This window comes from Hesperophylax consimilis, chromosome 26 (assembly GCF_061612785.1).
Source record: "Hesperophylax consimilis isolate HC1 chromosome 26, BYU_Hcon_1.0, whole genome shotgun sequence".
Classification (NCBI taxonomy): Eukaryota; Metazoa; Arthropoda; class Insecta; order Trichoptera; family Limnephilidae; genus Hesperophylax; species Hesperophylax consimilis.
In genome coordinates, this window is record NC_142861.1 from 10231868 (window position 1) to 10298428 (window position 66561).

General features: G+C 34.8%; 2 protein-coding genes across 4 annotated transcripts; one reads left to right on the plus strand and one right to left on the minus strand.

Annotated features, from left to right (window-relative positions):
• The first annotated feature begins 17653 nt into the window (after window positions 1-17653).
• On the plus strand, window positions 17654-50424 carry LOC149411089 (uncharacterized). Of its 3 annotated transcripts, none has more exons than XM_089647145.1 (12): window positions 17654-17925; window positions 18853-19005; window positions 22152-22391; window positions 22938-23621; window positions 25234-25401; window positions 28955-29106; window positions 33542-33666; window positions 35387-35593; window positions 36979-37110; window positions 38224-38575; window positions 40216-40379; window positions 49602-50424. In XM_089647145.1, exons 1-12 carry the CDS (start codon window positions 17767-17769, stop codon window positions 49997-49999), a joined length of 2934 nt encoding a protein of 977 aa, XP_089503271.1. In that variant the 5' UTR covers window positions 17654-17766; the 3' UTR covers window positions 50000-50424. The 3 variants fall into 3 exon arrangements, with proteins under 3 accessions (XP_089503271.1, XP_089503272.1, XP_089503273.1); XM_089647146.1 differs by having other exon boundaries at window positions 40216-40328; XM_089647147.1 differs by lacking the exon at window positions 25234-25401.
• A 4809-nt stretch (window positions 50425-55233) lies between these two features.
• LOC149411090 (acetylcholinesterase-like) lies at window positions 55234-59764 on the minus strand. Its single transcript, XM_089647572.1, has 3 exons — window positions 57686-59764; window positions 56160-56330; window positions 55234-55509 (listed from the first exon to the last, which is right to left on the minus strand). Coding segments are annotated over exons 1-3 (1830 nt in total). The 5' UTR covers window positions 59344-59764; the 3' UTR covers window positions 55234-55508.
• Between the last annotated feature and the right edge of the window lie 6797 nt (window positions 59765-66561).

Consider the following 66561-nt stretch of genomic DNA (forward strand, 5'->3'; position numbering starts at 1 on the left):
TATGGCGAGTTAGCGATATTTGCAAGCACGGTCAGAATATAATTCACAAACAAATCCCGATACTTTTAACGCGGCCTCTAAGTTGATAATATGCACAACTTTTTGGATAATGTCATTCGTTATGCAAAATAACTGGCTTATTAATGAACGGGGTGAACTAACTAAGCTCTTATAACTGAAGAAATCATATACTCGATCAATAGACTTAATTAATTCATATAAGATGTGAACAATTGATTCCGTTCCAGCTTCGAGAAACAAAAGTTGTTATGGGATGACAAATGACCTCATGAACTAATTAAATCCCCTTTAGTGTCAAAAAGTACATGCAGACCCAATGATTAATAAAGTTAATATTTGAATTTGACATTATAAGTGCTTCTACTTTTACATATCTAACGTTTAGGAATGCCAATTCATAGAGAGTTTCGCCAGTAATGCCAGAGTATATCGAATTCTGAATTGTTGTAACCGTAAAGTCATAAAATTTCATCTTGTGACTATTTGTGGAAGTCAATTATTCAGGTGTTAAACAATCTCAGCTTATTATCGTGATATTTCTTTGGGGTATTTGCCGTGTTGGGCTACCTCCCACTTTTGCCAACGTTTTGGATAGCGTTACAGTGTCCATCATCAAATCAGATGTGTAATCTGCCATCCATTATACATCTGCCTGATGACAAACAATCTCAGGCTTTACGAGGCAGACTGAAGTTGTTCATGTGCTGCGAAATGACAGTGTTTAGTAACTACGAACCTAACCTAACCTAACCTAAACTTATGTAAGTATTAAAGCATAGATAATAGAAACAAAAGGAGATATTGTTGAAAGCCCGTTATTGTTAACTGTATGGATTATCAAAACGGCAAAGCCAATGAAGCCGTGTGTAGATAGAAATAAAGGCGGGTTAACGTTGTGAGTAGATGCAATTTTCAGTAGTATAGATGAACGATTTCAGCGACACTTTTATGCGTGTAGTTTCATACTAATAATCATAAAAAATCCTGGACAAAGCATTAGTGCGATTTTTGATGAATGGCATTGAAGCTAAATCTAAGGCGAGGGGAAATCACCTGGCAGCCATCTTGTATGGCAAACTTTTGAAATCATCTGTATGCAAGATGAACCGAAAAGGCCCTTAATAGAGCTATTCGAGAACAATTTGAAGCCACGGGGTGAGGGGGAGGTTGTACGAAAAATGTCAAAACCTACTTAATTTTTTTAATGAAATCCCATTCCCTGTCTCATCAAATTCCCATAAAAAAATTATAATTCGTTATAATCGCATTACCAAAATTAAAGCAGTTCATTATACAAATCATTTTAAAAGTTTGTCATTCGAGATAGCTGCCAGACAATTTCCCCTCATCCTGGATTTGGCTTCAATATACCATTCATTCATCTCTGTCCAGGGCTTATAAGGTTCATGGTATGCAAAGCGGTATTATGACGTTCTCCGTGGTTGAGGGGTAAGGCTCTCGACTAGCAAGCCAAAGATCGCGAGTTCAAATCCCGGCGTACGCAAGTAAATTTTATTTGATTATTATGTATTATTTCTCAATTAAAAATAATATACATATAGTATATTTGCGTTTACTCGTAATTACACATGGAAGATACTCACAGTATCGCACTGGTGTAAGACCACCATTCAGAATTGAAACATTGCTTGTAATGGCTTTAGCCGTGTTTGTTGACCAGATCAGAATAGTCAGGTACTTCCTCTTCCCATTTTCTTACCTTCCCCACAACTTTCAGCCTCACAACATACCCCATTTGAGGATGACGTAGTCTCACTGGCTCCAAATGGTTGGGAGCAGTTGATATTGGCGATATTAACAAAAAAAAAATTGGAAATATTTAAATTCAATTTTCATATTTTGTAGGTAAAGACATTTAATATATATTATTCACCATACTTCAAATTGTGGTCGAATGGCTCTGTCCAGAGCCTATTTGGTTCACGCTAATAATGGGTCACGACCATCTCCGTTGTTTCTATTATCTATTTGTAAAAATCACTAAAAATCTTCAACTGAAAAGTTAGCACTCCGATTGACACTAATATCACGTTCATTTCATAGCAGCTTATATAAAACTATACGTCTAAAACATCAATTGTGTTTTAATGTACTATGCTTTATGAATTAATTAAACATGCTTCGTTATAAATATCGCTGTAAAAATTGGCCCGCCTAGACATAAATTTGTGCAATTTTCTTGTGTGTAGACAGACAGGTGTCGGTAATATAAAACTTATATAATAACATAATTAGAAGGCCTAATCATCTGAGATGTTTAACAATATTACTTTTGTTTCGATATATAATTATGTATGTAGTGTAATTTATATTTTAAAATGTATTTATATATAACAGAAGCTTTGTCGAATGCATAATGTTGAGTGTTACTAATAATTGGATAGGTGTCACTGTAAGACAATTGCTAAAATGGTTGCATTATGGCAAGAAACTAATAAATGCTTGTAAATAATATCTTTATGAATTTTATTTTGTTACTTAATACCTTTTACAAGCATTGTTTGCGGTCCTGACAACATGAGAGTGAAGCACAGAAGAAATCAAGGTACATATTTATTTAACCTCTTTGAGGGTCATATACAGGTTGGAGCAAAAGTAATCACTCTATTGGAAAACTCTATAACTTTTGCAAATGGCTACAAATGTTGATTCGGTTTTGACAAAGTAAACAAACGCAGAATACAAATCAAAAAGACATGATTCGGTTTACTCCGCAAGAACGCGGAATAACAAGCAGTACTAAAGTATATCATAAAAAAAAATTATAGCAAAAGCACATTGGGTGATTACTTTTGTCCCACTCTGTATGACCGGGCGTCCATATTTAATAAAAGTATTTTTATCTTTTTTTCTATCATGCAAAAATACGCAATTTTTTAACGTTAAAAAGTGAAATAATAATTTATTCCAGTTTGCCTCAAATATTTATACTGGAATCCATTAATAAAATCCTAAAAGTTGCCAAAGTGAATAATTCATATTTCGCGCCGCTATCGTAATAATCGGTTTAATTTTAAAAATTGTTTCTTATTTTTTATTACATGAATATGATAAAAGTGAAGTAAAGTTTTCTTACAAATTCCCCAAATAAAATTAATGTTTTCGAAATATGAAATTCTCTCAATTTTTCTATGAGTGGAGTAAAAAATTAAGTCAAAATTTTTCATGTTTGATATTAATTTTATTATTTAGAAATAGTGATGTTTATTTTAAATGCAAACACCGGAAACATAATTTTTTCTTGTTTCGAAAGCAGTATTTTTTTAACGTAAAATTAAAAAATAATAATATGTATATAGCAGCGCATTTGAAATAGAAATAAAAAATTGCAAACTGGACAAATGTGATGATGTACTGAAGGGTTTTATATAAGCGCCGCACTTTTAGGCACAGATTATGGAAATTACACTTCGTTTCAACAATTACTACAAGAAACAACTATAACAAATAAAAAAATAAATTACTCAGTAAAAATATAAATGCAAACTACTGAAAAACAAGTTTTTTCAATATAAATGTATGAACGCGTAGTGGAAACAACTTAAAAAAATACAGTTTTATAGCCAAGATTATCTGTGACAGTTTCATTTGATTAACTTTTTTGCTTTCTTATAAAATTATTTACAAAATAAATAAAAACCAGTTTTTTGCTTGAAATCGAAGTTCCTAGACTCCGTTTGTAAGCGATTTTAATGCGTATTACCTACAACCTACAATATAAGGTATACCAAGAATATACACATTTTTGGCTTGTAGCTTCCTCTTAAGTTCCATTTACAATATTTTTTATTCTTACAGGTTAGGAAGAAAGTAGATATTTAAAGACATTGGTAAAGAATGAATCGAAAGAATAGACGAACAATAAAAATAATCGTTGTGATTAAGGTACATTGTAAGGTTAATTTGTTTTTTAAAGTTTTTAGGGTACAGTGGAAGATATCTTAAAGAAGCCATATTGTAAAACATGAATAAGATTCCACGAAAATTCCATTTTCATAACAATAATAATAATATGGTAAAGTAGTAATGCGAGTTCGATTTATGTAGACAAAAAGTGTGCGATGTAAATTTAATCTCTTACGAGACATATGATTTGCGATAACTTGATTAAAAGTAATTTGTTTACCGGAAGTTGTAAGATCAAAGAATAGTTTTAAATTGTGATTGCTACTTAAATACTAAATGTGAAACAAAATGAAAAGAAAAAAATATGATTTAAAATGTGTAAGTGAAATGATTGGAGTATTGAAAGGAGTCATGCTATTTTGTTTATATCTGCCTCAGAGGAAATTCGAATAACAGGAGAATCTTAATTTTTTCTCATAAATACAGGGTTTTCCATTTAGAGGTGTTATTTTGAATAGCCCGCTATTTCGGTAGATGTTACTTTTGAAGCTGTCATTTTTTGACATTTGACAAGTAGAAACTACACCATTAATAAAACTGGAACGATACATGCTTCGACAACGCATTGAAATTATTAAAATTCACTTGAGTGAATCAAATGCAAATCATTTTGATTGATGAGGCCCATTTCCACTTCGGTGGCTTCGTCAACAAGAAAAATTGTCGCATTTGGGGCTCGGCAAACCCAAGAGTTATTGTTGAAAAGCCTCTCTATCATCAACGTGTGACTGTTTGGTGCGGTTTATGGTCCGGCGGAGTCATTAGACCTTACTTTTTCGAAAATGAGGCTGGAGCAACAGTTACGGTGAATGGATTGCACTATCGAGAGATGATTAATGATTTTTTATGGCCGGAATTGGATGGTATTGATCTGGACAACGTTTACTTTCAACAAGACGGCGCTACATGCCATACAAGCAACGAAACCATTGATCTTTTACGATTGAATATCAAAATAATAACTCTGATTGGAAAACCCTGTATACAGGGTGTATCGGCACGTACCCGACAAACTTTAACCAGCTTTTCCTTAGCACATTTGGAGTAAAAAATGTTATAGGCATTTTGCTCTCCGGTAACATTTTTTTTCAATTAAAAACAAAAAATGATAAAAAAATCCACACTCAGTCACTGTCATTGGCATTGTTTCTCGTGTTCAACAGCTGTTATTAGCAAGTGTGTCAAAAAGCGTGTTCGCTCTTTCATACACACTAAATAATAATAGCTAAAAATGAGACGAATGGTGCCATGCCATTTCGTTGTGATCGTAAAAGCTCGCTAATGTAGGTACGTACGTATATTATTAAACGAAACTCGAATAAAATATTGCCAGGTGGGTTTTCAAACTTTGACAAAGGATAAAACAGTGGTGAAATGTTGTTAAAATATTAATGGTAAATTTTTTATTAAAAAAAAATGTTACCGGACAGCAAAGTGCCCATAACATTTTTTACTCCAAATGTGCTAAGGAATAGCTGGTTAAAGTTTGTCGGGTACGTGCCGATACACCCTGTATAACAGTTTTTTGTCCACAGGTATTTATAATTTTTTTCATGTTTAAGTTCCCTGGATTTTTTCATAAGTAACTTGGTATCTATTTATTTATTTATTTAATATCAACGGTATAAATACACCATAAGCAATGATAACATGTCACAGTTAAAATATTTAAAAAAAAGAATTACAAATATATGTAGCATTTGATTGTGAAATAACATTAGAGAGTAAGTAGGTAAGTAAGTAAACAAGAGATACAAGTACATAAGTTTGTATAGTGCAAATAAGGTAGAATTAGATTAAATTAATATTGATTGAAAAGATTTGATAGCATAGCCCTCTTGTACCTACCTTGCGTGCAGTTAAATAGATCTGCCACATCTGCGTATCTATTACTAACTTCATGCAACCTAAGTACAAGCGAGTGTTTGGAATACTCAGTCCTGATATTGTTGCATTTAAACAAAATTTTAGAACGAGTTGCTCTCGTGGGTATATGAAATTCAATGAGGTTAATTAAATCAGGACTGTCTATACTACCTGTTCGCGCAATATATATGGGATTGTTAGGTATGCATCCACAGGCTTAAAGGACAAGTGTAATGTCAATACCAAATCCTGCAAATGTCCTACCTACCCTCTTACCCATCCCAAAATGTCACCATATTAAAAATATTGTTGCAACACATGTAAAATCTGACAAGTGGTGTCAGTTGCTTATCAGAGTTCGGAGTGATAATTAATATCAGACAGGGCGAATATACATATAAATTGTGAAGTGAAATCAACTAATACTCCTGAAGACGTGTGATAGTCATCAACGGGTGAGTCCATCTTTCCTGCATTCCAATCTGGGCTTATCTTGTGCTCCAGAAGCCCAGATTTATACCTTTGATTATTGCACTGTCCATCGGGTTTGTCGGATGCATATATCGTCCCATACCTATCATTCGGAGTAGTTTGGGACTGGTCCTTTGGGCGTGTGGCATATCACACCACCTCTAAAATATATAGTGGAGTCGCAGCTTCGCGACACCATTTTTGGTTCTTTCGAGCCGGATTACCAACGGGGTATTTAAAATTAACATATTTAAAGTTATAAATAAATATAATTTCCTCTTTATACTTTGTTAATTTGTATGTACTAGGTTGCATTTGTAATTATTGTTGTGTTTAAATTCCTACATACAATTAATCATGGCGACTAGCGATAGTACTCAGGATATTAAAATCAAGTTAGTAGAATCGAAGATTAATTTGATGCATAATCGTGTTAATGAATTATACGAGAAAGCGAAAAGTATTGCGGACAGGGAGACGAGAAGTTCGGAGGATTTTCTTAAACAAACGGTTAATATAGCTACATATTATGCACAATTTAACACATTTTGTGATGAATTTCATACACTTCAGTTGAAAAAGGATTCAAATTACAATATGAATTTCGATTTATGGAGTAAATTCGAAAATAAGTACTGTTTTGTAGTTTCTATACGCGAAAGCATTATAGCAAAGCAAGATTCATCACGCGATCGACAGAAGTTAAATAATTCACCATTAATTAAGCTCCCACCGATCGAGATGCCATCGTTCGATGGTAATCAAGAGAATTGGTCGATATTTTATGAAGCTTTTAAATTAAACATTCACTCAAATGAAAATTTGAATACGTCGCAAAAGATGCAATATCTGATAGGGAAACTCCAAGGAAAGGCGTTATCAGTTTTTGCGGGAATACTTCCGAACGAACAAAATTATTTTTTAATTTGGGAAGCTCTCGAAAAGAAATATCAGGACAAACGCGTTCTAGGTACCTTTTATCTGAACAATATTTCGAATTTAAAATTATTGGCACCTAGTAACCCAAATGAGTTAAATAATTTTATCGAAAGGTTTGCGTCTTCCATAGCTGCACTCAAGGAATTAGGTATTGATGACCTAACCGATTTTATAATATTACATGTTGCACTGAAAAAGTTAGATATACAGTTGGTGCAAAATTTCGAAATGTCTATACGGGAGAAAGCTATACCTAGATATACCGATTTAATAGAATACATTCGGTCGCATGTCAAAATCCTAGAACGAACTGGGCAAAATGATAATAAAGTTGTTAATAATAAAAACAAAGTTACGCATTCATTCGCTGTGGTCGAACAGAAGTCAAGTAATAATAATCGTAATAGGTGCCGGAAATGTAATCATTCTGATCATGTTGAATTGTTTAAATGTGAACAATTTAACGAATTAAGACCAAATGCTCGCTTTCAGTTTGTGAAATTAAATAATTTATGTGTAAACTGCTTAAGCGATAAACATAAAACTGTGAAATGTCCATCTAAATCGGATTGTAGAATTTGTAAAAAACGACATCACACCGCTCTGCATTTTGAGAGCACGGTGAATACTGAAAGTCAATCGAAAAACGAAGCCATTACATTAATAGCGCGTAATAATAAACATTATAATAATTTTTCTGCGGGTAATATAGCTACGAATGTACTACTGTCAACCGCGCAGTTATTTGCTTATGACAATAAAAATAATCAAGTAACCGTAAGGTGTTTAATTGATTGCGCCTCGCAACAAAATTTAATCAGTTTAAACACTTGTAATGAATTAAATCTTAAAATAATTCCTTTAAATAATTCAGTAGTTAAAAGTGTTGGTTCAGTAGAGACACCAATATTGGGACACGTTGCGTTAAAAATTAAATCCCGCGTTTCAGAAGATACTTATAAAATTAGTCTATTAGTTGTCGATAAAATAACTGATAAGCTTCCTACACAACATGTTGACACAAAGTCATGTGAGCATTTAGTGGGTTTAAACTTAGCGGATGAATCCTGGAACGTTCCATCCGATGTTGATATCTTATTAGGTGCACAGTTATTTCCATATATTCTGCTGGGGAATAAGGTTTTATCTAAACATAATACGAATGCACCACCGGCTATACAGACAGTATTCGGGTATATTGTAATGGGTGAAATACCTACGTGTACACCGGAGGTTTCGTGGACGCTCGGCCCCATAACCAATGTAGATTTATATAATGCGTTATCCAAGTTTTGGACAATGGAAGACATGCCTATTAAGTCGTTGATGAGTGCTGAAGATGCAGAATGTGAGAAAATGTACCTCGAGTCAGTCCAACGGGATGAATCGGGAAGGTATATTGTATCTTTACCGTTTAAGATAGATCCTAATAATTTAGGTGATTCGCGCCGTGTCGCGCAGCGTCGATATGAATATTTAGAACGGAAATTTAATACTTCGCCAGAATTGCATTGCAGTTATAATGAAGTAGTTTCTGAATATCTGGAAAAGGGATATATGAGGGTTGAAGTTCCGTCTTCATCTAATATTGATGAGGGATATTTCATTCCTCATCACGCAGTAATTCGTAAAGATAAATCAACAACTAAAACTCGTGTTGTATTAGATGCAAGTACAAAGACCAGTTCAGGGTTGTCACTTAATGATATTTTGTATACAGGTCCAAATTTGCAATCTAATTTATTTACACTTTTAATTAAATTTCGCTTATTCGCTGTAGCATTAACCGCAGATGTTAAGCAAATGTATCTACGTATAATGGTAACGGAAAGCCATCGAAAATATCAAAAAATTCTTTATAGATTTCACAAAGATGAACAAATTCGAGTTTATCAATTTAATTCACTCGCGTTTGGTTTGAACTGTTCACCATTTCTAGCAATGCGAACTATACGGCAGCTAGCGAGCGATGAAAGAAATCGTTATCCGAAAGCGGCGGAAGTTGCAATTAATGATTTATATATGGACGATTTTGTATATTCTGTAAATACTATAAGTGAAGGCATCACTTTGGCTACAGATTTAATGGCGATGTTCAAGTGTGGAGGATTTGAATTAGTCAAATGGTCGAGTAATTCTCCTCATTTACTGGCCCAATTACCAGAGTCGACAATGGATTTTTCGGATAAATGTAGCATTTTAGGATTAAAATGGGATCCGATATCTGATTGTTTTCGATTTATGATATGTCCGACGGAGGAAAAAACTATATGTAAAAGATCAATTCTTTCCACAATAGCTCGTTTATTCGATGTATTAGGTTTGGTTGCTCCGGTAATTTTATATGCCAAATTACTTTTACAAGAGCTGTGGTTAGAGAAAGTAGGATGGGACGAGGAACTACCCCAAAGTATTGTTAATAGATATGTCAAATTCAAGGAAGAATTACCGATGCTTTCTAATTTAAATTTACCTCGATATTTGGGAGTAAAGGAGGACTGCACGATAAATATTATCGCCTTCGCAGATGCGAGTTTGAAAGCGTACGGTTGTGTAATATATCTTCATGTCACGGATAAGGGTGGCAACACTACAATGAATTTGATATGTTCTAAATCCAAGGTGGCCCCTCTGAAAACAGTGTCGCTCGCTCGATTGGAATTATGCGCTGCGCTTATTTTATCTAGACTCGTTAGATCTATTATAGATACTTATAGAAATCGCGTTTCGATAAACGATATATTTGCTTTTTCAGATTCAAAAATAGCACTTTCTTGGATTCACTCGTCCCCGCACCGGTGGCAAACTTTTGTAGCTAATCGAGTTAGTGAAATTCAGGAAAATTTACCTGCGAAACATTTTTATCACATAGATGGCGTTACCAATCCTAGTGATTGTTTATCACGAGGACTACTGCCTGCACAGCTAGTCGATCATTCTCTTTGGTGGCACGGTCCGCCCTGGGCTGCGAACCCAGTATCCGAGTGGCCTGTCGAAAGATTTTCCCCCTCACGAGAGGAGGAGAATACTTTGGAATTGAAAAAATCGCATACATTTACGATAACGTCAATAGAGGAAAATTCTCCGATATATAATCTCGCTTTAAAAATTTCCTCATGGCCAAAACTGCTGAGAATTGTGGTATATATTTTACGATTTATGCGAAAGTTATCACGCTCAACAGTTATAAATTCCACGGAATTAAACATTGCTGAAATGAATGTATTAAAAGCTTTACAGAATAGGTATTTTAGTGCCGATATACAATTAATACAGAGGGATAAATTATGCTTACCTTCAATCCGAAAACTAAACCCGTTCTTAGATCATAATGGCTTGTTACGTATAGGTGGTAGATTAACAAACGCGAATATACCTTTTGAAAACAAACATCCAGTACTTTTGCCAAGACAGGATCATATTGTCGATATAATTATAGACTTTCACCATCGTGTGAATTGTCATACTGGTGCACATCTCCTTATGTCAATAATTAGACAGCGTTATTGGATCTTATCGGGGAGAAATCTAATACGCAAAAGAGTACATGCTTGTAATTTCTGTTTTAAAACTGCACCTTCTAATATTATACCGCTAATGGCAGATTTACCTACAGCTAGAGTTCAGGAAGCAAAGGCATTTACACATACGGGTGTAGATTTTGCCGGACCAATAAATATAACCCTTTCTAGGCGTCGTGGGGTAAAAAGTCAAAAGGCATATATATGTCTATTTATTTGTTTAACAACGAAGGCTATACATATGGAAGTGGTATCAGATCTAAGCACGGACAATTTTTTAAACGCATTTAAGCGTTTTCTATCCAGACGCGGACCGGTTTCGTGTATGTACAGTGACAATGCGACAAATTTCATAGGCGCAAAGAATTGTCTGGATGACTTGTATAATTTTTTAGAGGCAAATTCAACTAAAGAAGTTCTTCGCAATGAATTTAACATTCGGAGAATTGAATGGAAGACGATTCCACCCCGCGCTCCTCACTTTGGAGGATTATGGGAGTCAAATATTAAATGCATTAAATCGCATCTGTATAGGGTTGTGGGTACTCAACTTTTATGTTATGAAGAGCTTCTCACAGTTCTGACACAAATAGAGGCTGTACTTAATTCACGGCCATTATGTTTATTAAGCAGTTCTCATTATCCAGAAGCTCTTACTCCGGCTCATTTTCTGATGTCTACCCCGATTCAGCATCTACCTGCTTATGATTTGACTAATGAACGCATTAGTCTACTGAAAAGGAAAGAGCTTTTGGACCACCTCGTTCAATCTTATTGGAAGAAGTGGCATATAGAGTATCTTCACTCTCTGCAGATGAGAAAAAAATGGAATAGTCCCGCGAATAACATTCTAGTAGGTACCATAGTATTGGTGCATCAAGAGGATGCGCCTCCACTTTATTGGCCGGTGGGCGTTGTTGAGGAGGTGTTCCCTGGTAAAGACGGAGTGGTTCGTGTCGCACGCGTAAGGACCCCTTCCGGGAACTTTAAACGACCAGTCGTAAAATTGTGTCCTTTGCCTACACAATAATTATTATTTCTTTATTTCATTATTTTATAAATTTTCGTTTTAACTTTGCAATATTAATAGCGTATTGATAAGAATATTTATATTTCATCTTTCGTTTTACATTTAACTTTTTACTTTATTTGAAAGTACTTAAAATTTCGGAAGGTACTTTCAACGCCGGGAGAATGTTCGCGCAATATATATGGGATTGTTAGGTATGCATCCACAGGCTTAAAGGACAAGTGTAATGTCAATACCAAATCCTGCAAATGTCCTACCTACCCTCTTACCCATCCCAAAATGTCACCATATTAAAAATATTGTTGCAACACATGTAAAATCTGACAAGTGGTGTCAGTTGCTTATCAGAGTTCGGAGTGATAATTAATATCAGACAGGGCGAATATACATATAAATTGTGAAGTGAAATCAACTAATACTCCTGAAGACGTGTGATAGTCATCAACGGGTGAGTCCATCTTTCCTGCATTCCAATCTGGGCTTATCTTGTGCTCCAGAAGCCCAGATTTATACCTTTGATTATTGCACTGTCCATCGGGTTTGTCGGATGCATATATCGTCCCATACCTATCATTCGGAGTAGTTTGGGACTGGTCCTTTGGGCGTGTGGCATATCACACCACCTCTAAAATATATAGTGGAGTCGCAGCTTCGCGACACCACTACCATTTACAATTTTGAACATAAATATTAAGTCGGATATAATTCTTCGATCTGAGAGTTTTAATAAATTTAGATTTTTCATCAAGTAATTATAATTTATATTTTCAATGGGAATACCGAGTTTAAAATTAATGTGTCTTAGGAATTTATGTTGAATTTTTTCGATTCGTATCGTTATATTATAGAAGATTTTAGACTTTGATTGAATAAAAAAGGAAATTTGCATCTTTTACCATCTCCCTCGATGTAAATAGTATCAAAGTGTGATTTCCGTAATCTGTGCTTTCAAATTGTAACGGTTAGGTAAATATTTACCACAATAAAAAAGGGGACTGATGAAGTATAAATAATGGTTTTACACGTTGGTATCTGACCACTTATTCAATCTATGAATTCTTAACGATGACGATAATATTAATAATATTGTGATCATGCTGAATTATCTCGACTTGGTGCGGATTATTCTAGTCCCTGAAAACTTTTGGCTTTCTTTAAACAATAAGAAATATAACAAAGGGATTTTTTTTTAAATATTTAATAAGGTAGAAATTATAAAATATTTTAAAAAATCACAATAATAATACAATAACATCGGGAAGTGATTCTACATGATGGTAGAAGTAAAAAGTAGAAAAACTTTTTTCGAAATTCTAATCTTTATTTTCACATACAAAAATATTTTTCCTTTAAACTAAGTACCTTATCGTTGGATTTAAAGGAAAAGGGTAACACTTTACCCCCCCCCGGACACCCTGTATATGGCAAATAAAAAGACGAAATACCTTTCTTTGATAATAATCGTACAGACCTAAACACTTTTCTAAGCAGTGGGGGCATAGTTATGGTACATGTTCTTTATAGTTATGGTACATGTTCTTTATAGTTATGGTACATGTTCATAAATAAACTACATGTTCTTCATTTCGAATACGGTGTAAAAAACATTGATTTCGTCAAGTTTGTTCGCTTTCTTTGGTTCCAGTGATGCCATATCCCAAAAATAAAAATAAAAACGTGTTTCAGGGGTAAAAGAATATTTTGCCCTATTTTGAGGGATAAAAAATGTAAAGAACCGTTTTTACCTAAGCGTTTTATTGAGAAGTTAAATAATAAAACAACGGCACGCATGTACATTATCTGTAATGTTTTTTTTTAATAATCATTTTATGATTTTACTTTTAATAATAGAAAAAAAGTTATGTTAAAAAACACCAAACAAAATTTAAAAAAATCTGATCAGGTTTAATTTGTAACACTTCATTTAACTTAATGAGATGAGAGAAAAGAAATTTTACCTGAACTCCAATAATTTATTTTTTTAAATAAAATAAGTAAATAATTAATAATCTAAGTTTGACATATTTAAGGTTATTTATAATACAATTTTGTGAATGAATTTTCAGTATGAAAACCATAAATAAACCACTCACAACCATGAAAACATTTATTACAAATGAAGTACTTACCCACCAAAATGTTGCCATACCAAAGCTACCAAAGTAAGAGTAGTTCAGTGATGCCATACCACAAAAATTAAAATCTGTAGATTTGGGTGAAAAATCGGTAGATCGACGAAATATTTATGGATACTAAATCAAGAGTGACGGTATGCCCGAAATTTTTATTACCTTAAATTTCCCGAGAATTTCCGAATGGATCTGTGTGAGGTATTGCTCACTCAGTACTTCCTCACAAAATTTTGTTCGAATCCATGTAGGGGGGAAAGGGGGTGGCTAGAGAATCTTTTCACTGACTCAGGTAGATTTTTATAAATTTCGGTGGTTTTCCAAAATTTTGGTAGATTTTCAGAAATTTCGATAGATTTTCGGAAAATTTCTGTTAATTTGCACAAATTTCTGTAGATTTTCTACGAATATCGTTAAATTTTGGCAAAATCGGTGGATCTACCGAAATTTCGATATGGATGGTATAGCTCCAATAGTTATAAGTGAAAAGTAATGCCATCCTTAGATGTTAACTTTCTTGCTGTATAGTTTTTACAAAATTTCACACTGTGTTTCATCGTTGAAAGGTAACAAATGTATTTTAAATTTTTTTTTTTTTTTTTTTTTTATTTAAAAATATATTTCTTTTATGCAAAAACATAAATATGTTAAATTACAACAGAAAACTAATAACAATAAAAATGTTTTCTTTTTAACGTAACTACCCAATTCAAGAGCGAAAAACGTTTCTCGTGTTTGATTTGGGGAGTAGTGCCATTACAATATATTATGTTGGGTAAAGAAAAGAAAGAAAGTTTTTATTTACAAAGTAAGAAATAAACATGTATAAAGCTTGATAACAAAAGTATAGATAATTAAAATAGACTACAATAGATGTTACTAAATTAGATAGATAGTAAATGTAAATAAATATAAGAATATATTTATTTACATTGAACATTAATTTAAGATTAAAAATAAAATAAAATAATATTATTACATTTCGATTAATAAGTAGGTAGTAGGTGGTATAAGTACATGTAGTTATTTTATTCATTTGGAGTAAACAGAGCTGATAGTATTGCAAGCGGAGGTACATAATAAGTTGCGACAATAATCTGTTGGTGGCTTGAATGCTGATATAATATTAGAGGATATGGTAAAAGAAGAAAAATATATTTTTTTTAGTTAATAAATTTTATGAAATAGTTAATGATATACTGAGTATGTAGGTACCATTAAAATTTGAATTTGATCAATTACTACTAATATGTACCTGTTATCAGTAGATATGTAAAAAATCAAATTAAAATTTATAATTATTATTTGGTTGATCAAGAAGTTGTTTTATTTGTAATTTAAAGGCTTTATAATTTTTTTCAGATTTGATTTTACATATATGGGAGTGCATTAAAAAATTTTATACCTTGATAAGAATAATGGTGTTGAGAAGCGCTCATTTTAAATTTAGGGATTTCTAAATTGCCACGTGATCTTGATCGGTTACTTATTTTTGGAAATGTTATTGTAGGATTGAAATGATCTTTATGAGTTTGTAACAATGAGTTCTTTTTGAATATATTATTTAGACTGAGAACCCTAAAAGAGTTAAATGACTGTGTTGTTGGAAATATAGATGGTTTACGTAGGATGACTTTTAGAATCAACCTCTGTGCCTTTTCTACGGGTAAGAGGTTAGTTTTGAAAGTCCCCCCCACACAATTATACCATATTGGAGAATAGATTGGGCAAGAGAGAAATAAATAGTTTTAATCATATTATATGATAGGATGTTTCTCAATCTAATGAATAAGTAAATAAGTTTTCTTACTCTGGTTGCCGTATTTTGGACTTGTTCGTTCCATTTTAAGTGTCTATCTACAATGATACCCAGATATTTTATACTATTTTTGCATGTTATTGGTAAACAATTTACATTGCTGCATTCTTTTTTATTTTCACACTGTGATGAATGGATTTTAATTGTTATATTGTTTTCGAAATTTTTTTCCTGCAAAGAGAATGGGATGAAATATGTTTTCTCGGTATTTAGTGAGAGACAATTTAGGTCGAACCATGTTTTGAGTATGTTTATATTGATATTGGCTATCCTCATTGTTTCCTCCCACGATTTTCCTTTAGTGATAACTACAGTGTCGTCTGCGTAAGATATGATATTTCCAACAATGGGAAGAGTGGACATTTGATTTACATATATAATAAAGAGGATTGGACCGATGACAGTTCCCTGCGGTATGCCAAAAGATGAGGTTTTGGATTCACTAAGGGTATTATTGATTTTGACATATTGAAATCTCTCTTTAAGGTAACTTTGGAACCATGATAGCACTATTCCGTCCAATCCAATTTGTTTTAGTTTCTCAGTGAGTTTTGAGTGTGATATGCTATCGAATGCTTTGCGGAGATCAATGAAGATTCCAAGACACTTTTCTCCATTATCTAATTTTTGCATTATTGTTGATGTCAATTTAGCAATCGCATCCTGTGTGCTGAGATTGTCCCTAAATCCAAACTGGTTTGGGCTCATTATCATCTTATTTTTTAAGTAGTTGTTGAGTTGTTTTTTAAAAAAATTTTCATAGATTTTTGCTATATTTGATGTGAGTGCTATCGGACGATAATTAGAAGTGTTTTTTTCGTCACCAGATTTAAAAACAGGGGTCAGAATAGTCTTCTTATAGTTGTTCGGGAATATGCCCTTCTTCAGACTTACATTTATTATATGAGCAATTGGTTTGCTGATTATCTCACGTACAGTTTTTAATGTTTTTACAGTTATGTTGTCGTAGCCAGGGCTTGCTGATCCTCGTAAACTTATTATAGCGTTTTCAACTTCTTTATCAGTTACTGAAGCAAATGTGTGGAAACCTTCTTCAAAAGTTGAGTTTAGCTCTGGTTGTTGAGTTTGTTCTTTGTCTAGGATAATATTACTAGCAAGATTAGCGCCGACATTAACAAAATAATTGTTAAAGATGTCACCACAAAGTTTTGGGTTTTTTTCTGTGTCAGTATTGATTCCTTGATGAGTAATTTCTTTGGGAAATTTTTGTTTTGTGCTTTTGTTGATTATTGTTTTGATAATTTTCCAGAACTCTTTGCTGTCTTGACCAGCATTTTTTAATTTATCACGAAAATATTTTTCTTTAGTCAGTCTAATTAAAAGCGTAAGTTTGTTTCTGTATTTTTTGTAGAAAGTAGCGATTTTTTCGTCGTTAGGGAATTTTTTAGACTGGTGATAGTATTTTTCCTTATTTCTGATTGAAATCACTAATCCATGGGATATCCATGGCTTTATTAATTTGTGTTTATTAATCTGTGTTTATGTACGAACAATCTGCTCACGCTGAACGTTGAAATCGTACTGGCCTGGTAAGCCATGCCTATTTGAGCACGGTTGAGTTTAATTTGTTGTGCCCGGTTGTTCTAGTACCATCTCCTCTCCTTTTTTTTTACCTCCATGGTGAAGTTCAACCTGATCTAGTATAATGCGTTCGAGCAAAACTTGTTGCAATGTACATTAGACGGTAATTATTTTCCACGGTAATGTCTGAGAATTTCAAATTTATAAAGTATTTAATGGTTTTCTCATGTCTTTAGGTAAATATCCATTCTTTATCGTTACGGAAAACAATTTTTTGAATTTTGTTTATTATGGAGGTAAAGGAACTTGTGGGGAATTTTTGAACATCTGTTATGGGTATTTTAGAACATGTGCATTGGCAACCCCGACCATCCCCGATTCACCGGGCTAACTGTCAGTGTCATTTTTCGGTTTTTGCACCATTAATAAGTGCTTTATTTTGTGCCGTTTTTTATGTCTAAAGCGTAACATGTTTTGAAATAATTACGCATATAATTAATTATGGACTTGCTTGTTGATATGAAGGGGCCATTTGATATAGACAAGACCTGTAGAGGATGTTCATCGCAAGACAAAGATGTTCGGCCTTTGTTTACAACTGTCAGTGATACTCACAACATGATGTTAAATGAAGTTTTAATGGATTTTTCGGGTATGAAAGTGAGTGACAATTCTTTTTTATTTCAATAATTGTTTGCTTTAATGATTTTGAAAAGATATAAAGACAAGTGCATGCATTCATGTTGTTTTATAAAGGTGATCTTGATAAGTTATCACAAACATTGATTTTTCAATGAGATTACAACGGATATGTATTCACTTGTTATGATAATAATTAAGGTAATATTTGGGGGTACTATCATTATTAATATACATTTTTTTAAAACAGTTTGTTCGATTAAACTTAATGACAATCAGAACCGACTAATTCAGTTGTTAGAGAAAATAGAGTTATTTAATGTTTTTTGCCATTCAATATTATTACTGCCAACCTAAAAAGGAAAACACAATGTTACATTATCAGGGGCTATAATCACAGAAACCCTAGCTTGAAATTATAAATGAAAATCTAAAATTAATTATTGAAGAATGCAAACACTTTGTGGCTTGACATTATATAACTGAACTCTTTTTTTTACTTTGTTTTAAACCACTTTATTTTTTTATTTATTTAGTTTCGGTTGCATTCGACCGTTTATATTTCCATTGTCCTCAAGAAGGTTGACTGCAACCGAAACTGGTCGACCTAATAAAGTGGTTTAAATCAAAGTAAAAAAAATTTCATTTATCTAAAAATAATTCATAATAATGGAATGTAAAATTAGCAAACAAACCTCTAATCAGAATCACTCACAAATTGTGTAAATAAAAATAACCCTCGTTTGTAAATATTTATTCGCAAACCACCGATTAAGATCACTTTTAAACTAGTATAGAAAACTTTGAACAGGCAGTACCAATGCCGTAATATGTAATAACTTATATTCTAACTATATGTCCAATTGTGTTTATGGCAATATGTATATTATTTATATTGAGGAGTGGACCTAAAACTTTCCAATTTCATTTACAAATTTCTTATTCTAGATCTTCCCGGAAGCTGATTTACCCAACAAATTATGCACAGGGTGCATTGCCCTTACAGAATTAGCATACTCCTTCAAACGGCAAGTTCTGGTCTGCGATAAAACATTGCGAGACTATTTCAACCTACAAAAGCTGCACAATGTTCCTCATAATGTAAGACTAATTGGTTTTCAATTTTTCATTAAAATAAATTATACTAGCTGACGTGTACCCGGCGTTACTGGGGGTTATTCTTAGGAAATAGACATATACCATCACAGACTTTTCTGTATTCATTTTTAAGATATACAATTCCGTACTACGTTATTTTGATGTATCTCATAAGGTTTAGCCTGCGTTAGCAATGTAAGCGCAGGAAAATATTTTATTTACGATTTGATTACAAAACATCGACTTTTCTCTACTTTCTATAAATATAATATGAATGTATTATATACATAAACCTTCGGGAAGAAATTTTCTAAATAATAGTGAAAACCCTATCAAAATCCGTAAGGTAGTTTAGAAGAACTAAGCGCACAAACAGACAGACGCGGATAGCTACTTTATTTTATACTATTTAGAGACTACCGAAGTACTTCTTACGTTTATTATATATAGTATTTCTTATATTTTCTAAGTTTAATAACTATTATATTATTTAAGTAATATATATATATTTTTTTAAGTTTGTAATTATTTTTCTTATTTTCTTAATTATATTATGTTATTTAACATTTGTTAATTATTATGTACCTCAATTAATTAAATTTTCCACCTTATATACCATAATGACACCACTCCCCAAAAGAAAAAATTTCACAATTGAGTTGGGCAGTTTCGTTAAAAAATATCATTTTTCACAATCAGCTTCGAAATCTCTACCCTTGTAAATTATTGTAATGTGTTTGTATATTAAATACAAATAAAATAAATAAACTGAAGAAGTGGGAAAAGGGGATTGGGTAGCTTTTGGATTTCTCACTATATACATGAGGTAAAGGTTAAAGGTAATGTGTGTACAATTTCATCAATTTAATAATAAAACTGTGATGTCCTATAAGAGGGTAGCTGTTAATATTTGATCAGAATATAACTAGCCGTTGAAAATAACAGCGAAATGCCGTCAGCGCTCAAAGCTATTGTTAGCGTCAAGTGATTCTGACGGTGGTAAGTAGCTGCTACAAGGACCAAGTCGAGGGTTGCGAATGCCATTGTTTTTGATAGCGCTCTTGTTGAAGGGCTTTTTTTTACCGGATAACGTGCCGGTGCGTAACGTGTATATGATTAGTTTATATAACGGAGACAGTCCCAATGTCTACAATCTCATCCATTTGAAACAAGAAGTGAATGAGAATACACAATCCTAATGTCTACTAGAATTCAATTGAGCTTTTTTCATTATCAGAAAATGTCTCAAAAATTTTCAGCGTAAAATCGAACCATAAAATATAATATGAAGCCACTTATTTTTATTTTAGTGTAATATTTAAAATTAAATTTAAACATTACACTAATTGGGGAAACTTTACTGGGGTAATAACCATTAATAATTTCTAAAATTTTACTCAGAAATCAATTAATAAATCAGTAATTAAAATTAAAATACCTATCTACAAATAATATAAATGTATCGTCTGTAAGTGGGCTACCCACAGTTTGATAATGCCTTCAGAGGGCGAAACAGCTGTCACGCGTAATAATAATTACACAGCAGAACTTGTTTAAAAATAAACTGTTTTTGTAAACCCAATAACAATATTATTGAATACATAAAAATTAAAAAAAAAAAATTAAAAAATATACATATATGTTTTCAAATTCAGATATAAAATAAAACATTTCGGAGAGATGTCTGTTCGTCCAATGGAGGTGACCCCCACCACTTTTCCAACGGCGTTATTAGGAAATGTACGGTTTCCTCCTTCACCGCACACGTCAAGACTCTAATTTTTTTTTATTTAACGAAGCTACATTTTATTTTAACGACTCTAGACCCTCCAATGCCCCTGCATACGGGGTTAGTGAGCAGTATGCAAAAACTTACATAGTTAATATAATATTATAGACACCCAATCTGAAAATGAAAAATAATGTAAAAAACAAAAAAAGGAGATCTGAAATCAATTATGTAAGTACAAAAGGTCATGAAGTTGCTTCATCGCGTACCCAAGACACCTAAACCGCTTTCGCCGGGCAGTCCCATTGTGAATGAACTCAGCGGTCAGCCAGACTGCAAGCGAGACCCGGTTTCCGCGCCCCTTAGACGGCATCCCAATTGGCCCTCGACGAACTGTAGTGGAAAAGAGGGGGAAGATGTCCGAAGACTCTGAGGAAAGAATGAGCATCGGGTCTCAAGAAGCAGGGCGGAAGGGCGCCGAGTCCGCGTGGTCGTACCTCAAGCCAGTTCATGGCGATGCGGAAGGCGCAGGCGGATTGCGGGACAGCTTTCTCAGGGGATTCATCACCTGGGTTAATGCAGGGACAGGTCTATCCCACCCCCTAGATGGGGTGATGAACGGTACAGAAGATTATGGAGTTCATTTCAAGTGGAACTAAAGGAAAAACAAAGTTAATTAAGCCTTTATCAATTTAGAATTGGTTGTCGTAAGCTCTTGAACAAAATACAAAATAAATAAAAGCATAACAAAATTAAGGCAGTCAAAGTTGTGCGATTTATTAGTTGTTCATCAACTGACTGGAGAGTGCACGACCTTTAGGAAACAACAAAAATATAAATAAGAACACTATCATCAGCATTGTATTGATAGTGAGTGTAATGTGATTATATAATGATAAACTAGGAAACAAATAGAGAAAGAAAGAAAAAAAGACAAAAACACCAGGAAAATAACATAGAAACAATCAGTCTTGCAACGTGTCCTAGGTTCATAGACTGTATTAAGTTGTATAACAGCTTTGCAAGTAGAAAGTGCGTGGCAATGTGGAAAAATTGTGAGAAATCAGGAATAACCATAATTGTGAGAAATCAGCATGTCTGTCTATCCGGCGTTGTTGACACATTCGAACAGACTGGCGTGGTTCACTGCACCAGGCTGGGTGACGTTCCCCCGAGGAACGTCGGGTGCGCAGCCAGCGCGAATACTGCCAACTGTCGAATGTTCAGTGCATGCAAACATTTATACTTTCCTAAAAAACGAACTCTCGCCAATTGCCGTCAACAAAAACTCTTAGAATCATTAGTGTTTCGTAAGTTGTTAGATTAGTTGTGTTAATAACATATCCACAATTATGCCTCAAAGCCACAAATTATCTATTTGACATCCTTTTATGATGTCAACAATTTGTTTTGTTTCCAGATACCTGAATGTATCGACCCCTTGAAATCTGACTTTGACCTGAAGGAAGCTGACTTCCCTTTGCTGAACCTGTGCTCTAGCGACTCTCCGGACACTTCCTCCGCCCCCATTGAGGGATGCGACAGAATGTCTACTGAATGCCAAAGCAACTCAATCCTCTGTCCTAGTGGTACAAAGATCTGTAGGAAAATCAAACCTTACAAGAAAATAGAACATTCTACTGCTCCGTCTCATCCAAAGGTAAGAAACTTAAGACGGGTTGTTTCACAAAATATGAACAATTCATCAAATTTCAAATTCGAAGGCAAAATGTAAAGAAATGTACAAGAACGATACTGCTATTGCAGTGCTTTGTATTGTGCATAGGCATGATTCTTCAGCACTGAAAATCCGTGGCTCCGGGCTCTAGGGGTTAAATAGGAACTTAATAAACTGCATCCAATGCAGTTACAGTCCCTGGGGCCTAAAGGATTCTGAATAGTGTGAAATAGACATATTCAAACAAAAGAATACCTTGTAGATCAATGTCCCTTCATCAGTTTCCTTGTGGCGCATCTGTGCTGAACCAAGTGACTTCTGATGCTATAGACCGGCTGGATAACTTCAGAAGTCTTCTTCGACCTCAACCAGTCTTCCACTATACGTAGAAGAAAAATAATACAAAATTAAAATTGATGGATTGATGTTTTAAATATTAATTTGCCTGGTTTTCGGGGTGGTGGATTACAGTAATGAGAAATTGCTGTAAATATACCTATTTTCCCACATTTTATTTTTGGTTTACAGATTGTCAAGAGTCTCACTGAACTTCTCTCCAAGAAAATGTATCACTGCAATTCCTGTGACAAGATATTTAACAGCCAAGAAAATCTATCGGAGCACAGAGCTTATTGTTTTAGCGAGATTATGGAGCCTATCAAAGAAGAGGACTCTGTTTGGACCAACGAAATAATAAACTCTGACACAACAGATACACATATTCAAGATTGCCAAACACCTACAAACAGCATTAACAATTCATTCGATACTATTTCGAACCACAGTCCCTTTGAAAAAAACACAGAAATCTCAAATCTTCAGAATTCCAACAAACATTCTTTTGAAATTGTTGAAGAAGTTTCAAACACTGAAAAATGTTGCAAAAAATTGTTAGAATTGAATGGTGATGTTTTAGCTGTTAAAAAATGTTGCAAAAAGACATTTGAAACAAAAGTTGATGCTCCCAATCTTTGCAAAGAAAGTAGTTTTAGTGGCGATATGTTTCCAGTTAAAATATCATTAGACCAGTCTGATATAAATATGAAAATAGAAATTGATGAAGTTTTTGCAGATGATTTGTTTTTGTATCCGAGTTTGTTAAATCGGAGGATAAGATCTAACAGAGACAAGATAATGTTTAAAGCAAAGAAGGATAAAATTAAACCATGTGATGTTTGCGGAGCAGAATTTAAAAATGCAGATGCTTTGAAGGTATGTATTTTTGTCAGATAATTTTCTTTAATTGGGGAGATAACAGTTTTGGAGGTGTGTGAATATTGCCAATTTAAGTGGATTGTTGGCTGGATGATTCTGTGGTTTTCCAATCCGCAGAATCCAAGGTTGCGTAGTTACTCTCGGTGTCTAAAATCAGAATTCGAACATTTTAAATTTAGTTTTATTTTAATAAAATCACGTTTCAATCATTTTATGAACAAAAACAGAGCGCATACGTTAGAGGGGATTTAGGGCTAAACCGGAGGCCAAAACCTCTGGAGAGAGAATGAATTAATTGCCGCGCGAGGCGTCTGGCGTCTGGATTATAATGATACCAGTCTCACATAAATGTAGGGAAAGGTAAACATTATTATTATTTTCGGGAGATGCAAACTCCCTATAATTTACCCTACACAGTGAACCCCCATTAAAAATCAACCCGTGAAAAACAAGTTTTTTTACTATTGTACAACTATTTTAAATTTATGATCTAGTTGCGCCAACTCTTGTGTCAGCTTGTAGCTAATATCAAAGAATTTTTTTGTTTGGTTTGAGGATTGAACTTTCGAAACTGTGTTTACGACCTATATATATATGTATTTGTGTGCTAAGCTCGACATTCCAACCAAGCCAGGCTTAAAAGCAACTAATATACCAATACTGGGCCTTAGTCGAGAGAGTTGTACGAAGTTAGCGAGGAAATGTAACATTGCTAAATCCACAGTATCCGATTTCTAAGGTAAAAAGAATTAAATGTTCAAGTATCTAACATCTACGTTAAACGATTCCGGAAAACGTCAAGCTTCCTGAAAAATATTTTGAGTATCCATTTGTTTCTTAACCTTTTGAACGCTTTAATTTGCTCCGTTTTATCTATACCCGTACGCGGTACATATTTTCAAATACCTATGCACGCAATTAAATGTCAAATTATAGCATTCTGGCATGATTTATTGGACTATATAGACAGAACAGATTATTCTCCACAATATGAAAACAAATCCTCGCGTGTCAACACTCTTAGATGTTTATAAAAACAAAAACATAAAATATCATACAAAGACGTACCGTATCTTTTGAATGTGGTCCCGCCATTCACTCGGCGTGTGTGTACTTAGGCCACTGCGTTGATAGACACAAGTGGGACACCATGAGCACTTATAATTTTTAGTTATGAAAAGTTGTGAATGACATACTAGTACTAACGCCATCCGTTGACAAAAATGTAAACTAAAGGACTGAAAGGCGTGAAGAGGCGCACTTGATTATCGATCTTTTTTTATGAAATACAATTTTATTTTTGAGAAATTCTTGTAGATGTCAGCATCATGATAGTTCTACGAATGTCCAAGTGAGCAAGAAATACATTTATGACGAAAGAGCGCTGGAATATCGGCCGTCAAAGTTTCCGTATCAACTGTTGATACAGCCGCGTGTGAGTATAGACTTTTTGCCGTAACAACAGTTGATACGGCCGCGTGCAAAGAGTTAAAGATTCCAGTAATCCGAAATTTTGTTAAACTGAACAGGCTCGTTTTATCATTGTTTGGAATGTAGAGTCTACTGTTTACTTTATTTGTACTGTTAAATATGTTGATATTATTTTTAGCTTCACTGTGAGATGCATATTGGCCGAGCCGAAATTGAATGCGTATTTTGTTCTATGGCTTTTGAAGATAAATTGCAACTTATCGAACATGTCAAAATGCACGACGTTGGCAAACCCTACACGTGCAATTTCTGCAGTGCATCTTTCACCAAAGGTCAAAGCTTACAGGTAACCTGTCAAACTGACTTATATTCATTTTATTATTGAAGATTACTGATTTTCATGAAGGTGCTGTTATTTGACATTTTATTCATTAATATAATAATTTATGAGGTAAGTAATTCAACTCGTGGTAAGTAGGTGGTTGGTATAATTGTATAATTTACTGGGTGTAGTGAAGTCCTGTTATAACTCAACCATTTTACATTTAATCTGTCTGTTAACTTGTTTGTGCGTTCCGTTTCCGGGTCAAGATGGTGGCCTTTTAATGGTTCAGTAAAGGTTATTTTTTCGAATGTGAAATTGTCGTGTTTATTTGGACTTTCTTGTTAGGATTTTTTCAATATTTTGGTACCTACCTGCCTGAAGAATGTTTGAAAACAGAATTGTCATTGAGATAGTGAAGTTTCTTTGGACATATTGTCAAAATAAAGATAGATATCTCTATCTCACCGCGGTCATGTCAGAAAACCCTTTAAAATTAATTTTGTATTATACCAAGCATACGTCAGACATAATAGTGTTACCTCCTTTGTCTGTATAGCAAAGAGAAAGAAAGGACATAGTTTGGGGACAAAATGTAAAGTGATCCACGGTATGTATATACAATAACTTCTCATCTGGAACCTAGATGGCACTGGAACTCGTTATTACTGCACAAATATTAAAACTGAATTAATAATCGGGTAGTTTGTCAAATCCTTTTTTTTACATTAACCTCTCAGAAAAGGACTTTTATTTACTTTGTGTTCCTTTGCGAACTGTCAAAACGCGAAAATTTTTGTGTTATTCACGAGTTTTGTTAAAAGCTTCATAACTCACGTTTTGGGAAACGTAGCCTCATTCTAAAAAATGTTTTGGAAAGATCATGAAATTCACTATCGTATTGTTTTGTTATACGTAAATATTTACGTTTCTAAATATACATTTTCTGAAAACGTCAAAAATATGTAAAAATCGCTGACCATTATTTCAAAGCTGTGAAAAATGTACTATTTTCTGAGTATCATAAAGAAATAACACTTTATATATTGAAGAAATATAATTAAAAACTATTAGTCACCTCAAAATATTAACCGTCCAAACTAAAATATTTTTAATAAATTATTTAAAAACGCAATAAATTATGAACGAACAAGATGACAAGTCCAATCGACTTAGATAATGCACCTCGAAATTCCATAGATATTCTTGAATGCAGACGCGTAGCGTTATTCATTATCGATACTCTTTTTTTTAAATCATGGCAATCCGTATACTAGTGATGGAAATAAATCGATTTTTGTAAAATCTCGCGCGTTTACGTGAAAAGACGTACTAATGTCTTGACCGCTATTATCATAATTACGTCTTTTGACGTTCTAATGTTCCGAGTGGTTAATACATTTGTAGCTTTTTTTGGGATGACCAAATGACCCTCATAGATGAGCCGCCACTGCTTACAACTATCTTATGAATTAGGATTAAAAATAATTTCACATTTTAAAATTATGTCATGGTAGGTACCTACCTAAATGTTTGAAGAAAGTTTTAAAAACCTGCCTGCAAGAAAGTTAAAAAAAATAAATGAATCGATAATGTGTTTTTTCTGAGAAAAAAATAACACTAAGGACGGGTTGTTTCAGAAATTTTGAACACTGCATCAAATTTCAAAGTTAATTTTCAAGGATTGTGATAGTTCTATTCACGTTCTATTATTATTTCAGTTGTGTGAAGCATCTGCCCCATCTTCTTCTTCTTTCGTATGGTGGGGGGGTCAGAGGGGGACATCTAGGTCTGTGAGCTATTTTAGGGCCTCAGGCGTCGCCATGTGAACTTCATCAATCCCGCCGAGGAATGAACGGAGCGGGCATTCGTTGACCACATGTTCCGTGGTTTGCACCGCACCACATTCACACATCGCCGACTCTTTAAGGCCTTATCTGTGCATCATGTGGGCATAGCGGCTATGGGAGCACCTCAACCTATTGATGGCAGTCCAGGTTTATCGATTACCCCTTACCCCTTGGCTGGGAGACCTATCGTTCTTCGGCCCCTTAAATAGCGGCATAGTTTGCAGTTGGACGCCCACTTAATTTGGTATCCGCTTCACTCACTGCACTACCTACACGCGCGGTAACAATAACCTACCGGTGACATTGCGAACAGCGCATCGGACACAACTGTTGCGTGTTGTATTTGGCACACTACTTGCCCCCATTCTGATACAGGGTGCGGCAGAGAGGACGGACGTTTTTGAGATGGGTAGTACTCTCCCCCTCCGTCTACGAGAGGTGTGGGGGGTGCCGCTTGACTAGTTAGTTTCTAGCATTGTTTTACCAGTTGTCGTCATGGAGCCGTGGACGGTGGAGCACCGCGTTTTCGCCTATGATTGTTTCGTCCGAAATAATGAGTCAGTCACCGTCGTACAGCGTGAGTTTCGTCGCCACTTCAACATTCATCAGAATAGAGCTGTTCCCTCTCGAAACACCATCCTAAGTTGGGTTGAATAACTTTGCAGGCGTGGTGAACTGATCAACAGAAGACCAAGAGGAGCTCCGCGAACAGTCGAACTCCTGAAAATGTTGAACGCGTTCGACAAGCCTTTCTTTGCAGTCCGACTCGATTTGCCTGGAAACATGCTGCTGCACTTCGCCTCAGTGATCGTTCGGTAAGGCGAATTTTGCATATGGATCTCCGCTTTCACCCCTATGATATAGAGCGATGTTGGAGAGAATCTACGCGAACTTCCAAGAACGCCTCCAGCACTGCATCAACCATTTCGGCCACCACATGTCTGATGTGATTTTCCATACTTGACTATCTCAAATGCTATTTCCTCGCGAACCTGATTCCATCAATAAATTTGTTTTTGAGTAAAAATTAACTATTTTATGATTTTTTTTAAATCATCCGTCCTCTCTGCCGCACCCTGTATAATAACAGAACTTAGGGCTTTCTCAGAACTTGAAAATTAACTTAAAATATTGATGAATTATTAAATGAACAACCTTTCAACAATTTTGATTTGAACAGTCGATGAGCTAGGAGGATTGGTAATAATTTAGCTGAAAAATATAATCATTTTTTCCTGCGTTGTTGAGTTTTTGGAGGATTGGTTATCATCGTTTAAATGGATTGTTGGTTAAATGATTCTGCGGTTCTCCAAATCCGCCGAATCCGAGGTTGCGTGATTACCTTCAGTGTGAAATAACGAAAAATTGGATGATTCTAATTTAGTTTTTTATTTTAAGAAAACTCACTTATAATAATTTTACGAACAAATAAATCGCGTACGCTAGAGGAGGTTTAGGGTCAACCAGACGGCAAGACTGCTGGGAACAATAATATTATTTACCGCGCGAGGTATCGCGCGCAGGTTTACAATGATACCAGCCTCACAAGAATGTGGGTAAAAATAATATTGTAGTTATTTTCGGGAGATGCAAACTCCCTATAATTTACCCTACAAGTTTTTCATTTGTTCTCATACCAAAAGAGAAGAAACAATGTCCGTTAAATTATTAATAATGTTTTTTTTTTCACCGTTGTGTATGTTGTATTTTTATTTAATTTATTTTAGACACACGTAAGAATTAAACATACCAAGGAAAGAGCTTTTCCATGCCCGCTTTGCCCAAAGACATTTGTGGAGAAGAGAGCGCTTAATCGTCACAAGATTGCACACAGGAAACAGCTCTCCTGCCATTTTTGCAGTATGACATTTGGATACAGGTACCTTTATTATTAGAATCCTATATCTATCGTTTTTAAAGGGCCCTTTTTAATAAACTATGAATGCGGGAAAACAATTGAAATGGGAAAATATAAAAAAAGCTACAATCAAAACTTAAACATTTAATATTCTGATAAAAGATACATATTTCACTTCTGATAGTATTATTATGTTAGTGACTGTACGGTTTAGGATCGTTGTAAACGAAAGTGGCGCCATCTGTTATTTTAAAAAAGAACAGTTGATGTTTTCAAACCACGCCTGCGGGTTTTTATCTGCTAGTATGCATGCATGTGTTTAATGCTTGGTTTCATCTACGCATCTTTTTAAAGAATACACGCTTTTTTCACTGAACAGTTCGCTTTTTAGGTTTAAATGCTCAAAAAAATGGAAAGTATATTCACGCGCACCGCTGTGTTTTTGAATGTCTAATGACAACTTATGTCAGAAGTGGCTGTCGGCAGCGATCGAACGAGTCAAATAGTACTAATACTGCATAGAGGAACAATCGATGTGATCTATTTTTGTTAATTCATTCGGGAATGGAATAAATAATAAACAGCACATTCGATCGATCGATCGATCGAAACAAGCTGTTTTCTCTAATCTTCCTTCTTATAATTCATTCAGGTTTTGAGGAAACTTTTAACTCGAGACACTTTTATTTGGGTGATAATGTGATAATTTTTGGTGTCTGGCATATGTCCAACCCACTGTAGCCTTTGGGAACTACAGAATCTAACTGTCTTTCAATTAGATTTTCGAGTTCATGGTTCATTTTAATTCTGTATGATCCATTTTCTAAATTGACACTTCAGTCAGTTTTCTAATTACTGCAACAATCTGGCCTTTTTAACATAAAATTTCTGAGGTTTCTCTTTGTGACGGAGTATGGTACTACATCGACTACATCCTACTGTGTTTCTCTCCGTTATGCTCGGAATGAACCATCTATGGGTCAGAAGGAATGTTCAGACTGACTCATGGATGGTTTGAAAATTCGACTATAATAATAATGATTTATTGTCTTCTTTTCTTATTAACACATAGATATAATGATATCCTCACTGGGATCTCCCGTGCTGAGGATGTCATTTACATATTATAATTTAATTATAAGAAATTAATATTACAACAAAGTATAATGTAGTATATATATATTTTTTAAGTAATTTTAAAATAAGTAAGGTACTGTTTTTTGGTATAGTTCAGTTGATTCTGTTTTAGTCTGTGTTTGATTTCAGTAAATTTTCTATTTCAGATCTTCCTATGTTAAGTATCCAGCTTTTTATTTCAGATTTAAATGTTAAAGTGTTGAGGTTTTTGAGTGTGAGTGGTATTTTGTTGTAGAGTTTAATACTGTGATATAAGAAGCTTTTTTGCCCAAAAGTTGTATTAGTAATTATTTGTTGGATAAGTTTTTGATCATGAGATCTAGTGTTTCTATTGTACGTGTTTGTTGTTATTTCTTGTGTTTTGTGTTTATGAATGTAAATGAGTATAGTTTTAGAATATAGTTGTTTAATAGACATGATGTTAAGATTGGTGAAGATTTCGTTAGTGCTAGTTCTTACAGGAACTTTCAGTATAATTTTCATTATGGCTTTTTGAGATTTAATAAGTGGATTTAGTATGTTTTTATTTGCACTGCCCCATCCGATAATACCGTATTCTAACAGTGATTGGCATAGAGCCATGTAGATTTTGATTAAGTCTTTTTTAATGAGCACATTCCTGATAGTTTTGAAAAAATAACTTAGTTTTTTAATTTTATTATCTAAATAGCTAATGTGATTGGTCCATTTTAAATTTCCATCTATTTTTAGACCTAGATACGTTATGTGGTCAACATTTTCTAATGAGGGACAATTACAATGTTCATTTAAGTGATGCGGGCTATGAAATTTCAAGTTATGGTTTTCTTCAGAGTTTTTTGTATTTTTTATTTTGAAAGTGATGAATTTGGTTTTATTAGCATTTAGTGTAAGTGAATAGTAGTCTAGCCATTTTTTAATCCTGTTTAGTGTGTCTTCTGCTTTCTTAAATGTTTCTGTCCAATTATTCCCATTTATAAGGAGAACAGTATCATCCGCAAAACTTATGATTTCTCCGTCACATTCTATGTGGCATAGATCATTAATGTAAATTAGGAACAGAATCGGACCCAGAATACTTCCTTGAGGCACCCCGCATTTGACATCAATACACTCACTGGTTATGTTGTTAAGTTTCACAGTTTGCTTTCTATTTCCCATGTAGCTTTTAAAGAATATCAGTTCATTATCAGTGATCCCTATGTTAACTAGTTTTTCAAAAAGATGTTGGTGATTTATTGTGTCGAAGGCTTTAGAAAGGTCGAGAAATACTCCAATGCATTTTTTATGTGAATCTAGAGAATTTTTAATATATTCAATTACTAAAGCTATGGCGTTGGATGTTCCTAGATTTTTTCTGAAACCAAATTGTTTTGGTGATAATAGTTTATTTGATTCTAGGTAATCGATGAGTTGAGTTTTAACTGTTATTTCTAAGATTTTAGATAATGTGTTCAGAATTGTGATTGGTCTGTAGTTATTGATATCTGTACGATTTCCTGATTTAAAGATTGGTGTAATAGTCCCTATTTTGAGTTGTGATGGAAATCTGCTTTCCGTAATAGATTTGTTTATTAGAAAGAGTATCGGTTCGGTAATTTCATCTTGTATAAATTTTAATGTTTTCATTGTGATTTCATCACTACCAGATGAAGATGTTGGTTTGAATTTAGAAAATATTAGTATTAGTTCTTGTTTAGTGATTTGTTTTAGAGCAAATTTAAACCTTTGTGGATTTGGGTGTTTGTTTATTTTTGGGTTATAGTGTTGGGGTTTGGTTATTTTATTCGCTAAGTTCGAGCCTATGTTTGCAAAAAAGTTGTTTGTGTAGTTAATTAGTTGATGTACGTTTTTGTTGAGCGAGAGTGTGCCGTTCTCTGTGTTGATTTCTTCCAATGGGTTTGCTTTGTTTTGATTTGTGTAGGTGATTTCTTTAATTATTTGCCAGAGAAGTTTTGGATTATTATTGGATTGATGAATTTTAGATCTGTAGTAATTTTGTTTGGCCGATTTAGTAAGATTGGAGCAGATGTTTCTATAATTTTTGTAAAATAGTTTTAAGGAAAGGTCGTATGGATAGTTTTTTACTTGCTGATGGATCTTGTCTCTTTTTCTTATACATTTTAGTAGGCCAGGTGTGATCCATGCTTTTTTGATAATTTTATTGTGTGGATATGTGTAAGTTTTTATTGAGGTGTGGTTATGTATTTTTAATTGCAATAGTTTAATAAATAATTTCCAAGCATCTTCAAGGTCTTCAGCTTTATATATTAATTCCCAGGTTTCAGTTTTTAGTGAATTTTTTAGTTCGTTGTAGTCTATAACATGTCTATTCCCCGTTAAATTTTGAGTCGATGGTCGATTTTCCTTTGCATGGATGTTAAAAATTAAAGTGTAGTGATCAGTGATAGTGGATTGATGTATGATTGTGGAGTATTTTTTATTTGTTTTTGTCATTATGTGGTCAATGCAGGTTTGCGAGGGGATTGATTTATTAATTTTGTGATCCACTCTTGTTGGTTCCCTTACAGCGGCAGTCATCCCGTGGGAGAGGAGTAGTAATTGGTATTCCTGTGTTTGTGGATGTTGCCTTCCGGTATCCAATATGTTAATGTTGATGTCCCCTATGATGAACAAGTTCCTGATGTTTCTATCTATGAGAGCATCAATTTATGTTCGATGGTTATCTTCGTCACCGACATCAAAGACTGTTTTATCTTCCGTCCTGCAGAACTAGCTTGCCAATGGTCGTGCCGGTGGGGAGAGCTATCCTATTGTTAGTAGAATCACTTTGAATATTAACATATGTGAATGGTAGCAGAAGTCGGGCACGCTTGAGGAAGACAAGTTAATCAGATGCTTGAGTCGGGCCATGTCAAGAGTCAGAATAATAGAAGAGTATGTATGAGACAATGTATGAATGTGAATGAGACAAGTAATGTGTGCCAAAACCGAGTTGTTTTGCGGTCTGTCCTCCTGCCTGATGGTTAGTTAATTAACTAGGAAGGCGATACATTACGCTATACGCATCATGGCTTGGTCTATTTGCTTCTTGCCATTCCCATTGGTAGTGCATAGCGAGCGATATGCTGAAATAGGCCAAGCGCACTTATAGAGTGCTCTATCACAGGCATGAATCAGAGTTTAAATGGCAAGCTTTGTTGGGGCCCCTATAAAACCTGATTTTTACATGACATTTGTTTTCTTTACTTACTTACACTGATCAATCAAAGCTTTAAAATTGTTATTTTGTCATATTTTAAAAGGAAGTAAATAATTCAATTCATATTCTAAGTTATAATAAAAAAGTGGTAATTTTGTAAAAGTAACTATTTTCCAGGAATGCTCTGACGGCCCACCTGAGATTGCACTCGCCCAGTTCAGACACCATTCCGTGTCCACAATGTGAACAAGTATTTAAAGATGACTTTCAACTGAAACGACATAAGAGATTAGCACACACAGGTACCTATATTAATTTAACCACCTGAGTTACATAGTGCTTTATGTGCGTCCTCATAAAACTTGTTCTATCTCCTTTTGTATTACGGTCAGAAATAAAATATAAACTGATTTGGAAAGAGATAACACCAAGCTTTCTCTTTGCATTTAAAAGTTTACCATAGATCCTCCGAATAATTTTAAATAATTCTGTAAAACTGAAAACTTTCAAATATTTCACCCAGTCACATGGGCACCCGCAGGGTGGGGCAAGGGGGGGCACTTTCCCCCCCTGGATTGATTTAAAATAGTCAAATAATATTACTTTTATTTTAAATCACTTTGTGTTAGCATAGAGAAAGTGTGGAGAGACAGAGATTCCTTCGGAATTGTGCAAACTGAATCGTCAACAGTTTAAGGATATAATGTAATTTAATCCCGTTTCTGTTGTTCACAGCATAAATTTAGATAAAGGTAATATTCTTTCAATATCACCCTATTAAAGTGTATTATGTATGGAACTGGCAGAGAAAGGATCAAAGTAGACTGATGCTTTAGAAATGAGATCTCTAAGGCACAAGTGTGGTAAAACCACCACATATAACCATGTTAATCAAATAAGTAAGTTAAGTAAATAATGCACGGCCGATGTAAGAGTAATGAATAAGATTAGGAAAGGGACACTTAGATGGTTTGGGCATGTAGAGCGGATGAATGACGAATATGAGTATCGGGTACAGAAATAAGAACATAAACATATGTTCGGATAGCCAGGCGGCCTTAATGGCACTGGAAAGTAACCGATGCGACTCCAGACTGGTGATGGAATGCAGGACTATCCTTATATAACTGGCAACCATCAATAAAGTCACCCTGCTCTGGGTACCAGGACATAAAGGTATTGAGGGCAACGAGCGGGCTGACGAACTAGCAAGGAAAGGGGCGAAAGCACCACTTGTGGGATCTGAGCCGGCCGTAAGAGTAGCAGCTTGCCACACCAAACTACATATCAAGAGGTGGGTCAAATCCCAACACTGGAAGGAATGGAAGAAGGCACCCGGAATGAGGCAATCTAAAGTACTCATAAACGGACCGGACCCTAACCGAACCAGGCAACTACTCGATATGGACAGAAACTCACTGAGGGAACTGGTAGGACTATTAACGGGACACTGCCATCTCAGGAGACACATGCAACTGTTGGGAGTGGAAAACACCAACATCTGTAGGAAATGTGAAGAGGAAGAAGAGACTCTAATTCACCTATGGTGCCAATGTCCCGCTCTGCTGGGAATAAGGCTCAGATACCTGGGAAGACACAGTGTGGAACCAGAAGACATCGCCACATATCCAATGACAGCCCTGGTGAACTTCATAAAAGGGACCGGGTTACTGGCAAGGGAATGAGGTAAAATGAGAGATAGTAAAATGGGCCTCCGACTTTAAAAAAAAAAAAAAAAATGACGAAAGGTTTAAGGAGAATATATGATGCAAAAGCTAAGGATAGTAGTTGAAAAAGACGTGACATGATCAAGTGAATCAAATATTTGAGTCGGGTCATGTTTCGACTCTTGAGTCAGAATAAAAAGTATTTGCGAGATGATGTATGGATGTGAATGAAGCAAGGAGGTGTCAAAGCAGAGTAATGTAACGGTGGTCAATCCTCTCTGCATACCCCTGCGGAAATGACGCTATGGTTAGTTAATTAGTTATGTATATATACTAATTATTTTATTAATTTCAGGCGAGACTCACTCATGTCCCTCCTGCAGCAAGGTATTCTCACACGGCTCTCGGCTGCGACGCCACCTGCTGGTGCACCGCGGCGAGGAGCAACGCCGCCTGCAGTGCCAGTTCTGCAGTCGCCGCTTCAACCACTCACACCACCTCGTCAGCCACGAGCGCACGCACACTGGGGTCAAGCCGTATTTGTGCGCCAAGTGTGGCAAGGGTATGTGGATTTTATATTACCCTGCAGCAAGGTATTCTCGCGTACGGGGGTCAAGCTGTATCTGCGCGCTAAGTGCGGGAAGGATATGTTGATTTAATATTACCCTGCAGCAAGGCGTTCTCGCACACGTGGGTCAAGCCGTTTCTGTGTGGAAAGAGTTTGAGAATTTAATGATACCCTGCAGCAAGATGTTCTCGCACACGGGGGTCAAGCCGTATCTGTGCGCCAAGTGCGGGAGGATGAATTAAAAGAAAATCATTGACAAAAAACGTATTCATAACATGAAAAGCAGTTTGAAAAACAATCCTTTTTCTCCAACATTAACACTGCTCTTGTGTGCCAAGTTTGTTGTTAATATTTTACTATTTACCGGTTATGGTCGGTATTCTCCTGGGACATCCTCAACTCTTTCTTCTACCTACATTTGCATTATATATGATCAGAGATGTGCAAAATGGGTACCCAAAACCATTTGAAATGCAAAATGGAAATGGGTCAAAACTTTTCCATTTGAAAATGCAAAATGCAAAATGGTTTTTAGATAAGCATTTAAAATGCAAAATGCAAAATACCTATTTTCAAAATGCATTGAAAATGCAAAATGGTTTCTCAAGTCAAATAATCAAAATAATTATAGAATTTTTAAACAATTTTGTCATTTAATAATGGACATCAATGTAGAACAAACATATTACATGATGGTAAATCCAAAAACACCACGACTACAGATTATGAAACCACAAAAAATTTGCGCGGGACTAATGTTGCCAACGTAAAAACATAGAAACTGCTATCTAACATTTAATATTACAGCGTCATGGCCCCATGTTCAGTATTTGAATCAGTATTTTTTGTAATGGTATCACTCAATTGCCAGGGCTCCTACCAGGGAGCAACTTGACAAATGTAAATTATCTCTCATAGCGAGGTTGAGGACCGACTCATATTTGGGGCTTATGAAAAAAAGATCAGAGGAGATAGTAGGAAGAATGTTGCAAAAAAGCATTTAAAATGGAAAATGCATTGAGAAAAGCATTTAAAATGCAAAATGGAAAATACCCATTTTGCATTTTGCATTTCCATTTAAAATGGATTTATTTGAAATAAAGCACATCTCTGTATATGATCAATTTTATTATGCTTCTTCACATTCTGGCTCACCTGCATCCATCTTTTTCCTATATTATTGGTATAATAAATACCCCACAAGAGTTTCGATAGCCATTAGCCAGTGGAACTATGGCATCCAAATTTCATAAAACAAAGCTAAAGCTTTTGCTAGCAACCTTGTATTGTTCCCAGATAGTTCTCCCATCAGGGGGATGAGTGTGTATCTTTTATAAAAGGGGAAAGTAGAGAAATTCTTAAATCTTTGTTTGTTTCAGGATTTACGCAGTCGGTTCATTTAACTATCCACCTTCGTCAACATGAAAATGTTCTACCATTTTCCTGTGAACTATGCGACAAAACTTTTGCAAAGAAAACAAGTCTTGAACGCCACATAAAGACACACACAGGTATTAATTTAAAAAAAATCTTATTTACTTTTCACATTATATCATTGCACACAATATATTAAATCTTTTTAAAAGTAAGTAACTTAACCACCCAGGCCTCTGGCATATAGACAACTATATTTCTTAAGGACGCTGTCAGATGGTCGGAAAATTTGTCAGTATTTCCGTTTTGCAATAAAAGCTAAATTAATGGAATATTTCTGAATGTGTCCGAAAACTAAAACCTGTTTTTAAAAGATTATGAAATAAGATTTCAAATTTTGAATGCAAACATAAAAAAGTTTAACAAATGGCTCACCTTACGTTTTTTCGTCTAAACACTGGATTAAAATTACCGATAACGAAAATAATCACACATTTTACGAGGGTAACTTGAAAAGTTTCCGAACTCATTGACATAAAGTAACTGTAGGAAAAAAATTACTATCGCCGTCCAATCGAAGGCCTTGACTTATGTAAACTGTAAAAATTTCAAGCTCTTCTGATCATTACTTTGTCTATGGCACTCTTCCAAAGTTGTCTGCTGACATTATCTGTCAACAATGGAGAAAATTGAGTCTCTCGACCGCACTCTCGCACAGCAACCTCAAAGATGATTGAGGATGCTGTGAGAAAAATTGACGTAATTGAGGTTGTTGATATCAAGAGTTGCTCTCATGGGTGTAGACAGACGTCCACCCATGGTATCCTTCTCAGCAGACACTTAGAAGGATTCCTTGAGATTTAAGATATATTTGTTTAAGACGCTAACTTCCAAATCTCAATACAATTGGGATACATTCATCCATTTTAAGGCTAACTGGATGGCTTTATTATGAAATATTTTTGTGGGTTTCAGAAACGCATGTCCAGATGGGACTTGCTTGTGTTAGTTGAGACCAATAAAGTGCTGTATTTATATCTTAAAATTTATGTAATACATATTTATTTAATATCAACGGTATAAATATACCATAAACAATGATAACATGTCACAGTTAAAATATTTTAAAAAAAGAATTACAAATATATGTGGCATTTGATTGTGAAATGACATTAGAGAGTAAGTAGGTAAGTAAGTAAACAAGAGATACAAGTACATAAGTTAATATATTGTTATGTTACTATTTCTAGAGGTAAATCAATATTCATGCAGCATCTGTGACCTAACATTCGCCACTGCATCCAAACTACGGAAGCACATGACATTTAGAAATCACCATAACTCTCCAATTATCATTGAATTCAGTGAGACTGGGAACGAAAGCAATAATCCCCAATTAACTAAAGAAATAGAAGCTAATGGTTATACTGAAATTATTTCTGACACTATCGAAAAGCAACCTATTAACGGTTACGCTGAAATAATTTCTGATACCATCGAAAACAAACCTATTAACTGTTACACTGAAATTATTTCTGATACTATTGAGAAGAAACCTATTATCACCAAGAGAAAGATTAAAGATGAGGATTTAGATTCCAAGTAAGTTGCATTTTTAAATTTACGTCATAGTTTAACCTTTAGTGTGTCTGCTAAAATGCCGAGCAGCATTTCTGTGTGCTTCATGCCGGTCAATCCTGTCGAGATGGTATCTGGTACCTTTTTATTCCGCGACTGTTGTGAGCTATGAAGTCGTGGTAATGAACATTACGCGAAGCAAATACCCTAGAATATTAATAATACTTCCAACCACACTAAAATATTGGATGTATTCACTTGTATTGGCTGGCAACGCTGGCCACTTGAGGCGCTAGAATAGCATGTTTCATTCCTTCCCGACAATGGCGGCATATTATTGAATTTTTATAGTACTTGTGTAGACTTTTTTACTGTTAACCACTTAACCTCTCAGAAAAAGACTTTTATTTACTTTGTGTTCCTTTGCGAACTGTCAAAACGTGAAAATTTTTGTGTTATTCACGAGTTTTGTTAAAAGCTTCATAACTCACGTTTTGGGAAACGTAGCCTCATTCTAAAAAATATTTTGGAAAGATTATGAAATTCACTATCGTATTGTTTTGTTATACGTAAATATTTGCATTTCTAAATATACATTTTCTGAAAACGTCAAAAATATGTAAAAATCGCTGACCATTATTTCAAAGCTGTGAAAAATGTACTTTTTTCTGAGTATCATAAAGAAATAACACTTTATATATTGAAGAAATATAATTAAAAACTATTAGTAACCTCAAAATATTAACCGTCCAAACTAAAATATTTTTAATAAATTATTTAGAAACGCAATAAATTATGAACGAACAAGATGACAGATCCAATCGACTTAGATAATGCACCTCTACATTCCATAGATATTCTTGAATACAGACGCGTAGCGTTATTCATTATCGATACTCTGTTTTTTAAATCATGGCAATCCGTATACTAGTGATGGAAATAAATCGATTTTTGTAAAATCTCACGCGTTTACGTGAAAAGACGTACTAATGTCTTGACCGCTATTATCATATTTACGTCTTTTGACGTTCTAATGTTCCGAGTGGTTAATGCTTTTGAACGAGCTGTGTTCGTGGACGGAGCGTGTATTGTACCGCGACAACCTGAACACTGCTCGCGTCTTTTGACTTGTTTGCGTTATACAAGATAAACAAACGAACTGCGCTCGCCAGATTTTTTTATTGTTTTTATTTTTATTATAGTTAGTCTTCTTTTATTTTTTTGAATATGGTTAAGTTTTTTTACATTTTTTATTGCTTCTGTTTTGTTTTTTTTTTTAACTGGTCAATTTTAAATTATGTTAACTCTTTATAAAAAATAAAATAACCTGATGTTTTTAGTTTCATTTTTGTTAAAAAAAAACGAGTATTAAGTGGTTAATATGAGCAAAAAACAGTTATGTCGTATGCAGGCTACCTAATATATATATTTTTGAAATTTTTATTTCTATAATTTATTAACATAAGAAAATACTACACACAATCCATTAAAATGTATCAAAGAAAAAGAAATGTATGAAACATACTACCATCAGAATGTATGGGAAATGTCTGAAGTTGTAGGCATTACTTGTAACTAGTCTACACCATAGAGAATGTTTGCTTTGCGTTCGGTGTGTACAAAACTAATCAACAATATTTAATTGAGTTATGTTTTTGTATTAGGCGCCATCTATGTTCTGATTGCGGAATGAGTTTCAAACAGAAGCAGCACCTCAAGTCCCACATGCTCCGAGCACACTCCCAGGAGCGCCCCTTCCTCTGCACGCTCTGTCCCAGTAAGTTCAGCCATTCTGCAGACCTCAAGGTACACCTCAGGAGACATACAGGTTAGAAAATAACACTCAACATTGATTTTATAGCTTTCCAAACTATTCTAGTGTTTTAAAAGCCATCAGTACAAGCGATCCGAACTAGAGATGGTTGATACATAAAGTGGGTTCTCACCGCGGTTCCAGTTATCAGAGATTGATGTGGAACCAGTTCTTTGTCCAGTTACTTTTGAAGCTTGTTCCTCAAAAATAAAAATAAAACCGCGTGGGGGGGGGGGGGATCCAGAAAAAACCACAGGGTTATTAGAGGAAATGGTTCCATGTAACCGGGACAGGAATATGTTTGTTTTTTTTTTTATGTGACACCTCACAAGAGTGTCCCTGCCTGTGCAGTGTACAGACAGGGGAACTATGTCACCACCCGGTTGGGTGGCGTTGTGAGGCGGAATAAGGTAGGGGCTGTAGGAAGGGATTTGTTAATGCGGGCCTTGAAGAGGTTCGGATTATAGGAGGGAGGAAAAACAGATGCCGGTAGCTCGTTCCACAAACGAGCCGACTTACACAAAAACGAGTCGTAAAAACAGCCCGTTCTCATGAAGCCAACGTCAACCGTGAACGGGTGTTCATTTCGTGTCTGTCGAGTTTCGCGCACGTGCACCGGTGCATCAGGAATCCATGCTGCTAGCTCCTTGGAGCAGGCTCCATTGAAATACCTGTAGAACAGACACAGCATGCCTACATTGCGTCTATGCATTAGAGAAGGCAATCGGTCTGTTAACAACGGATTGTCAATCAGACGGATCGCTCTCCTTTGCACAGATTCAAGCAGGTTTATTAAGTATTTTGGGGCACCAGGCCAAATGTGGCTCCCAAATTCAATAGTTGGGCGGACTTGAGACTTGTACAGGGTCAGCAGCTGGTCACTGTTGAAGAATCTCCTAGCCCTGTACAAGACGCCCAACTTTTTGGAGGCCTGATTTACTCGGACTTCTATGGATCCCCGATACTTGAGCTGGAATCCCCGATACTTGTATCATTATTTCTAGTCCAAACTCTCGGTCGGTCTTTAGAGATGGCTTCTGTCCCTCCCGCAATATTAAACCCCATGGCCTTTCATAATATATAGGTATTATGTATTACCATTTTTTGCTGGTTTTAAGGGTATTATTGCATCTCTATCCGCATCTGTCTGTTTGTGCGTTTAGTTCTTCTAATTAACTTTTTTTTTCGCGGATACGGTTCACATATAGTTCCCATGAGCACTTAGGCCATAGGCCCATTGTGCTATCTCCCATTTTACCTCATTCCTTTAACAACAACCCAGTCCCTTTAATAAAGTTCACCCTGGTTCTCATTGGTAATGTGGCCAAGTCTTCTGGTTCCACAATGTGTCTTCCCAGGTAGTTCTTCTAAACTACACAAAGGATTTTGATAATTTATTCCTCAAGGTTTGTATAGAAAATAATATTTCAATAGAAAACAAAGAGTTAACCACTCAGAACATTAGAACGTCAAAAGACGTAAATATGATAATAGCGGTCAAGACATTAGAACGTCTTTTCACGTAAACGCGCGAGATTTTACAAAAATCGATTTATTTCCATCACTAGTATACGGATTGCCATGATTTAAAAAACAGAGTATCGATAATGAATAACGCTACGCGTCTGTATTCAAGAATATCTATGGAATGTAGAGGTGCATTATCTAAGTCGATTGGATCTGTCATCTTGTTCGTTCATAATTTATTGCGTTTCTAAATAATTTATTAAAAATATTTTAGTTTGGACGGTTAATATTTTGAGGTGACTAATAGTTTTTAATTATATTTCTTCAATATATAAAGTGTTATTTCTTTATGATACTCAGAAAAAAGTACATTTTTCACAGCTTTGAAATAATGGTCAGCGATTTTTACATATTTTTGATGTTTTCAGAAAATGTATATTTAGAAACGCAAATATTTACGTATAACAATACAATACGATAGTGAATTTCATAATCTTTCCAAAACATCTTTTAGAATGAGGCTACGTTTCCCAAAACGTGAGTTATGAAGCTTTTAACAAAACTCGTAAATATCACAAAAATTTTCACGTTTTGACAGATCGCAAAGGAACACAAAGTAAATAATAGTCTTTGTCCGAGAGGTTAAATTAAACAACTTTGTGTCTACTATTATTGAAGTAAGGTCCGGCATACCTCAAGGAGCACATCTAGCACCGCTTCTTTTTAACTTGTTTATGAACGACATTATTAGTATTTTTTCTCATACACGCTTTTGGCTTTTTGCGGACGACAATAAGATTCTAAAGATAATAAAAAATCACGATGACTGCCTTCTTTTCCAATCGAATATCGACTCTTTCAATGATTGGTGTAAAATTAATTGTTTGAAACTAAATGTCGATAAATGCAAAATTATGTCCTTCTATAGATCAAAAAAACCGATTGTCTTCGAATACAAACTTAATAATATTTGCTTAACAACTGTTACATCTATTAAAGACCTTGGTGTCTCTCTTGATAGCAAGCTTTCTTTTCGGGATCACATAACTGCAATCGTTAATAAATCCCTCAAACTACTTGGTTTCATCACTAGAATCACTTCGGACTTCAAAAACGTAAATACCCTTAGAACTCTTTACTGCTCCTTGGTTCGCCCCCATCTTGAATATGCTTGTGTTATTTGGTCTCCTTTTCATTCTGTCCACATTCGACGCATTGAATCTGTTCAACATCGGTTCTTAAGAGGGATTGCTAGGAGGCTAGGATTAGAAAAAGGCAAATACTCATATGATGAAATTGAACTAACTCTAAACCTCTCTCCTTTGGAAGTCCGTCGGGAAAGAAATGACCTCATTTGCTTCTTCAAAATTATAAATGGTATTATTGATTCACCTACTCTACTGCAACTCATTCCCTTCAATATCCCCTCGCAAAGAATCAGAAATAATTAACTGCTCTTCCTCAACCATCATTCGACAAATTATGGATATTATTCACCATTTTCCAGAATGTGTAGACTGGTCAACTCAAGTCAAAACCTTAACTTTTTTGGGATAAGTCTAAATGATTTTTGCCAGTCGCTAAACAAGTGACGGAATATTATGAGTGTCCTGTGGTCCTGACCCACGGCGTATTCTTGACTTAATTCAACTTGTCACTTTATTTTCTTATATTATATCTACCATATGCATAGACTAAATACAACTAGACTAGGTGTAACCAGTGAAAAATAACACCAACTCAATTTTGTTTTGGTTCACGTGCACATTTATGAAAAGGCGCACGCATTGTGTCGCAGTGCGAAATGGGCACTGTGCATTGCGTTTTACCTTTTGTTGGTCTAGAGTTAAGCTATTTTGCTTGTCAGCTATGCTGGGCAAGTTCATTTTTTCAATCACAAAAATAACCCAGTTCCAAATATTTTAGATTGTACCTATCACGGACTTTATTTTAGAAAATGTAATCAGCTATCTGAATACAAAAATATATCAGTACCTTACAGATCGATTGAGGGCAGCGTATTAACAAATGTGAAAAATTCAACGAGATTAGATTTATTTCCGGCAAATTTGTGACGTCACATGCATAACACACCTCCAAGTGATTCGACCAATAGGGTGATTCAAGTTAATTATTATCACGTGGTGAGAATACGAAAATCACGCAACCAACGCGTGATACTTATGGATGTATTAGTCGTCTAGCGTTGACACGCATTGAGAGGCGCGACAACTCATGTGTATGTGTGATTTATTTGGTCCGTGCATTTTGCTAATCAGGGTTGTATTAAGTCGTCATTGCCTTTCGGGCTTCGCCTTTTCGATTTTTTGCAGAAGAATTGATAGAAATAAAATTGCGTCATTTAATAACTTCATTTATTTTTTGTGTATTTTCGCTTAGGTTTCCACATAAACCGGAAAAAACGGAGAAATGGTTAGAAGCAATCCGCATTCAATTATGTGACAATAACTGGGTACCATCAGCAGGAAACCGCGTTTGCTCTAATAATTTTCACGCCAAACATATTTATTCAACTGCAAGCGGCTTCCGATGTGTAGACTGAAAAGCTTTGCCTGTTATTCCGGTAATTATTTGGTTTGATTTTCGTGTGAAAACTTAAGCAAGTTTATTATGTATTGATTGGTTTTAATTTTTAAGTTTTTTTTTAAAACAGGTTTTAATTGATAATGTCGTTGTTTATTGGACAGTTGCTGTCCACCATGGCCACAGGTCCTGCGAAAAGAGATACCGTCATTGTTTCTTCTCGAACAGGACTGGTTCTGGATCCTGCTGAAACTTCTTCTGTAATCGACAAGCCGGTTGTTCCTCTACCAGAATTGCAACAACCGATGTGCGTGAATGCCGTAAATAACACGTAAAATTCTATTTAACGGGCGTAAATAAATAAATAAGTATGTATTGTAATCATGTAACCTCCACCCCCTCCCCCCTTACCACTCTCCCATACGATCCCTAAAGCTCTGTCCTCATCATTGCTGCTTATTCATTTGCGAACCGGAACGCGAGCCGAACTACGAATTATGGGAAAGGAACGAAGCAATCTTATATTTCTTAATAAGTCGTGGTTCAGCTCGCTTGTGAACACGCAACATTACTCTCTCTTTATGTTAATCTTACATTATGTTTAATGAAAAGTCGTTTAGTACTTAGGTTAGTTTTCAATAATGCTATCTTGAAGAAGGTTGATAAACTAGTTGACACAATGTCTCAATTCTAACAAAGTGGTTGAAGACAAAATAACTTTTAATTGAATGATAGTAGTATGATTATTTAATGCTACATAGTGTTATTCTAGTCTCTATAATTTTTATGTTACTGTTAAACGTTTTACTAATATTATTTTGTATTCATCAGCTTTAATTATTTTGTATAATTTTCGATAGCTTACTAGATATATTCTGTATTAAAATGCATGCAAAAGCCCGACTGGGAATAAAACCAAAGAAAATAAAATGATGTCAAGTCACAAAGTGATTGCTTTCTTCAATATTTATATACCATTCTATATAAATACAAAAATAAAAATAAAATAAAATTAAAATTAATGTAAATTAAAAAAAAAACCTATGCACAGTAATAAAAATAAAAACGTTTTTGGTTCTATAGGACCTGTATAAAATTCAAAAACACAAATAAAATAAATTAAAATCATTTTGTGTTTTTTATCAATTCTTTTCCTGATTCAGCCCTTATTCAGCACATAAAATTTGCTGTAAGTGTTGGTTTCTTTTTGGTTTTATGTCAATATTACAACACCTCTGACAACAAATTCTCCGTGGTTTCGCTTACGAGTTTGAACGGTTGTACAAAGAGTTTAAACAGAGTTGGGTTGTTAAGTTCATCTCCATATTTGTGACGTACGCGCTATGTGGGGTCATTTTTAAAATGGATTTAATATAGACAGGGCCAATCTAGTATAATACATCAATGACCATATGTCTTTGCTTTCATGTACCTTTGTCTACTCCTGTATTTTTCATTTTACTTTATTCGTGTTATTATTTTGTAATTTGGACGATGTCCGTTAATAAATAAATAAATATATAAAACAAGCATATTATATTTAAAGAAAGTAGAGAAAAGTCGAGTAACGCCGGGTACACGTCAGTAAGTTTGATATAAGTAAATTTGTATTTACAACTATACCTTTGTCAAGATTCAATCGATTGCTGTTATAATAATATAGTATTTTCACTGTTTTTTTATTCTCAAAAAAAATTATTATAATGAAGGTATTTTTATGTTGAGGAATAAATTTTCTATGATGATTTAAAAGTGCCTTTTTCTATTTCCCACCAAAATAACATGTTTGTTTTTATTTGAGAATTCGGCTGCATTGACGTCACGCCGGGCAACGTTGGTGACAGCCGTCTTACCAGCCAGTGGCGTTTTCTATGTCATAATGACGTTGTAGCCAGTTGGAACCGTTTCCGAATGTGCGGCTTATCAAATCAATAATTTTGAATGAAAATATTAAAATTACACATTTTTTTGATGTTAAAAAAATAAATAATAATTCTTTTCAGTTTGCCTCAAATATTCACACTGGATGCCATTAACCACGTAATGCTTTTGAACGAGTGGTGTTCGCGGACGGCGCGTGTATCGTACCGCGACAACCCGAACACTGCTCGCGTCTTTTGACTTGTTTGCGTTACACAAGATAAACAAACGAACTGCGCTTGCCAGATTTTTTTATTGTTTTTATTTTTTATTAGAGTTAGTCTTGTTTTATTTTTTTTAATATCATTAAGTTTTTTTACATTTTTTATTACTTCTGTTTTGTTTTTTTTTTTGAACTGGTCAATTTTAAATTATGTTAACTCTTTATAAAAAAATAAAATAACCTCATGTTTTAGATTCATTTTTGTTAAAAAAAAAAACGAGTATTAGGTGGTTAATTAAATCCTAAAAATAGCCAAAATGAATAATTCATATTTCTTGTTTTATTTGTTTTAATAATTTTATTTTAGTGATTTGTACATTAAAGTTTACAAATGACTAATTAATTTTTACATATTAATCTTTTATGTTTTTTTCTTGTTTTATGTGGTTTCTACACAACATCTTGAATTTTTCAATTGGGGCAGTCTTTAGGTTTTCCGGCAGCGCGTTATAGTATTTCATCCCTTTATAGAATATACTGTTCTGTGTATTCGCCTTGTCCTTTTTTGGTAGCCTGATTTCATTGCACGTCCTAGTTTTATGTTTGTGTATGTCCTTGTTGTATGCAATTTTATTTGAAAAATATTTGGGTAGCAGGTTGTTTACTATTTTGTGTACAAATATCATCGTGTTCAAGGTCAACATCTGTTTCACCGTTAGCCAATTTAGTTCATTTAACATTTTATTTACTTTTGAATATCTATTTCGTCTGAGTATTATTCTCATTGCCCTATTTTGGAGAATTTGAAATTTATTTTGTTCTCGGTCGTTACACAGAAAAAGGATAGTTGGGCAGTAATTAAAATGTGGAGCAATAATTTCGCGTCACTATTGTAACAATCGGCTTAACTTTAAAAATATTTCTTATTTTTTATTATATGGACGATATAAAAGTGAAGGTACAGTTTTCTTACAAATTCTAGAGTATTTAAACTCTTGTACTCTACGATTGGAGTAAAAAATTAAATAAAAATTAGTATTTTCAACAACATTTTTCGCATTTGATATTAAAATTTAATTATTTAGAAATAGTAATATTTATTTCAAAAGCGTACACCGGAAAGATAATTTTATCTTCTTTCTAAAACAGTATTTGTTTTAAAAGAAAATTTAAAAAAAAGTTGTGTATGGAGATTTCAAATACACAGAAAACATTACAAACTGAACAAAAGTCTGGAAAGTACTGAACTGTTAAGTTTTTTATTTTATTTTTTATTTTTTTATTATAGCTACTATTTAAACATTGTACATACAAAATATAATGTTATATATTTTGTATAGTAAGTTGTATTTCTTAGTCCTCCTCACTAGAGTAACCTGTGCTGAGGGGTGGACTAATTTTTTTATTTTTTTATTTATTCACATTTAAACCCGCTAAACTACTTATGTAGTTTGTCAGCTTTGTTATTCATTTCCATTTTATTACTTTTCTATGTCCTTTTTAATGGTTTGTTCAGAGTTTTTTCAATAATCTCTTTCAGCCAGATTTTTATTCTTAATTTGTAATCTATAAAATTTTCTATTTGCTTCATATCAGGGGGAAGAATATTGTGGAGTTTCATCCCAAAATAAATATAATTTCTTTGCCCGAATGTGGTTTTATGACCCGGAATATTTTTTATGTCATTGTGATTTGACCTTGTTTGATGAATATGCGGTATTGTATAGGATTCAGTATTTTTGAATAGTTTCAATAATATATTTGTTGTACATTTGGTACATCAAAACTATTGAAAATTTCAATCGAACGCGTTCTTCAGTATGGTCTTTATAATTCCTTTTTGAATTGTGTTCAGGTTATGTACGAGGCATATCCAGAAAGTAAGTGTACTGAGGCTCTCACGACCGAATGAATTTTATTTTCGATATGTTGGCTACACTTCCGTGTAGCCTGACTCTTCCCCTCCGCAACGAGACCTGTTCAAGGTCAGTACGTTGAGAAGTGTCAACGCGACAACAAGTTTCGTGAAAAAAGTCAATCCAACCTCCCGCCAAATGCGAAATACGCGGCGTCATCCGTTATCTCGTTTGGAAGGAAAAACTTCCTTTTAAGGTTTATAATGAGATTAAAACTGCATATGGTGATAAAGCTATGAATTGTACGAGTGTGTACAAGTGGTATCGCGAGTTTAAAAACGGTTCTCACCTCTTCACCCTCCACCAAAAAGTTCAAAACCACCATTTCAGCCAAGAAAATCGTGGCATCCGTGTTTTGGGACTGTCAAGGCATAATTTTGATTGAATATCTGCCTCAAGGGGAGACCATCAACTCTGCAAGATACTGTGAGACCCTAAAAAAATTGCGGAAGGCGATTCATAATAAGAGGAGAGGCATGCTGACAAAGGGAGTCAGCCTGCTGCACGACAATACCAGACCACACACGGCCAACGCCACGAAGGAACTGCTTGCTTCGTTTAAATGGGATACCCTGAACCACCCTGCGCATTCCCTTAACCTAGCACCTTCAGATTATTATCTCTTTACCTCCCTGAAGGTTTGAAAATTAAAGGAGGAGGTGGAAAAGTGGACGAAGGTGTTGGCGGGAAACTACTTCGAGGAAGGCATCAAAAAGTTGATCCCCCGCTTCACAACTTGCATTGAGAGGAATGGCGACTATGTCGAAAAATAGCTTACATATGTACTACGGTAATCATGTGATTTTTTTGTTTCATCAAAAAGATTTGTAACCTACAAAAATTCAGTACACTTACTTTCTGGATACGCCTCGTATATACTTAGATACAGCAAATCCCCATCCTATAATTCCATATTCAATACAAGAATGACATAAGGCGTAATAGATTTTTTTCATGTCCTTTTTATTTACCACATTTCTTAGATTTTTAAAGAAATATATCAGTTTTGTAAGTTTTTCCGTGATACCTTTGATATAAAGGTCCCATCTAAGATTTTCATCAATTACTACCCCGAGATATTTTATCTTTTGTGATTCTTCTATAGTTGGGCATTGACATTGTACATTATTATTACATAGTTATTAAATACATATTTATGCCGTTTCTTTTATTTAACTTTGATGAATTTTTAATAAATTTAAACCATTGTTTTTTCTTTTCACTTAGGAGAAAACCCGTATTCTTGCAAATTCTGCGACAAAGCATTCCCAGCCTCTACAGCTCTGAAGGTGCATCTCAGATCCCACACTCTGGAGAAACCATTCTCTTGTTACGTCTGCAACAAATCTTTTTCAACTTCTTCGTCCCTCTCCACTCATATGAAAACTCATCCACAAGAACAGGCTGTGAAAATGAATGAAGTTTTGGCACAACCTAAAGAGTTAATTGAGAATTTAATGAAAGAGTTACCACCCAAAGAATATAAACCAAAGAAAATTGATTTGAGTAACATTGCTAATCTCAATTTAAGAAATTTGTTATGTTTGGATAATAATGTTAGTATTTTAAAGAGTCAGGTGGTACAATCTAGTGTTATTGATGCAAATCAAGTTTCCAATTCTTAAAATAGTACAAATATTTATTAACCTCTCGTGTGCCAAGAAATTGACCGTGGATTTCTGACGTCTGTACCTGTCATGCGATATCGAATCCACCGTGGCTTTGCTAGTAGCACACCGCCCTTCGATTTTGTGATATTTTGAACCTTAAAAAATGCTCCCGGCATGCTAAAATATTTTGATGGCTTTGTAAAGAAATAATGTATCTTAGTATTATACGAGCTTGTCATTTTGTCACTTGCAAACATTGATTTTTTATCTGTGAAAAAGCGCATCGCAAATTCCATGTCAAATAACATCATTTTCATTTTAAAAGTCATAGTATTGTATTAATTTACAGAAAAGCCTCATATTATGATTTACTTTTATTATGAAACACACAATTTTAGCTGGAAAATATAATAAAACTCGAGAATATTTTATATCTTTTTTTATACCTTATTTATACATTTCTCTGAATATAAGTAGCTATCCTGGAAAAACTACATAGGATAGATATATACGATTTTTATAAATATCTGAACACATTATCTGGTAAGATGGAACAAATTGCAAAACCATAATTTTATCAGTTTTTACGAAAATAGCGTCAGCTGGCATACGGCGGCAATTGGCATTTTACCCCTGGTCAACTAAAGAGTGCTAGGTCACGGGAGGATGGCGTTCCAAGGGTTTACAAAGAGACCGTTTGTATAGTTTCCTCAAGTCATTGTGCCATCTTCCATATTTCATCAGATTCCTTTGACAGAAGACATGAGTTTAATGCTGACTTAATCATTAAAATAATATGTTTGTTCTATACACGCATGTACATTGCACATCACCAAGAGTGTAGTGTGATGCCTTGCTAACCAGAGATTGCTTTATTTCAAATAAATCCATTTCAAATGGAAATGCAAAATGCAAAATGGGTATTTTCCATTTTGCATTTTAAATTCTTTTCTAAAAACCATTTTGCATTTTGCATATTAAATTCTTTTCTCAATGCATTTTCCATTTTAAATGCTTTTTTGCAACATTCTTCCTACTATCTCCGCTCATCTTTTTTTCATAAGCCCCAAATATCAGTCGGTCCTCAACCTCGCTATGAGAGATAATTTACATTTGTCAAGTTGCTCCCTGGTAGGAGCCCTGGCAATTGAGTGATACCATTACAAAAAATACTGAACATGGGGCCATGACGCTTTAGTATTAAATGTTAGATAGCAGTTTCTATGTTTTTACGTTGGCAACATTAGTCCCGCGCAAATTTGTTGTGGTTTCATAATCTGTAGTCGTGGTGTTTTTGGATTTACCATAATGTAATATGTTTGTTCTACATTGATGTCCATTAAATGACAAAATTGTTTAAAAATTCTATAATTATTTTAATTGTTTGACCTGAGAAACCATTTTGCATTTTCAATGCATTTTGAAAATAGGTATTTTGCATTTTGAATTTGAAATGCTTTTCTAAAAACCATTTTGCATTTTGCATTTTCAAATGGAAAAGTTTTGACCCATTTCCATTTTGCATTTCAAATGGTTTTGGGGACCCTTTTTGCACATCTCTGTTGCTAACCATGTAGATAAGTGATGCGTAACTGGGGGCTAAATAAAATAAATAGAAATCAATAGCTATAATTTTTTCCCAGGACAAACATTCCCGGGTTACGAATAACCTGACAATATTTTAAAATCTCCTACTACCATCACAGTAAGTGGAAAATGTGGCTTATGTCGCGATGGAGGACTTAGCTAGCCGAGGAATTGAGCACACGTCTCCTGAATTGGACCCAGACGCGATGCCAACTGATCGGTCGTTAATGTTTGACTCCCGACAACGGCCCCTTCGTCTCTCGGTATAGATGACCTAAAAAACCTGGAATCGAGGCAACTCGGTCTTAGTGTCATTAAAATGTTCAAATTAACCCGAGAATGATTAACATATGTGCGACCTCTCCTGGAATATGCTTTCCAAATATGGAATCTAGTTGCACGTGAGGTTTTAATTGAATAGCCTTAAAATGTGTACCCTTCACCCCCCTTTGCCCCTGTCCCCTTTCCTGCTGACCCGGGCCAAACGACAAGGAACATTATTATCGTTGCATCTTCGTCACCGCAATGAATTGTCATGTCATTTTGTGAATACCTTCATATGTTAAACTCGGCTGTGATTATTTGGAATATCACATCATCGTCATCGTCTGTTTTTATGTTATGTGAACAAGTGTCAAAAGGAATTGCCTTAATTATATGCAAACTGATCTGTGCAAAAGGAACCAGCGGCTACGGAGGACTAGACCTAGGGGTAAGTCTTTGGCCTTTCCCAATCTTTTCCTCTCCTGTAAACAGCATAAGGTAAATTTAATTCGTTTTGTTACTTTGTTAAGTCTTTACCGCACTTCCCAATCTCCGCACAATTGCGAACGAAAGATTTGCGCACCACCAGAGTCCATATTTTGCGAGAGATATAAATCTACTAGAGTACAGAGACGATTTACAAAAATACCAAGAGCTTAAAAAGACTGGCAATAGGAAGACAGACTCAAGGAACTAAGAATGCCAATCCTAAAAGAAAGGAGTGACTTGATTGTGATACCGGAAAGTCTGAATTCTTGACTAATTTTGAAAATGACAAAATTAAAATAATTTTCTTTTAAATATGATATCTACTGTAGGTAGGAACTTATCACTTGTCTGATCACTTTTGTTCTTCACACAATCAGTTCCAATTTTGAAAATGACACTTAAATTCAAAGCAAATTTGAGTTCATTGAAACAGAGTTACACAGACACCCGAAATGATTATTTTTGATGATTCAATGTAATGTTTAATACAAACTGTAGTTTATTATTTTTGCTATGATATAAGTCCCAGTTGTTTTTTCAAGTATCCTTCAAATATGTTACCCCCTGGGTAACTATAAATTAACTTTGCAGCATGAAAATAGACGGTGAAATAGTTAGCTATGCTGATGACACAGTTTTACTCTTCAAACCTAAGGATTGGAATAATGTATATAACAGCGAATTTGGGAATCTCGCAAATGAAAACATGGCTAGACTCAAACATACTTACACTTAACATATCAAAGACAAAATTCACAACATACAGTATAAATAGTACGGGACAGCCAAAAAACAACACAAACACCATAAAAATACACGAATGTTTAAACACCAACATCTGCGATTGCCCTCCTCTAGAAAAAACAAAACAAATAAAGTATCTAGGAATCGTAATTGACCATAACCTTAGATGGATACTTCACATCAAACAAATCACAAATAAACTTCTCCAAACAATACACATTTTCCTAAACATAAGAAACATATATAAAATAAAACAATTGAAAACAATATATTTTGCACTTTGCCAATCAATAATAGAATATGGAATTATTGCTTGGGGAGGAGCAACAAACTCGGCTATCAATTACATAGAAACCGCACAGAAAACCATCTTAAAGGTAATACTAAAAAAACATAGACTGACTGATACAGACCAAATATTCAACAGCTGTGACGTACTAGATATACGCCAATTATACGTTAAAACACTACTAAACTACATTTTTGACAAAAAAAATAAATTTCAGCATACACAAAATAACACTAACAGACCAGTTAGACAAGCGTACAAAGAAAACATAAAAACTCCGACAGTAAATTCAAGCTTTGGACAAAGACACTACCAATACCATGCTATAAAAGCTTTCAACAGTGTAAAATTTGAAATTAAAATTGAGGAAAATAAAAATAAATTCACACACAAAATTACAAAATGGATTAAAGAACAAAAAAGACAATATTACCAAAATGTCATAGCATAAAATAAAAACAAAACCTACACGTAACACACAAAACCAATATAAACACACATCACTCACAAACACACAAGATTATTTTCAATGTATTATTTTTTAATTTATTTAATTTATTAATGTATTTTTAATTTTAAATGTATTATTTTCTCTTTAAATGTATTATGTAGATTATATTATCATATTATAAAATGAAGGCCTCAGCACGGGCAAGCCACCCAGTGGGGCCTACATTACTGGAAAACTTAAAATGTAAAAAATATTGTACCAAATAAAATAAAATAAATGTTACTTAAAATCAGTCAAGTAAATACAACCGTCAAATGATAATAGTAATAAGTCTAAATGAGCCGTAGTACTAGTCAGTGAAACACATGGAAAGGTATTGCTATAAGTCCTAGCTAGTTAGGATTACGAAAGAATCCATAAAATCAATAAAATAACAGAAATTCAAATGCCACATCATCAAATGGCCGCTCAGCGCCATTTTGTTTTTTGGCATTTGAAAGGTCACCGTTAAACGCTGATTCTAGGTGCGTTTCAGCTTTCTATCAAATTGTAATAAGTTGACAATCTTAACAACATGATAGTTGTCCTCTTCTGCTGATCACAATTTGTTCAAAAGCAGAAATGGAGTTACAATTGGCAATTAACGGGGGCCTTTCAACTGTCAAAAAAACAAAATGCCACTGACATCTGATGACAATTTTATATTTGAATTTCTGTGAAACAACACATCCTTAGAGATGTGATGGTGCGCAAGTCATAGGTTTGAACAGCTGCTTTGGAATGCTTGCAAACACTTGTTTTGCTTAACTAACTAAACATCACGCCGTTTCGATGCACTTGTCTTGGCACACACTCGTCTCATACATACTCTTCTGACTCTTGACATGGCTCAACTTGAGTATCTGATTCACTTGATTGTGCCATGTCTTCCTCGGGCGTCCCCGAATTTTTCTACCATTCACATTTGCCTCATGTATTCTCCTTACACTCCTTTCTTCGCTCATTTGCTCTACATGCCCAAACCATTTGAGCGTCCCTTTTATAATCTTACTCATTACGCTTACATCAGCCTTGCACTCTTTGCGGATCTCCACATTTCTCACACGGTCATACATGGTTTTACCACACACACACACATGCCTCAGGGATCTCATTTCTACAGCATTCAGTCGACTTTCATGCTTCCTCTACCAATTCTATGCCTCATTGCCATACATTAGGGTTTTGTAACTGATAACAACAAACCTTGTGTTATTTACCTGGACTGCTGTACATCATACAATCTTCTAAATATGTTTGAAAACTTCCAGCAATGATATTATATCTCCTTGAATTAGAGTTCCTACAATTAATTTTCTTCCAATGCTAACTCCGTTGTGATGATTTTGCGGCTCAGTGGACACTTTGTGTTCTTTCCAATAATAAAAAACATCAAATAATTGAAAAACATTTTTTTTTTCATTGATTCTTACAATTACTGCGCGATTACAATTATTTGAAGTTTTTGTGTTAAGATTGAGTACATTATTAGATATGATAGATAGAGTCTTCTAAAATAGTATATTTAAAGAGTTTCTCAATCAAGAGCGGAGAGTGGAGGCTAGAATTGGACGGTTGCAAGATTAGGGCCTGTGCGTCTGTTCGTGCTGTTCGTTCCCCAAGTGCGAGGAGGCTTGGCAGCATTCATCAGCATTAATTTACCTGGAAAGCATCAGTTTTAATGTATTTTACGATAACTTCATAAAGGAAACCACGTGGTTATTCTCTCGTGACCAAAAACGTATGATTGTACGAGAATATTTTTCCTTTTCAAGGACACGCAGTCCAAAGCTGTAAAACATGCCCCAAGGAACTGATGCCCTTACCGCAGTAGCTTTGTGCGTGCATGTAGCACGCACAGCCGCACGGCCACACCATTATACCACCCAAAGTTATTCAGTGAATGAACCATGACAAATTTGCATTTAATGCAAAAAAATCCACTCATTCCAGTTTTGGATCATCTCTACATGAAAATAACCAGGCAGAAATATTTAATTATTTTAGTTGCACTTGATTTCATACAGTTTCCTTTAATATGATATTATTATTATCTCCGTTTGAAATACCCCTATCGCGTATTAACAATAAATCGCCAACCATTCTGAATAATATTGAGCTGTTGAAAGTTGAACAAGAATCAATCAGTAAAACAAATGATTATGCTGCCTTACAGGAACCTTCCAGTGGCTTCCCAGAGACGCCCCTGAGAACTAAGACAGATCATCAGAAGTCAGAAGCATCTCTGCAAGGCGAGGGTTTCTCTGATACTTCAACAATTTCATTTCAATAATGCTGAATAAGAGACTTACTAACGAATCGGCTGAGGCAGGTACTTCTTCCAGAAGGCACACTGCTCTAACCGCGGCCCATGGCCCGTGGAGCTAGAGTCAACATCCAGTGTGAGGAATTCTCGCCCGTAGGTGGTGTGCACCGGCCAGTGTGTTTTGGTCCTGGTGCCATCCGAAGACAAACTGGGGTTGCTGCAAAGGGAAAATTGAAAAACAATGTGTAACAAGATTTTTTTGTTTTGCATGGGGTGACCTCTGTATCTATTCTCTTTCTCAATCATGGACATTTTCCAAATGAAAAAGAGAGGCATTCATCACCCATGTAAGAGAAATGTCATTTAGCTGAAAATAACTCTCGGTTTTGGGAGAGTGAAAGTTCCAAAGATTCAGCGAAACTAGAAGCATTTAGGGAATGATTCGTTTCATTACAATTCCTGTATTGTGGATTTAGCGGCGTTTATCGAATGCTACATCCAATTGGTTGCCTTGGTACAACTTATTGTTTTGATTAATCCATTGGAGTTCAGAAATCTCCAATAGATATGAGGAGTTGGGCTGAAGACTTGCAAAGAACTCAGTTTCAGATGGGTAAGGAATGGTCAAGAGTCTTCAATTCTGGAGATATTTGAGGGAGGTCTATATCCGAAATTGGATGCCGTAAGGCTCATTAAGAAGAAAGGGGAGCTACTTAAGGTTAAACGCAACGCTCGTTGTATTCTACGTGTTCACAGATGGCGTTAATTAATTAATTTTGTCTAAATACGCTTTTGCAAGGTATTGCTTTAGAATATTAAGACAAATCATTTGTTTGCGCCCGTATATACGCAATATGAATATGAATCAATAGTTTTGTTCGTTTAAATACTTAATTCTTTCGAGAAAGGCACACAAATACAATATTTTACCGATGATTCAATCCAATATTGTATTTGTATGCCTTTCTCGATAGAATTGAGTTTTTATATGGACAAAACTATTTATTCATATTCATATTGCGTATATGAGGGCGCAAACAAATAATTTTTTTTTTTTTTTTAAAAAGAAAGATAAACATTCCCAGGTTACGAATAACCCAACAATGTTTGAAAATCTCCTACTACCACCACAGAAAGCCGAAAATGTTGCTTGTGTTGTGATGGAGGACTTAGCCAGCCGAGGAATCGAACACGCGACGCTCGGGTGAGACCCAAGCGCTATGCCCACTCAACCACTGACCGGTCGTAATTTGGTAATTTGTCTTAATACTGTAAAGCAATACCTTGCAAAAGCGTATTTAAACAAAATTGATTAATTAACGCCATCTGTGAACACGTAGAATACAACGAGCGTTGCGTTTAACCTTAAACCTTCTGGAGGGAGGTGTCAAATGAACACTTAGTGTAAAGCGAAGATCAAATATTATCTAGACCCAGTGGAGTTGTTGTAGGCAAGATGGCTGGTGTATGACCAGCCAGTTCTGTCAAGCTCTCACTCATCCATAGCTGGCCGTTCTGTCTGTGCCTTTGCAATAAGAAAAATATTTGTTTAAGAATATAAATTAAACTTACCCGGTCTTTGCGAAATTAGCCCAGTAGCGCATGATCCTTCTGCTTAGTTGCGCTTCTTGCGGAGCGTAATTTTTCCAGGGGTTCAGTGGCTCTCCAAACACGAAGCTGATCTCGTCTCCATGGAGTACTCCCGCCCAGGATGGCCAGGGGCTGACTGTGCTGTCATGTGTGTAGTAATACATAAACACATTGTTTCCAGCCTCTGCATAACGATTGGCAAACTCGTTCACATTACAAGTGAATTGGTAGTCTCCGACCATCTTATCCAATGCATCTCTGATCTTTATGGGGTCGTCAGGATTCAACCAGTCAGTATATTCAAACACAATAGCTTTACGCGTTTCATTGTTCACGTACGGGTACAACTTTTCAACTGCTTGCAAGAACTCTTCTCTATTGATGCACACATTTTCCTGTAACTTGAAAAGATCAGTCAGGTAATAGATGAGGAAATAGAAACCTTCTTCCAGGTTAGAGCCCATCAGGATGTTAGTCTTCTTGAAGTTCTTCACGGCAAGGGAACGCGTTGGACTTTCAACAAGGAAGTTACCGTCTATTATTGGTACAAATGGAAACTCACAAATACCAGAAATTCCCCCCCATTCATTGTTCACCAGTTTGAATGCGTCTTTGGTTCTGAGGCACTCAATCGCAGCGGACAGATTGGGCCTATCATGAGGACATCCAACGTCCTTAGCCAGTCGTAAACCTCTCAGTAGGCTTTCATCTCGAGATATGATTCCCCAAGGAACAGTAGCTGATCCGGACTGCATGATTGCTTGAGAAAACAAATTTCTCGACAGGGGTGAAAGCAAGTGAAAAGATATGGCAGCTGCTCCAGCTGATTCTCCAAATAGAGTTATGTTGTTCGGGTTTCCTCCAAAGGCGCGAATATTGTCACGGAACCAATTCATTGCCATCAGTTGGTCGAACATGCCTGCGTTACCTGGAACTTCTGCATTGTCGAAGAACAAGAAGCCGAGTGATGCAACTCTGTACTGCATGGATACCACAATCACATTCTCTTCGGACACCAAGATTGAAGGATCATAAACATCTAGTGTTGTTGTCCCTGAATAGAACCCACCTCCGTAAATCCACAGCATTACCGCAGCGTTCTTTGGTCTAGGCTTTGGAGAGTATACGTTTAGATATAGGCAATCTTCGGAAAGTGGTGTGTTGGGATTCCACATTGTAGCTCCAGAGAAATCAGGGAACATTGAATCTGTGATCTGAATACAAGTGTTAGGATGGGTGGTTGCGTTTATGATGTTGTCTCCCCATCTTTCCACTGGTCGAGGGTGCCTAAACCTGAGTGGTCCAATTGGTTTTTGAGCATAGGGGATCCCTAACCACGCATCAACTTTCTTTCCAGTGGCAGCTGTCAGAGTAATTCCCCTGACTTTACCTTTCGTTGTCTCCACAACGAGAGTATCTTCCCCAGACTCTTTGAGATTCTTCTCAGTCTCTTCGTCAGAGCAGTGTGTGGAGCGCCGTTCCTGTGGCGAGGACATAGTGCCCGCCACAAGGCACAAAAGGAGACAAGCTATGCACGTGTTCGCCATCTTGCGATCGACCAACTGTAAGAAAAATCTGAATACAAAAGAAACATATCTATTTTTACGTAACTCAAATAATATTGAACTATATGACGTCATTTGACCCGGATTCTTACGACTCCATTTAACTGGTTCGTTACCACATCGAGAAAGTTCTCTCTTAGTTTTTTTACGTCCCTAACATTTTTAAGGGCAGCGGACCCGTTAAACACTTCAAATCTGTATATTTTTTTAAAGAAAAAAACTGACACAAAAAAAATTATTTGACTGAAGCACATGGACGCAAGTGGACGGTAGTGATTCAAGAAAGACGCGGAGTTTGCAAAAATAATTATTACTCCCTAGATATTTCGTTTTATATTTTTATCTTTTATCGTATATTTTTCACAATTTGCGGTAAAACTGAGCATAATCATACAACGTTCAATTTAGTTATTAATACATCATCGCCAGTAGAACAGCTGCGACATGTGTTATAGGTACCTAGCTATATTCTGTAGAAGTATTCTAGAGACATTTTCTACATGCAATAAATACACTGTATCTGCAAACATGTAGTACATGTGGAAAGCTTGTGAATCTAAATCACATTTGGAATCGATTTTGTCTTTTAACTTTTTTGATTCGAGCTTTCGTTTTTGAGTAAATCGAGTCCGAAGTTGGATTTTTTTCAATGTCCAAAATTGAAAAAAACGGTCTCTAGGATATTGATATCAATGGTTTAAAATGTATAGACCCATGTGATAAAAAAAAAATACATAAGAAATGTCTTGTGGGCATGTTTCGTGATCCAATTATTTGCCCAATCGAGTATTGAATTTCCAATGATCTATGATGTCAGTCGAGTGTAAGTGAGACAGAGCGCCGGGCTATTGGGCCAAATGGAACATTTATTTCCATTCTAATTTGTATGGAAGGCAGATACTGTAAAAGTTTTTTCATCGCTTTTTTCAGTCGAAAAATATTCCAGCTTCGACTCGATTTACTCGAAAGCGATAGCTGAAATAAAATTAAAAAATGTCACAAAATCGACTTCGAATTATATACAAAGTGTAAAGGGACATACTACTTGACTTGACCAGTCATTCCTGATATTATTTAAATTTAAAAAAATAAAATATTGTACTTATAAGTTTTTGTTAGACACACATAAGTTAATCTTTTTCAATATAGGTGGATTAAATAAGGTTTTACCAAAGTTTAGTTAAAAACAATTTTTAACTAAAAATATTTTTCGACTTGCTTTTGAGGTGTTCAAATCGAGCATATATTCTCTCATTATTTATTGGACAATTTGTATAGCGCCGCTTTTGTGAGATATCACCTCAGGGGCGCTTTACAGTTGATGCAGGTATTTCAAAAAATATAAATATTACAAAAATAAAGTGAAGTTAAGTTAAGCAAAATGATGTACAGGAACAGGTGACACGAAGATAGAAGATGGAGACTCTGCAGCAAGAATCCTAGGTTATGAATATATATATATCCTAGGTGGTGAAGAAACTGGACCAGCTACTGCAGCGAGAGAGTCCACCGCGTCCACCAACAGTGCCAACACAAGGTTCGTCATCCATTCAGGTATGTGTCTGCTGCTTATAAAGCGCTGACACCTCACATAGACGTTTGGTGAGTCCATCCTGGTGATTATTGAAGCTGTGCATTTTGTCCGCAGTAAAAGGCGATGGTCGGGATAGTAAATTTTCCAGGGCTTAGCTTGCTAACACTTACTAGGCCCTTCAGAGTTTCCGAGAATTTCCTTGAAAACATGTGGAGTGCATTTACCGATCAATGTTCTTTTCGAATATCGAATATTTTGAGCATATACAGGTAACGCACAAACTTCGTATAAATAATGCGTATATCACTTTCTTGCACCTCAATTTGCACAAAAATGGAGCTATACAAGTCATCCAATACATCCGATTTTATGTCCGGGTTAAATCTTTCCCATAGGAAAAATTAAACCCTTCCACACACTTTTCCACAAATGATCATCTAGTCAATCAACATTATGCAAGTGCATTATATAACTAAAATAAATACAAAACAATACAATAACAACACGTTAACTCACCAGAGATCAAATGGGAAAATAATTCACCGACTCCAGATATTTTCATATCAGAGGGTTCGGTTTGGTAGAACTTCTAACAGGGCCTATAAATCGTACTGATCCCTGAAATAAATATTAAAAAAATCTTTCATTATCCTACATGTATTTAAAATGACTAATTTTTTAATTTTTATATATAAATTTTTTGATAGATCTAATATTCCTAAATTTTTAATGAGAGAGCTAGGTATAATGCCAGTAGCCGAAATAACGAATGGTAATATTTTTTTAGTCTGAGAATGCCAAATTCTTTTTATCTCATTTCCAAAATCTGTGTAAATTAAATTAAATTAATTAAATTCTTATTTTTTCATTTACAGATTTTTTAATATTACAGGAATTTGGAATAGCGACATCAATGATATAAGTAATTTAGTCAAATACTCATAACTTGCAATTCAATACATCAGCAAGATACCAGAAAACTATTAAAATCCCAAAATTTAACACTAAGCTCATTCAAAATACCTATCTTTATCTAGGCATAATTTATTTTAATAACCTTCCATTAAATTTAAAAAATATCGAAAACATTCAGGAATTTCACCTTAAATTAAAAAATTACAGTGGTGCCTCACACAACGAACGCCTCGCACAGCGAATGCTGCACACAACGAACTTCCTTTTCGTTCATTTCACGATTCATACAACGAACTTCGCTTCACACAACGAAGTCGCCCGATCTTCTACGATCACTGCCGATTAATTGCATCCTCCCGCGCAGGCAGTCGTTAGACTCGTTAGTCACTGCGTAGTACGCTTAACTTACGCACGTATCGCAGCAATCGTTCTTCATTACGAATTAAATCGCACACGTATCACGGCAGTCGTCCTTTTAAGATAAGCTCAACATTTTTTTTATATGATGGGTTCTAAAAAAAGCAGGAAGGTGATTTCTCTTGAGATGTATCTAAATAAAAATAATAACAAAAAATTTATCTTTTTTTTATGTCATCTTACCATATTTTATGCTACAGAACGAATTATTTTTTTTGTTATGGGAAAACGCGTTTCACATAACGAACTTTTCGCATAACGAACTTGCTCCTGGAACGAATTAAGTTCGTTGTGTGAGGCACCACTGTACCTTAAACTATTATAAGTCCAAAATACGTTCACTACTTACATCTAGAAGTAATATTGTTTAAATCTTGTGTTGTTTCTAAATAATTTATTTACTTTAATACTAACATGTACATAATTGAACTAGAATTCCCTCACCAAACACAAGAGCATTGTCTCTTTATGGTGAGGAAAGGCTATAATTTCTATTGTTTTATATCTCGTTAATATCCTGTATTTATCTATGTAAAAAAAATATTTTTTCTAATATTAAATAAAAAAAAATAAAAAAAGTTATTTTATTATTATTATTATTACAAACACTTTCAATAAAATTATAGAAACATTCTTTTGTTGGTTATCTTTTCAAAAAAAAGAAACCAATGGTAACAAAATCAAGTACTTACCACATTATCATTTTCATGAGTTTCATATCAGGCAAGTGGAAAACGGGACACTTGTGAGCACTTCGCGCTTTAACCCTACTTTTTATAATAAAACTCAAATAAAAAAATTATTTATAAAATATCCAACAAGCATTCAAATTTTCAAACCTTCAGTTACCTCATAAACTTGTTGAGGAACATGACTTGAAGCGGCTAAAATTTTTAATAAATAAATTTTTTAAAAACACATATGTTTACAAAATATTGTGCTAAACAAATATTAAATGTTTATACAAACAAATTATTCTGTTTAATCTGCAATACTATTGCGTTTAGAAAATAAATCTGCGTCAGTTGATCTGATAAATCTGTCTGAATCGGATTGTCAAAGTGTAATCAGGTCGGTTGTTCTTTATTTAACTCTCATAGAAAATACCGTTAATAATAATTAATACCTTTTTTCACTTTTGTTTTTAATATTTACAAAATTTTCATTGCTGAATTTGAAAATAACATGAATGTATTTGCCTGATTTAGAAACAAAATAATGCTAAAACCAAATTATAATGAGTTCTTGTTATAATATTCTACTCAGTATGTAGACGTGGAGATAAGATTTTCGATTTTCAAACACGTGTTTACTGATAAAATGCAATCAACTTTGAACAATATTTGGTTATAATAATTTTTAAGGCATAATTTAAACTTGAGGTTTTAATATTGTTTTTTGCTGTTCTGTTTACTGATTTTTTTTATGTAAATCAATTATTTCTTAATATCTAATTAGCAATGAAAGAAATTACCTTCTGAAATTGCATTTTTATCAAGTTTTGGTGCATTTAGATGCAAATATTTTTGATGTTTTCCACTTTCGTAAATAACCATTGTTTTATTATACGAAAATATTCAATTAAAAATGTACGTTTTTTACATCGGCTCCCTGAGGAAAATAATTTCCCCCAAGGCCTGTGTCATCTTTGGTGATGCTGTGTGGAGGGTCTTTTTAAGGATAGGAAGGAGAGGAAATTTTGGAAAGGAAAAGGGTAAGAGAAAGGGACGAACGTCGGAATGCATTCCTCATGGTATATTGTTTGTTACAAGTCATTTGTAAGATATAATAATTATGCAGAGGCAGCTTCATACTTTAAAATTGATTCACTGAGTGTACGGAGGCATCATAAGGATGCACTATTCCTGTATAAAGTAGTTAACAATAATATTCAATGCCCAGAGTTGCTAAACAAGATTCCATTCAATGTACCTGCGCGTTCAACACGCTCTTGTGTCCTGTTCAGGGTTGATCAAAGCAAAACGAACTCTAAGCAGAATTTTTGCCTGAACAGACTATGCAATAATTACAATAGCGTTTTATCTAAGGTTAATATTTTCATTTGCGAACTTACCAAATACTAGAGGTCCATAAAATAATATTTCTCTGATGGTTTGTGAATAATGTTTATGTCTCTATTGTTTATATCTCTATTATGATTTGATTTATATCTACAACCTCTCTCCATGGCTATAAATGTATTGTTTTGTAAATTTTTCGTTTTAAATAATCTTTTGTTTTCCGGATGTGACAAGGTCTATGTAGGCCAGACAGAGCGGACTATCTCCAAAAGGATCTCAGAACACTTCAGAGCTTGTAAACTCGGCCACCCTGATAAGTCGGCAATTGCCGAGCATTTGATTGACACCGGGCATTACTTGACCCAAAACTTATAGAGCACGGCTGATTACGGAGGCCATTGAAATCCATAAAAATCCCGTAAACATTAATAGAGACGATGGAGCTAAGCTCAATAGTTCTTGGTATCCGGTAATTGACGGATACTCCAGAGCTAAACGAAGAAAACCACTTTAAATAATAAAAAATAAAAAAAATTGATACGTTAATGTTAGCTCAGAGGGTTGGAGCTGGCAACACGGTATCACAACCTCATACATAAGCTCACATTTCACCACAACCTCAAACAACACATCTGCCCTGATGATGAACACTGCAATGCTGTCCGAAACGTTGGCTAAAGAAGGAGTTAGTGAAACACGGCATAACACCCCAAAAACAAATAAAAAAATAAAAAAATCTTTTGTTTTGTATAATTTTTTTAATTCATATTCCTTTCTCACAAATTTAAATATCTTATTTTATATTATGCTGTCTCAGTTAAAGTCACAAGGAGGAAATCCATAATTGGTTTTATTTTACTATATAATACTTATGTACAAACTGATTAAATGTAAACTGTCGATTTCCCGAAAATGAATAAATAAAGAAATAAAATATATGATATGAGCTAGAAAGTAATCCATGATCGTTCTCTACCTAAAAATATGTTTGTCTAGACCTTGTCACATCATCCCGAGTAGCTGAATATATAAAATCAATCTGTCTCGCAACGTAATTTGGATTTAGCTGGCCTCAGAAGGTCGGGGATTTTCGTCATCAGTCCTCCAACTTTATTCCCTCATTATCTTGGCAATTATTCTGTCAGTAACATTGTGAACATGGGGTAAGAAAGAGCAGCCTTTTTATTCCTGGTGTGTTTTTATTCAGGGTAAATTTAACTCTCATGATCTGCTTTATCTATCTTACTTTGTTGGGTAAATTTTTACTAATCTGCCTCACTCTTATTACTTATTAACCCTCCTTTGGGTTCATCTTGGGCCACCAATTCGGGCACAGTGTACCCGGCAGGCATTGGTTTGAAAATGGACGTTCATAACTACTTACCTGCAGTAATTTCAGCTCATCAAAAGTAATCACTAATTGATAGGGATGTTTACTAAGAAAATAAATTAAATTTGAAGGTAAAAATAGGTTTGATGACTAAATAATAAGTAATAAAGCAAAAAGTAATCGAATTTGGAAACGGACATAATACATATTCATATGCGCTTTGCGCAATGTGCCTGTGCGGCGACCTTGTGCATTTGAACTATAAATTTGGCACACTATATAGCAAGCTAACGCTTTAAACAGTTTTATGTAGAAAATCGCTTGAGTGGAAGTACTACACAATCGAAACATCTACACTCGCACAATACAAAGTACATACATAATATTCTGTGTTATCAGCTTCAGATTATGAAACTTGTTACAATACTCCTAATTATACAAATAATAATAAAAAAATCCATATTATTTTAAGACATGATTTCTTTTTTATTTGTTTTGGAACTTGATAAAATTGCTGTATTATGACCTGGCAATGCTTCCGACTGTGAATGGAAATATCTTCCTCGGCATCTGGACTTCTTCCACCATTCACTGCTGTATACAACAATGTTGACCCGGCAATGCTTCGCTATTGCGAATATCTTCCTCTGGCATCTGGACTTCTTCCACCATTCACTGCTGTATACAACAATGTTGACCCGGCAATGCTTCGCTATTGCGAATATCTTCCTCTGGCATCTGGACTTCTTCCACCATTCACTGCTGTATACAACAATGTTGACCCGGCAATGCTTCGCTATTGCGAATATCTTCCTCTGGCATCTGGACTTCTTCCACCATTCACTGCTGTATACAACAATGTTGACCCGGCAATGCTTCGCTATTGCGAATATCTTCCTCTGGCATCTGGACTTCTTCCACCATTCACTGCTGTATACAACAATGTTGACCCGGCAATGCTTCGCTATTGCGAATATCTTCCTCTGGCATCTGGACTTCTTCCACCATTCACTGCTGTATACAACAATGTTGACCCGGCAATGCTTCGCTATTGCGAATATCTTCCTCTGGCATCT

Excerpts from the sequence above, each read along its gene's own strand:
- LOC149411089 (XM_089647145.1), top strand. The coding sequence starts at position 17,767 with ATGGACTTGCTTGTTGATATGAAGGGGCCATTTGATATAGACAAGACC. Across the intron at positions 19,006-22,151 it reads TGCACAATGTTCCTCATAAT|ATACCTGAATGTATCGACCC; the intron begins GTAAGACTAATT and ends TTTTGTTTCCAG. Across the intron at positions 33,667-35,386 it reads TAAGAGATTAGCACACACAG|GCGAGACTCACTCATGTCCC; the intron begins GTACCTATATTA and ends TATTAATTTCAG.
- LOC149411090 (XM_089647572.1), bottom strand. The coding sequence starts at position 59,343 with ATGACGTCATATAGTTCAATATTATTTGAGTTACGTAAAAATAGATAT. Across the intron at positions 56,331-57,685 it reads GCTAATTTCGCAAAGACCGG|CAACCCCAGTTTGTCTTCGG; the intron begins GTAAGTTTAATT and ends TTCCCTTTGCAG.